We start from the raw sequence: 72,089 nt of genomic DNA on the forward strand, positions 1-72,089 counted from the left end.
AAACTAATATATATACATATATACATACATACATACATACATACATACATACATACATACATGCATGCATGCATGCATACATACATACATACATACATACATACATACATACATACATACATACATACATACATACATACATACATACATACATACATACATACATACATACATACATACATACATACATACATACATACATACACTACTACAACTAGCAAAAAGAAAACTAATATACATACATACATACATACATACATACAAATATCCCCCACCCCGCACTTTAAGTTGTGGCATGTCCCCGTGTCACATAATTAAAAAGTAAGAGGTAAAGGAAACTTCCCTGAATTTTCTTCTTTTCCGAAAACTTATGAATTCCACCCTTAATTCTGAATTATTTCCTTGTTTTCGCTCCTTGGGATTTTTTGTGAAGCTCATTAAGCCCAATTCTTCTGAGGATACCTCAAAGACCCGCTCTTTTCTTTCTTTCTTATCCTCATCTTGATCGGTGAATTGCTCGTTCATGATGATCCTTAACTTATTTCTGCATTCTTTCACAGGATCTATCTATGTATATTCCTGTAAATCCCCAAAAATAAAATCCACATGATCAATGTTAGAATAAGAAAACAAAGAAGAAAGTTCATGTGAATATTCTTGTGGCATGTCCAAGATCATTTGTTTCTCATTCTCTTCTACTGACGGTTGTAAATGTGGAAAAGTGGATAGGGGTTCGAACTCTTCCTCCATTATTCACAGTCAACCAAAACCTTATTTTCAATCATCTAAGTTGAATCATAGTCCCCTTGCAGAGTGGAAAGCTCTCTTTTTAGATGCTCATTCTCTTGGGTAAACTCATTCTCACGAGACATCTCCTCCATATATTCACTATCACAATACAATGAGCTTTCTGAAAGTATATTTACAATTTTACTCACTTGCGTTGTTAGGCTCTTAATGGCTTCAACAATTTGTATAAGTCCTTTTTGATTTTGTGTAAATCTTTCTTCAACACTATTCATGAACTTATACATAAGCTCTTTTAAACTACCATTCTCCTCTTGAGGTGGTTGTCTCACTTTGCTTTCATTTAGTCATGATAAGGGTATTCATCCCAACCAGAGTCAGAATTGTGCCCATATGAATCCTCATACCTGTACGAACTAGAAACAGAGTGAGACGGCTCAAAATACGAACCATAGAAAGAATACATACCTGCTTGACAGTCAAACCATAGATGATTTCCACCACATTTAAAATACATAGCAGACCGCTGATAATGTTCAGTTGCTAACTTTTCAACCATTTTCGTAGGCTCGTTGTACTCCATCTTCACAACATTTAGAGTTCAAAATCTACAGTATCTTCTTCAACTTGTTAGGTACTACAAAACAAATCTTGAAAAGAAGTTAACTAATAAAGAAAATAAAATAAAAAAGGGAAAAAAACAAAAAAAAAAAAACTAAAACATAATTCCTGAATTAGAACCAAAAACTATTTCAAACACTATTAATTGCCAATCCCCGACAACGGCGCCAAAATTTGACGAGCTCGAAACACACACTTAAATTATGCTCGCTAGTCAAAGATAGTATAGTATAATATCGTATCCACATGGATTATAGTTAAACAGTATTTTCTTAGTTTCTAACTTGGTTGATATCTAGGAGAATCAACAATTGAGATTTATATGATTAATAACTAAAATTAACTAAGAATCTAAAGTTAATGATTATCGCAACAAAGGTAAGTAAGGAAGTTATCAGTGGGAGAAACTAGGGGTCGATAGGATAAGTGCAAGATAATTATTTGGGATCTAACTCTAGATAATTCATTTCTAATGTTTAACTGAGTCTCTCGAATTCACTCAATTATTAGTTCAAACATTTAGTAGAAACTTCTCTCTCGATTAAGTCACAACCTCACGAGATGAACCAATTTAAGCACGTGAAGATATGTAAGAATGCGTAGTGGATTGGTCTTTAGAAGAACCTGTCACGACCCAAAATCCATTAAAGGCCGTGATGGCGCCGGACACCGCTGTCAGGCAAGCCATCAATACATACTTAACTTAATTACCCATTTTAGTATTTTTAAAATCAAAATTTCTTCAGTGAAATAATAATGATAAAACTCGTAGAGTAAATGATAAATATTTTTAGTAACTAAATTTCTAAACAATTTATAACCATTCCCAAAACCCGGTGTCACAAGTGCATGAGCATTTACTAGGGAGTTAAAATAAAATACAACATCTGTCCGGAATACAAATTAGACAGGAAAAATATAATAACTCTGAAGGAGACTCTGTTGGCTGCGGATAGTAATACAGAATGCAGCTCACCTATGTTCCCATAATTTCAACCGCATCTCTGCGCCCACAAGGCCGTTAGACATATATGTACGTGCACAATAAAATGTGCAGCAAGTGTAGTATGAGTACATAAACAACGTATACCCAATAAGTATCGACCCTAATCTCGAAGAGGTAGAGGCGAGATGGTCGACGTTGACACTCACTAAGGGTCAATAATAATAAATAAAATAAAAATAGGAATATTTAAATCAACATGATTCAAAGAGTTAACAATGATTTTTATTTAACCAGCAGAAATAATTAAATTCTTTCAAATGCAACAACTTCCAATCTATTAATTAAATTCACAAACTGCAATTAAAATATCAAGGTATCGTGTAATTATTATTATTAGGCACCATTTCTGTCGAGGTCGTACGACCCGATCCAGAGTGTCGTGTACACTGTCGAGGGACGTGCGGTGCGATCCATAGATGCATCTATCCTGTCGAGGCGTTCGACCCGCTCCACAAGAAAGGAGGACATTTTCTTATGTACCTCCAGAATGAGAGTATATTTATTATAAGATCAATTCGAGAGGATGAACAATTTCTTTTAATAATTAACTAATTTTAAACAGAAAATTAAGCATATGAGATTTTCATCTTTTAATATCTTTCCCTAACAATTCACAATATATATCAAATAATTAAATTAAATTAAAGATACAATTTACACAAGTAATTCATACTTTGAGTCTTAAACTACCCAGACTTTAGCATTAATAGTAGCTACACACGTACTCTCGTCACCCCGTACGTATGTAGCCCCCACATTTAGCAACGAATATTAATTTAATCACCTATGGGGTAAATTCTCCCTCACAAGATTAGACAAGAGACTTACCTCATTCCGAAATTTCATATCCGGCTCCCAAGCCTTTCAAACAACTCGACCGATGCCCAACGCTCCAAAACTCGCTTTCGCTTTATTAACATTCACAAGCTTTTAGTCCTCCTCCGTCATCGTAACATTGAGTAAAATGCTCATACACCACCAACAAATTGATATCTACAATTACAATCCCAATTACAATCAAAATATGACTCAAAAATATTTATCAATATCCATTTATAGCTCACAAGTTGGCTACAAGCTTCCGGCTCAAATCGTCTAATAGGTTCACTTACTAGCACATTCAACTCCACTCTTATAATTTAATACCCATTTGAAGTCATCAATGATACTACATTAATTCTCCAACAACCGCCAAATTACTATTCATTGTCTTCCTTAACCAACATTTTCAAAACATTCAATTTGGTGATTACTTAGTTGAATACTTCCAACTAAGCTAGAAAATGATTCCATAGGTTCATTGTATCCTTTAATTTCATTTCTAAGAACACTATTTATCTTTTCCTCATTTTCTCAAGAACATTATTCATGCCATGAACTAGGATTTATGAAATCAATTATCCAACTATAACAACTTGACACAAATATTAGAATTACTCTCACCGACTCATAAGAAATGAGCTTGAAGCATTAGTATTACCTTCTTGAAGCTTTTTCTTAAAATTCCAATATTTGAAAATTTTGGTGTTCTTGAACAACTTGAAAGATTTCTAGTGATTTCAAAGATTGAAGGATGTTAATACTAGTGTTAATACGATGTTATTAACTTAAAATATCCAAAAAAAAAAAAAACTCACCTTGTATTCTTAAGTAGTCCCCAAGGTCGAATCCACCATGAAAGAACCAATCTCTAGCTCAAGAAAATACCCAAAAATGGCTGCTGCCCGTGACTGCCTTATATAGGCACAGGTGCTTTAGCGAGTTGTACCTTGTACTGTGCAGGTTGTACCTCGTATTACAAGTTTTCCCCTGCTGGACACCTTTTACTAAAACGTCCATAACTCCTTGTAGAAATATTGAAACGACGAACGATTTAAAGCGTTAGAAACTAGACTCAAAGATCTTTCATTTGATAGGTTGTCTACCATATAACTCCTTATATATATATATATATATATATATATATATGCTCATCCAAAGTTAGGTTTTGTGTGTACTCATTTGGAACTTAAGTCTATCATGTAATTTTCAACTTGACTTAGAATTAGGGCTCTCCTTATACCTCACATCACTTATAATTATGACCCGTACACTTATTAACATACAAACCTGCTGGAACCTTCCAATCCCGATTCTGAGGTCGTTTACTCAAAAATCCAACCTTAGTCAATTCTTCTAACTTAAAGCTTTCGAAATGAGAATTTTCTTTCAAAATCAACTCTGAACTTCCCAAAATTAAATTCCGACTACGCGTACAAGTCATAATACCTGAAGTGAAGCTGCTCAGGGCCTCAAACCGGCGAACGACGCGCTAGGGCTCAAAACGACCGGTCGGGTCGTTACAGAACCTCTCTCGATTATTCTCCTAACTAGATTTAATTAATGATTCAACTAGCCTCTTTCGATTACTAAGAAGAATTAATGAACTAACCCAACAATATAATGCAAAGATATCACAAGTTATGCATCTCTCAATTACATGAACTAGTGAATATATATGCGATAATTAAATCATCCAAAAGCGCTTCAATACATAAAACTAGAGTTATAATCCATAAACAGTCATCAATACACCAAATCCATCAAACCCTAAAGAGAACTACTCCATAGATATGGAGCAATTCATCACAAATATAATAAAAGTATAGGAAAACATAAATTCAAACCAAACTCGGGTCTTGAGTGAGGAAGGAAGATGAAATCCTTGTGCTTTTGCTCCCCCAACTCCTCCCTGGCTTCCTTAGATCTAAAATATGTCGAAAGTATAGGAAATAATGTTTTTTCATGTATTTATACCAAGTAGGGTCGGGCCCCAGACAAAATCACCTTTTTCTAGTCAAAATAGGATTTTCACTCTCTAAAATTTGCATAGGCGCACTGCATGGGGCGACGCGCCATGTGAGACATTAGTGGAAAAATTCAGAGAGTTGATTTCTGACAGACAGCAGGAAAATGGGCAGCCGCGGCACCCCACGCGCCACACTAGTGAGGTTTTCTCAGAGTACGAAATTTTCTTGCGTTTTGATATCCAGACTTGGTCCTCGACCCTGAAGCACGATCTCAGCTTAATTCCTTGGGCTTTTACTTAGACTTAAAAGCTCCAAATCATTCAAATTCATTCCATAACATCTTCATAGCTCGGAATCACTCATACAAGGCATAAAACACACAATAAGTACAAAATACTATCGATTAAAGCTCTAACACAATAAAAGTGCAGTAAATTAAAGTGCAATAAGCGACTAAAACACGAGATTATAGCCTACCATCAATTATGCATTATGTGTTATTAATAATTAGTTACTCTTTCTGAATTTGAATTTAAACATACTTAACTTTTCAAGTTTGACACTCATAATCATATTGTTATAACTACCATAGTTGTACATAATTTAATCCGACGACATTCTTCTACCGATACGAAATTCAACTATTATGCTAATGACGACATTACTGCAAAGATTGAGTAAAGAGACGAGCCTTCCGGTATTCCTTTAGAAATGCAAGGCAAGTCATCTACTAATATGGAAGCATTGTATGATAGAATTAGAGATGAAATTATTGAGAAATTTTATCATGTGCTAGTGACTTTGCTTATTATTTCATGGTGAATTACCAACATATAGTAATTTGTGGAATAGAATTCTAATTCATACTGAATGATGACAATAAGTAATTATACTAGATAATATTATATCTTTGTTATACTATATACTCCATGTTATATTGACTTAAATCTTTAATATGTATGTTTACTCTATATTTTAATTAAATAAAATAAAAAATAATAAAAGTCTCTTACGATAAATATTTAAGTTTATTTTTCTCTTTAAAAATATTATAAAACCTTGATACTATCCTTTTTGGTAATTTGACACTCAAAAATACTTTTTAAAAAGATTGGTCAAATACAATTTATTTACCAAATATTACAAAAAGTACTTCATAAATAAATTGGTCAAATATAAACTATTTTTTTTTCAAAAATAATTTTAAAAAATATAATTTTAAAAAAAATACTTTTTAAAATCAGCGGTTTTTGGCGACTCGACCAAACGGGCTCCGCTAGAAAAAAAACACGAAATTTGTTGCGAGTTTTGACTTGTGGGTTTGGTGGCGTGAGAAAGAAAAGCCAATCAGTACAGTCTTTGAGTCTTTCTTGTGGGACCTCCACCATTCACGGCATTGATTTGTTTACTAAAAAGACTGTAACATTCATGTCCCCTTTATGTAGTTTATTTAGCACAGGACTCGATTCACATTATTATTTAAACAAACTTTGCCTTAATCACTTTATTAATTTAGTTCACATATTATCAAATTTGTGGAACACTATATACATAATCGGAAGTATGGCATTTTAGTTCACCCATTGCCTATGTATTTTCCGGATAGTGAGTGCTCATTTCTTTATCTTTTTCAACATAAACGAACAAAGAGATCGATGCAATGTTTCTATAATTCGATGATTCTTTCCTCAATGATTAAGTTGCGAAACAAATTATGGACAATGGTACTAAATGTGAGTCGCATTTTAACTAGTTAAAGAATTCTTTCTAATTATTTTGGATCAAGTCGTAGATATTCTAGAAAAAAACATAAAGTTTTACTTTTATCGACTGTATACATCATATCTAGTCATGCTTATGGGTCAAAAATATATTATACGAAAAAAATTTTAAAAAGGCATATCTAGTCGATTAGAATATCAATTTCATCAAAACTTTCATGTTAAATTTCAAAAATTAAATCGCTTTTTCGATAAATAAGAGATAACTAAGTTATATATAAGTTGTACTTACATTATTGGAACGTAATAAATTGGAAACAAATGCTTCGGCTCGCTAAAAGGGTTTAAGTTTTTAAAGAAATGGAATTATTTTCAATTTCTTTCCATCTTATAACTCATCTCAATAAGTGCAATATTTTTTCTCAAAAAATCAAAAAGCAGAGGAAATAGGTTGGATGGTAGACCCCTGAACATCTAAATCTTGTCAAGTGTATGCCTAAAGTATGTGGTAAACTCAACTGCTACCCTTAATTGTAATAGTTCTTGAAGATGGAGATAGCACGTAAATAGAGTATATATTCAATGAATAGAGATTATATCATAAATAAGGATAAAATATTTAAAACTTAATTTAGTTAATATTTTTTTAAGAGAGATGTAAAAGAGAAATAAAACGGATAATTTGAGACGGAGAATTACTACTACTAATTACTCCATTAGAGATTATGTGGATGCTTCACTTCTGCACGCCAAAATTCCAATCTAGTCAACTAATCTATTACATTACTAGCCTTTTTCCAATGGATTGAAACCTCAAAGATTATGACAAAAAATAACCAAATGAAATATGGAGACATGATTGCCATTTTCTTCAAAGCTTAGTACCTATGTATCACCAAAAAAAAAAAAATACTAAATCTCATTCCAAAAATACAAAGACAATATATTCTGTAGTTAAAAAATAATACTCCCTTTTGTTACATTTTATGCAGAACTTTTTTCATATCAATTCGTTTAAAAAATAATTTTTTTATTAACAAACAATTTAACTTTACCTTTTTATTTTTCCTTGATAACATACTTTTATAGCCACATAGATTCTATAACATGTCTAAGACAAACTTTTATATAAATTCTTCTTTCTTTTTTAAATTGTGTCCAATCAAATATAGTCCAATATTTCTTGGAAATTTTTTAGAAAAACCCGTAGTTGCTGCCATTCGGTTGCGCACTGGTTACTGGTGAGAAAAATCGATCTCAAATCTCCTATGTAATATAGTCCGATATTGAAATGCAATGAATAAAGGTAATTCAAGAGTGAGTTGCTCTAGTGGTAAGCACCCTTTACTTTCAACCAAGAGGTTGTGAGTTCGAGTCACCCAAGAGCAAGGTGGGGAGTTCTTGGAAGGAGGGAGCCGATGGTCTATTGGAAACAACCTCTCTACCCCAGGGTAGTGATAAAGTCTGCGTACACACTACCCTCTCAGACCCCACTAGTGAGATCTCAGACCCCACTAGTGAGATTATACTGGGTTGTTGTTGTAAAGGTAATTCGAGCAAAGTAGAGAAGAAAAGGGCACGGGTAATCCGGTGCACTAAGCTCTCGGTATGCGCGGGATCCAGAAAATGACCGGACCACAAGAATATGTCGTACACCATCTTTGCTTGTATTTTTGTAAGGGGTTATTTTCGTTCCTTACCCGTGACATCCTGGTTAATGACAGTAATTCGAAGCATGGTAGAGAAGAAAAGGGTCAAATGCTAATTTACCTAAAAAAAAATATTGATGCCAAGAATAGTACAGTAGAGAAGAGACGACATGATCCACTAAACAAAAGCAAGCAAACGTTGTAGCAATGATTAGAAAGAGGAATTTTGGGTTTTGCAAGAATGGCCACATTTCTTTTTTGTGCTTCCTAAACCAGTACACATTCTAATTATATTCTCTCAAAACCCTCTCTCCCACCTTTTGAATTCTAATTTCTAAGACGTGCCCCCCTTGATGCACGGCTGTCCCCATCTTCTTCACCACTTCTACTGCTTTGCCATTATCAATCCTCTCAAATAACCCACAAATCATCTAACACAATAATTTTTTGTCCTTTTCCTTTGGTTTAGTCAAATTCTTGGTACCAACCAAATTTGGTCTCTTTCATTAAATAAATGGGCCTATTTATTTCCCCATTTCTCTTTTAACAAACTCATGTTGTTCAATGTGGAACTTGGTGTCGGTTTCATAGCTCTACTAGCATAAAAGTAATTTCCAGGTTAGGTTCTTTGTTACTATTTTAGTTCTGTTTGTGGGGTTTGCTTGATTTGGTTGCTCAGAAAATGAAAGAAAGATTTTCAAATTTGGCCATGTGACCACTTCTTTATTTCTTTGCAAGTTTATATATCTTGTAGATTTATGGGGTTCTCATTTTAACTCAAAGTTTGCAGCTTTTCATGTTTTTTACTTGTTTGAAGTGTCTATTACATTGGGTGCTGATATGTGTGAGTTTGTTCTGAACAACTGAGAGCGTAATTGTTAAGTTTCAGACAAAACTGGCCTTTTTGAAGCTTCAGGGCTCAAAATTTAAGGATTTAATTATTCTAGGATAGTTGCAGAGATATTATCCTGACATAATTGTTTCTTGATTTTCTTATTGTATCTGTCTGGTGTGAACTGTAAGCTTGTTTTTGATTGATTCATTAGCTGCTTTTTAGGACTGTAGTAGTATGTGTTTTTCTGAAAGGATCCTAGCTTAACTAATAGTAATAGTTGCAGAGGTAAATTTAAAGGATGCATTGGCAAACAATTACTAGCTTTTTTTTAGAGCCTTTTCCTTTCCTTTTCTTTTAAATGTTGCATCACGGTTGTTACAGGATAAGAACTGGTTACCAGCAACTCAATGGAGACACTAAATTCACCAGCTACAATGACTTTTCCGAGAGAGCCAGCCAACTTTGATGAGGTTTCTATGCATCAAAGTATGCTCTTTTCTGATAGTCTTAAGGTACCTCCTCTCTTCCTCTGCTGAAAATTGGTATTTTTCTTTTAATAGGATCTTGGAAATATGGAAGCTAATGCCTCTTGGTCGAGATAGCGGTAGAAATGACTACCTTTAGTTTTCATCCCTAGCATTTGATTCCAATGTTTACGAATTTGGAAGTTGCATATTGAATTTTCTTCTGCCCAATGTTTAAGAATTTGGAAGTTGACTTGGTGTTTAAAAATTTTGCTATGGATCTTGCATTTTGTTTCTTCAGGATTTAAAGAATCTGAGAAAACAACTTTACTCAGCAGCTGAATATTTTGAATTGTCTTATTCTAATGACGAGCAAAAAGAAGTGTGAGTTATCTGTCGACTTGCTGGAAAGCTCAATTCTATTTTCCATGTCTTTTTTCGTGTTGCCTCTGACATATTTCTCTTCATACAGTGTGGTAAATACATTGAAAGATTATGCCATTAAAGCCCTTGTGAACACTGTGGATCATTTGGGCTCTGTGACATATAAGGTCAGTGATCTCTTGGATGAAAAAGTTGATGAAGTATCTGGAACAGAGCTGCGTCTATCTTGCATTGAGCAGGTAATAACCTCCTATTTTTTTCGGATATCAAAACTTTATGAATACCATCGTTAAAAGAATTCTGATAGGATAAACCATGGTGCTTTGCACAAAAAAGTGACCACTATGTAACAGCATATGAGTGACTAATCCTCTTTCTAATGTCATATATTCAACTGTTTTTTGAAAAATACCTTTGTGCCTTTAGTTATGTTCTTGTTCGCTCTTCTCTCCTCCTCCCTGCACAAACATATGAAGATCTTATAACAACAATACTTCTTATAGATAGGTTAATTGAATGAACTCCATAATCGAAGTCAAGATACTTACCGAGTTCCATTTGGTTGAAGAAATGTTGTTCATTGATAATCTTTTAAAGACTGCAAGATGCTAACACCCTCTGAAGAGCCAATGCTTGGACATATCAAATGCTTGGCAGTTGGCGGTGTGCTATTTTCTTATATTTTTCTGTCCGAAGAATTCTGTGTCTAGTTAATGTTTTGTAGCTGAAGTGAATGCACAAACACACACTTTCATCAAGAAGATTATACACACAACCAAATAGGGAAGCTAGCTATGAGTCTTTGTACTTGGTAGTGAGAATGTAATTTGTGATATCTCTCCTCTTATTCGTGTTACCTGATTTTCTTGTAGAGATTAAAAACATGCCAGGAGTACATTGATCATGAGGGCCTGTCACAGCAGTCATTGGTTATTCATACTCCCAAGTATCACAAGCGATATATATTACCAGGTAATTATGATTACATCTCATGAGTATATCTTTCAAATCTGTTCCTTAAAGCAGTATTTGTCACTCTCAAGTCTGAGGACATTCGGCTATATTTGAAAATTACCTTTCAGTTGGGGAGACGGTGCATGGCGCTAATCTCACCAAGTTAAAGTACCAAGGATGTAGTCTTGATGATGAAGATAATTGGAATCAATTTAGAAATGGTAGTATATTATGCTTTTTGCCTTCAGTGTTGAGTTTCCACTAAGATTCTTTGTGAAAAATGAAATGACCTGAGCGGGTTTCTTTTCATGTAGCTGTGCGAGCAACAATTAGAGAGACTCCACCATCTGCAGCTGGGTAAATTTTTCTTGCTGTTTATCTTATCCAGCTCCTATTATGTTTTACCATTCATGACCATGCAAAGATTCATATACTGCAGGAAAGGATACTCTCCGGCACCTTCTCCACGACTTCTCCAGCAATATGGAAATTTTTCATTCTCCGGGACAACACCAAAAAAGGAATTAGGTATCTTCAAGTCATTTTCTTGCATTATAATACTTCATGCTTATAATTTTCCAACTTCTCTTTCTCAGTGGTGCTTGTAATTAATTTTTTCTTCTTCTTGTTGTACCTTTGGGCGCTAATGTACCAGCAGACAAGCGAACAGTTTCACCACATCGGTTTCCTCTTTTACGAACTGCATCTCTTGCTAGTCGACCGACTACCCCCAAAAGTTCTAGGCCAACCACCCCGAATAAAAGTCGATCTACTACTCCAAACCCCTCCAATGGGAGACGGGTAATTACTTTGTCCTCTATATATTTTACATTTGTTTAATCTGTTAATATTCAGGTCTAATCTTAATTAGTTTTGAAGTGCTTTGGTAACATTGTGCTCCTCCACCCTGCTCTGCGAGCTGTGTTGTTCATAGTTGATTTTCAGGGTTTTTAACTGTTAAATTGTGTTTTAGCATTACCCTGCAAAATCTGCTTCAATGCGGCTTCATGTGGACGATATAAACACCAAAGACACCGAGCAGCACACCAGCAAAAGTAAACGTCTGCTTAAATCTTTGCTCAGCCGACGCAAATCAAAGAAAGATGAAACGCTATATACATACATAGATGAATATTAACAGTACAGGTTCAAAGAAAAATGTGACGAAAAGGAGGTGTGATAGCCATTTGTAGCAGGAAACAAGGAACATGGCTTATTGCTATATACACTAGTGCTTACCTTTCTCCAATTGTATACGGACTGTGGAGCACATGCTTTGTTGTTAGTACGCTGCTTACTTTTCCTCAATTGTATATTAAATTTTGGCAATGTATTGGCAGTTTGTAAACGCAAGTGATTACAAGTTATCCTGGACATGGTCTTGAAAGATTATAAAGTAATATAGCCTGGATTTTATAGCCTTTTGGATAAAATTTGAATTGAAGTTGAAGAAGAAAATTATTTCAAGTTGCAGCTGAAAAAAAAGAATAAGAAATTGTGGATGTTGAAGTTGTGTTTTGATAGTTGTTTTTTTGGAATAACAATTTTGTAAAAGATGAAGGTGACAAACTAGCCTATCCTTTGTCATTCTTTCTGTCATTTTTGCAATCTTTAACCTTTATCCGACTTCCATAATGGATTTAAAATATCTGATAAACTCTCTAACATTCTAAATATTAATTGCAAACGCAAGCGAATATAATCTGAAATTTACTTTAAGCCACAGGGTATACATACTACTATATTTTATCACGAGATTTTGAGCTGCAAGAAGTTGCTTGAGCATCTTTGTTAAGGCCAAAATTAAACACTACTCCGTTTAGGGCCTCTTGCAGTTCCAGAAAAGTACATGATAAAGATCGACCAGATGAAGACAATCTGAAAATTTAGATTACTTTGGGGGGGGGGGGGGGGGGGGGTTTATCCCACATTCAATTACAACAGCAAATGGCTTTCTTTCTATAGCACATTGAATAAAATGAACAATGTCCAACAATATTCAGTAGAGGTCTCTATTCCTTCTTTGGACCAAATTCTTCAATAGTCTTTGTTGCGAGTGTGAGTACATCTACAAATGCACTAAACGATGCACGAAGAAATCTTGCTTCAACAGCCTCAAAATGCCTGTAAAGCAAGCATCAAGAAAAGTTTCTGAAAACTTAATGATGCAGAATTTAAGAAAGAAATAGCAAGTGTATTAGTAGAAACAAGTGCTTACACTGAAAGCTTCCCATTAGATACAGACATATGCCTCTTCACTTTATCTGGCTGCAACTGCAATTTTTAATTGTACAGAGTTGAAGCACAAGTTGGGATCGGAATAAATGCTACAACGCATAAAAAACTCAGAATCATTTTACCTCTTTATCAACAGCCAACGCAGTATATACAATGTGAGCATTTTCTTCAGATCCAAGATCTACTTCCAAGTTGCTGCAGAAAGTACACCTCATAAAGTTAGATAAGAAGAAACAGCATCACTCCGTTTCATCGGAATACAAATTAAAAGTGCATCAACATAGAGTAAAACTCATTATTTCTAGTAATAAGATAGATGTCAAAAGTTTGCTACTCTGTTCTTCAGTTCAGATTCTTTTTGAGAAAGGTAACATGTATATTCATCAGCACCAAGTTAGTATCGGCAGTCATATTTACAATTACAAAAGGCCATGTTCATCTTACAAGGCTTCAAAAATTTCAAAAAAAAGTCTCTACATCCTCTACATTCTGTTCAGATTCTTGAGTTTAAGGAAAGATATATTCTTAGCATATCCATCTTTTGAAAGGCTTGTAAAGAAGTAGAAAGGTCCAAAAGGAATGGATAAGAAAAAGGAAGAGCGGAACAAGGACGGTAAGCAAATTCAGAGGACTAACTTAGTAGTCAAACAATGGGATACGGGAATTATGTATCTTGGAAAGAAGCAAGTCCGAGCAAGTACATACATTATACGAAAGCTCCACGTCCAATGAAATAGATTTAGAATCGCATTTGGTCCATTAACCACTTTACAAAGCATTAGATACCTCTACTGAAAATGAAGACACAATTCTCCACTAAAAGCTGGCGACCTTATGTGAAATTAGAACTGGACGAGTGCAAATTTTGACAGTAGTGGCCAACCGAGACATGAAGGAAAAAATCAGCTGCATTAGATTGTTAGACGAAGCTTAGAGTTCATTCCAATAGCGTTGATACAAAGCTATTATACACTATGGGGGACATCTGTGTGACATTACTTGTTGATATAGTGATGTGTTTCCTTTAATAAGACCAGCATATTATTCATATATGCAATATATATACTACTCTGTTCCCCCCATCCTCTGAAAAAAGAAAGCCAGATAGTTCAGCCATGCCCCATTACATGAAAACCAGGTAAACCCCCCACCCCCAAAAAAAGGGAAGTTAGAAGAAAACAGCAGAAAAGGAGAAATCTTTCTAATAAAGGAACAAATAAAACCATAAGGGTATGTTCAAATGAGTGGCGAAACCAAGAAAAACTGGCAAGAGCATAAGTATATCCTTTTAATATACATAATAATATGTAAACTAAGATTTCTTTGTTGGTGGTAAGAGGAACTATAGGATAAAGAGAGAAGAGAAACTACCAGTTGAAGTCCCATTGAGCCGCCACACCATCCATCACTTCCTGGACAGAGATGAAGATTGTTGACCAATTAGGGTTTTGGACTTTTGGGAGGTTTTAGGGGAACAAAGTACAAGTTCAGAAATCCGACCCGCGAAATGGATTACAAAATTTCTTATATATGGTTTAAAAGATATTCGTTACGTTATCCTTTACCAAGCGAATTACTATGAATAAGGTTAGTTAATTTTGTCGATTTTTAATGGTTATTATTCTAGTTTCCAAAAAAGTCATGTTTACTCTATATATATTCAGTATGCATAACTATGTAACCTTAATTTTTTTTTTAAAGAATCATATGTATGTGTATTGCACAATAAACTTATGTATGTGTTTTTTTTTAGAACTCATAAAAATACCGGTTTTTAAGACCAAATAAACTTGTATTCAATTTAAGACAAAGAATCATATGTATGTGTATTGCACAATTATTAAACAAGACAACCAAATTAATGTTATGAAACTATTAAACAGGAGCACTAAATTAATCAATATGCCTTTAGTTGATAGAGAATCTTTCCGTTACAAAAGAATACGAGCCCCATCACTGTTTGTTAGTATTTATTTGGTAGACAAGTGGATAGAGTTGAAGACAAGAACCATTGCGAAATCATACTTTTTTATAGCTAATATTAAAATAATGTTGCGTAACTTGTCTAAAATAGGACGCAAACAATAAATAATAAATAAAAAAGTAAAAAGAAGGAAAGATAATGTAAAAAATAGTGGCGTGTGTTAATGTATAATTGAATCATTGGAACAAGTAATCAGGGGAATTATGCCACCATTAAGAGTCTCTGGTAAAAGCTAAACAAGCGATTTGGATGGTATTAATTGTGTCTGGCCAGAAATCTATGTGTAAGTTGCACAAGAATATTCCAATGGTATATTACCAACTGTTGGCTTATCTGCCTCGTTATTATTGATTTTCCAAAAATAAAATTGGAATCAAAAGGGTATAATTCAGACGCCAACCTAAGCATCTTTATTTATACTCTTTCATTCATTTTCTGTAACCCCTTGCTATACTTTCTCTACTAAAAAAACCATGTGTTGATGCATATCTCTCCTCTGCTAATTAATATTTTCATCTTCTACAAAGAACAAGGTAAAGTAAGATAGGCAAGTCTCTTTCTTTCTCCCTCTGTGTGTTGTTAGTTATTTTTCTATTTACGTGCAACTCGACTATTTTATACGGGTATCCAGTAACTTTATTGAGTTAATTACTTCTTTCTCAATATTCTTTTCTAGTTTATCCCATTTCAAAAATTAAGTTCCATTTCTTTCCTAGTTGTATGTTGTGGCTGTTTGTTCCTTCTAGCCTGATTCTTCTACTTGTGAGATTGTTATTTACTGCATGTTGTTAATGGAAAGGGAAATAGAAGTGGAGCTTTTGAGGGGATTGAGAAGTGAGAACCATACTTAGAGAATAGAGAGAAATAAAGATAAGTCAAAGTGATTGCCTTTTGTTTTACCATTAAATACTGCACTTGATGTTATTTGGCTAAAAAACTCCACTTATGGGAGAAACCATATTGTTGTTTCATAGTATATGAGTAATGAGTTCATGTTAACGTTTCATTTTGGTGTTGAGGTAATCGTTTTAGGAATCAATATTTGGATAGGTTCCTATAATACATGTTATGGGGTTCTCTCAGTTTTAAATTAAAGGGACCATGCAAAATTCTCTATCAACCTTTGAAGCCTTGACTAAAAGATGTACAGTATTTTTTTTTATAACTCACAAATTTGGTGATAAGCTTAACAGTATTCATTCTTTTTCTACTTAGCAGCTGGATTAATAATTAAAGGTGGGATTTATTACTCGATGGAAAGGATTAAGCCTGCAGAAGGATGTTTCCCTGGCGTGATGAAAATTGAAAGAGAAGAGAGGAAAGTACTGTGAACCATTTCAGGTTAGCTTATGTCCTTGTTTTCTTGTTTGTTTTACCTTGGTCCTTGTTCCTTTTTTAAAAGATTCTTGTTTGGTAGTTTAGATTTATTGATTTCGTCGGATGAATTACGTAGACATGCTAGTTTTTGGTGGTTAACAGTAAAAAGAAGTGCTTTTGAGGATAAACAAAACCAGTTTTGGAGAAGCAGAAAAAAGGTAGCCTCTCTCCAAAAGCACTTTTGAGAAAAATACGTTTAGAAACAATTTTTAAAAGCTTGGTCAAACACTAGTATTTTTCAAATTAATTAAACAATTACAAACTGTTTCTCACCAAAAGTACTTTTGAAAAAAAATACTTTTCAAAATAAACTGATTTTTGCAAATTGGCCAAAAAGCTACAAGTTTGCTGAGACATGGAACAAGAACCCTATCTGACTAGCTGTAACTAGAAAATGAAAATGACATCCTTTGCGTTTTTACCCTCTTTGTAATAGTAAAAGTTAAAACAATCTGGTCAGAAAGTATGTTGCTGTTTAAAAATTTATGTGATATTGCATGCTGATTGCTGAGAATCATTGAAGCGTTGAAGATTTTGAGACTTGGGTCTTGGATCTTCACTAACTTTTTGCTTGAAGTCTGCAGTTTTTCTTGGGTGATTCATTGAAAAAGGATAATTATCATTAATAAAAGGAATAATGATTTGCAGTTGTCAATACAACGAAATTCAGAAAATGCTCTATGCCCTTAACCAACTACAAAATTAAAGGTAGCAAGGGCTGTAATTCCTTTTGCTGATCCTTTTGTCAGCACAGTGTAGTTTCGCTTTTTTAACCTTCCTCCTGTGACGTGATTCTTGTATGTGAGACACTGTACAGTTAATTCATCGTCATCTTGAAACACGGATTAAGATTAATTATCCCATCCTTTCGGTTTCACCGGTTAAGTTACCATTGGACTGAATTCGCCACCATAGCTTCATGTGAGGGCTGCGCTTACTCTTACTGGTTTTAGACGACTTACACCTCTTCGCATAAACTCAAATGCCAACATAAACAAGCCAAAAAAGAACACCAAGAAGATCTGGAGCCTTGCTACAATGTCAACCATGACAGACACATTGCTTCCCGCTGGAGAACTTTTTCTTGTAAGTGGGGTTATACTCCATCCTGACAAAGACAACCAACTATTAGAGGGATGCAACTTAACCAATAAGCTTAAACAAATTATGGGAATTAGTGATTCATATAAGTTTATATATCCTACGGAGATACACATTTTCCTCTTATCTCCCGCTACCCCAAATAGACTAGTTTCACAATGCAGCCTTTTTCTTAGAACAGTAGGTAAAAGAAACAGATATCAGTACTTACCAGTGCTTTTCTTGGGCAAATTTGTCCAATCATATGGGCTAATCTTACTTGCGGATGCCTTGATCAACTCAAGAAGTGCGTCATTGACCTAAATTTTTAAAAAATCGTCATATACTTCTTCCATTAACAATCAGCTTCATATGACTACAGCCACACAAATGCCAATAGATTGGACATATCTAAAATTTTGTATTATGCTTAGCACTGTAACGAAACCAGGTCAGCAAACATATTTATAGAGACAAACTGCTAATTGACTCTTAAATCCAGAAGTGCAACATAATGCTTTCATTTGATCATGATATCCATGTGAATGTTTGATTCTCCTATTTATTTTATCTTTTTCAAGAACCGACAAGTTGAATGCTGTCGAAACATTCATTGATGTTCTGCATGACACTACAAGGCCCTAGCTCTGAAAACAAAAGTGAAAAGAGAAAGAATTGCTAGATCCAAACAGTCTGCATTGTATAAAATACCCTCTCATTTGCTAAAAAACCAAATGCAATAAAAATACTCAGATACCTGAACACTTATAAGAATTGTCAGATTGTAGTGTCCAGTGTGCTTGAAAGGATTCTAGTATGGGTTGACCCATTTTCAACCCGTTTAAAACGTAGGCCGAGTAGGGTTTTATTACAGGCGAGTTGGGTGGGTTAAAGAAATTTGGTATTTATGTGGTGTTCACAGATAGTCAAATCATTTAAAGCCACAGAGAGTACAAAAACTTTGAGAATCTCATAACGTATTATGCATTTCGGAATGTCCTATTAGTGACTCCACCAAAAGATTGATTTTGGCCTATTAGTGACTCCTTCAAGCGCCAGGTAATTGATTTTTACACCAGCCAAATGATCCTCGGAATCACTAGAAAGTTGCAGATCAATAGTTCTAGTAAGAGTAACCCATCCCGTCGGCTCTTTAGAGCAAATTCACAATATCTTAGATAGAATCAGACACTTTTTTGACCTACATCTTAGTACATAACTTTAACATGACACGCAGAGCGCCTATGGTTCTGTATTAGAATAATAAATACATAAAATTATACCTCTTCTGTCCTTTCATGACTAACAAGATGTCCTCCAGGAAGCTCTACCATTCTAGCATACGGATATAATTTCTTTGCAAGACTCTTCGCATGGCATAATTGAGCAATGACGTCGTCCCTACGCAGATGAAATACTGATTTATATCTAGATAACCTTTCAAAAAAATACTGATTTACATCTAAATAATATCTCTGGCTGTTCGAGATTATATCTGTAGTGGATAATGCCTTCGAATTACAGATAAATATACCTGCCGTGAATAACAGATATGAGGAACCCAGCAGAGCAGATAGATTCAAGATCAGTCCGCGATATCTTATGAGTCCAGCAAGCATTTATCTGCCCATCAAATCCACAATTTGACTGCATCCCGGATGCTGATATGCCTTTGACGTATTCCTGCCACACCCAAAAAAAAGATCCTAGTAAGCACCTTAGTATCTTTACAAAATAAAAGATGCCGAAGAAACATCTAGAACATTATGTGTTTAGGTCACTCACTTGATATAATATTGCTCTTCGGGTTTTAGTTCCCACATATTCCTCGAGGTATTCCTGTAAAGTAAAAAACACAGATATGTTAGTTACAAATCATTCCTTGGCCATGAGAAATGATATCTCATTAAATTTGATATCTAGTCATAATCAACCAACTCAATCAGCAATTTTATAAAAAATAATGCACATGAAACCGTGTTTACACATGGCATGTTCATGCAACTTTTGAGAAGGAAGGAAGTGAAGCCTCTTATTTGTCAGCACTATTAAATGAACAATTAATCAACCTTTGAGTAGTGGGTGTCTAAATCAACAGCAGCCCTCTGCTCAGGAGTTTTTGCCTTCAAAAAGCGGACTGCAATAGATAGAGTTTGACGATCGAGCTGCAGCAAGAAAGACCATATGAGCACGAGAACAAACACAATAACGCTTTGTTTGACTTAAGTATGTAATGAGCAGCGGACAGAGGAAGCATTGTGTTTTAAGGTACAACATAATTTAGCTCACATCCATTTAATGCAATTAGCAGACTCATTAATTTTACAGGATCTTATTCAACACAGTAATTTATTTTAACTATGCCAACATGTTGAATATTTCTTTAGTCTTCAGATCAACTGCTTGACTATTCTATGATGCCATCCAGAAAAGTTGGTGGGACTAGGAACTATATTGGATAGTCAACTGCTTGACTATTCTATGATGCCATCCAGAAAAGTTGGTGGGACTAGGAACTATATTGGATGGCTGTACCCCCTGCCAAACTACCAAAGCAGCAGGTTGACATGCAGCATTTCACTGGATTAAGGGGTTGAGTATCTCCTGGGCCCTTTGAGAGCATGAAGTAGAGGTAGAGTAGGATTACCTAATCTACAAATATATGCCATATTTCTGATATTTATATATCTCATGTGAAAATATGAGCATGCAAGATCCGCCTTTCCTCGAACGTGGGATTGCTACTACAGTACTGTAGTGCTAATTAATTCAATTGCAGGGGGGTATCATATATGCTACTGATTGTTACCGTAAAAACCAGCACAGCATTTCCTCCTTTCTCAAACACACTAGCATCTCTGCCTCTCTCACACCCACACACACGCGCATACACACACGAACACACACGATTGGACAAGATAAGAATATTCCACAAAAAGTGAAATCTGTGATTTTTCCTATTGAGATCATACACTAGCATCTCTGCCTCTCTCACACCCACACACACGAACACACACGATTGGACAAGATAAGAATATTCCACAAAAAGTGAAATCTGTGATTTTTCCTATTGAGATCATACAAAATGTCAATGTTCCACTATGCCACATGCTCTTTTTTATCATACTGGTGTCTGGGGCAGCTTCGGCACACTTCGACTATTCCACTGGGTACCTACTCCTCCCACCAGCATAGATACCAGGTAACTCTGCCCACCAAGCCTTGGGCAGATGAAGAAATTACCTAGTATTTTTTGCCTCCCTGGGATTTGAACCTAAAACCTCATGGTTCTACTCCGGCTTCATTAACCACTAGGCCACACCCTTGGGTGCCCTCTATGCCACATACTGATGGATACATTCTTTAAGATTTATGTATCACACTTATTTCTTATCATTATGTATAGTTTTTGGATAAGTATGTACAGGAGAGACCTTATAAGCACCAAAATAACTGTGTATTGTGACATAAGCATCATCCAGCAGTAAATCATGAGACAATTGGTGACGCCATCATGCATTTACAGTTAGTTTTGTAAATGTTAGGAGCAAGTGTTAAGTAAGAAGTTTGAGTCTGTGCCTTACAATTCGTTGGTTAAGAACTTATTCACTCTGCACAGAAGTTGCAAATTCTGAATGCTGCATCTGAGTGTTCAAGCCTACATGTTGATTTACCTAGTGCAAACGGGACTTCAGGATAGTGCAAGTTTTATAGAATTTCCATTTTCAATTTGATCATGTTTCTTATTTCAGGGATACACAAGTATTATTCCGAGAAAAGAATCAAACAAAGATAAAATTGCGTTAGGAGCTTCAAGTTCTTGTTTAAGCAAGCTTAGAGCATCACTGCACCAGAAGTCCAACCAAAAAGTTATCTTTTAGAGTACACACAAGCAACGTACATGTGGTAGACAAAGGCATCCACATGTATTCCCCCAGAGAGAAAATTCTTTCTGTGGTTTGTTCAAGACCCACATACCAGTGTTATTAAAAGCCAGCACTTGGCCGCCTAAACCGACTAAGCTGTGCGAAGCGAGAGGTTATCGCTTCCTGGGTCAAGTCATGCGTTTCCAAGAAGTTTGCACGCCAAACATTGACGCGCCAAGTGATCCCAATGAGAAGTAGCAGGCTTTTGGATCTCAACTTTAGAGAGCTGGATTAATATTGACATTATTGTATATTTGGATGCTGAAATGTTATTTTAGTAGCAATTCAATTCTTATAGTAATAAATTCATACCATATGTTAAAATTTTTAAATTTTTCGTAAATTGTGCATTTCATTTCAAAGTGTGCTTCAATTCTCGTTTTTCGCTTCAAATGGGCCTACCGCATACTATTCCTGGAATTATCTTGACGACCACCATAGGCAAGGTTAGCACTTCTCTATTTTATCGTCACTACACTGTTATTGAAATAAAAGTGATCATAAAATGAATTAAGAGAGGAAATGGATAAGCTAGGAGGAAAAGAAGACTGGTCAGATATACACTCTGTAATCTCTGATCAGAACAACATAGGGTGTTCTTCACTCAGATAGAGGGGAATCAATGATGTCACCTGTGGCAGCCAAGGAAAAAAAAGGGTTTTGTTTTGACGAAGCGATGTGTCCCTGACTAGTTTGCAGTGTGCAAAGGGTCTATCGGAAATAACATTTCTACTTTCTCAAGGCAGGGGTAAGGTTGCATACACACTACCCTCCCAAGACCCCACTTGTGGGATTACACTGGTTTTTGTTGTTGTTGTTGTTACTTTCATAACATGACCATCGATGCCAGGTATAGTGGAAAAAACTGAAAATGCAAGAATGCCCTCAAGTCTTCATAATTACCAGAATCATCTATTCTTTTATTTTCAGTAAGCTGATTTTTATAATGTCTTACATGGAAGGGGCTGGCAATGCTAAGGAAGAGCAAAAATACATTCAGGTATATCCATACCATTTAACTCTTGAACAATATGCTTAATGACCGATAGTTGAAGAGAAAATCTTACCCTGGGAATACATTCATAGCCTCCTCCTGTGACATTCAGTAAAGCCAAAGATAAAACTCTCCTAGGCACCAATGCAGCCAATCTGCAAGCTATCATCGCTCCTGAATGATTGAAAAAAAGTACAAGCAAGCATAAAAGTTAGCACATTGATCACATAAGCATTTTCCCAGCTACAGGATGAACTTGATTCTCAAATATGATGTTCCACATTTTATTCAAGTTGTTAAGCAGCCATGTTGTCAAGCTGAAACTGCAAAGATCACTTCCTATAATTTGAAATGGCTTAAACTACTTGAAAGATGAACTGGAAATACTCATATTATGCTACCAGTATAGAAATTGCATCTTTTTTCTATATACTGCACACTTAAGATCGAAATCTCTATTTCAAAATCAAATTTAATTAAAGTTGTACAAAGTCAATAATAGAGATGGACAAAGTCAAAAATGCCAACCAAAGAGGACAGAGTCAGAAACTTACCCATTGAATGGCCAAAGACGTGTGCTTTTTCCCACCCCAAGTGATCCATTATAGCAATTGCATCTTTTGCCATAATCCTTGTGCTGCACCCAACATTAATTTAACGTATCAGCTACTTAACTTTAGTTTTTACCTAAAAACAGAAAAATAGTTAAAATGTCTCCTCATATGTCTAATTGTAGCCCCACAAAAGAACTAAATTCATTCTTGAACTGCTCCTATTAGCTGCAAATATTCGATAATAATCTAAAAGTTACCATTTTTCCTATTTTATTGCTAAAAATAGCTGAATAAAGGTAATTAAAAATTGTGGTTATATGGGGACTTACGTGTACTCTGATTTTTTAGTGGGGACGGAGCTTAAGCCCATTCCACGATTGTCAAAAGCACAGACCTCTATACCGGAGCTCCGATCACCGGCCGCTGGCGATTCATCATCATTCGGAGTAATCGTTCCGGTGAGCGCCTTGATCTGTGGGGCCCATGAAGTATGCGTCCCAGCCAATCCTTTTATCATTCAAAACACAAAAATTCAGAAACAAACCATAAAAAGTCCAAATAGGAAAAACATCAAAAAAAAAAAATGCAGAGGAAAACGAAGAATACCAATAATTAAGAGAACTTTGACCGGGCCTTGACCATAAGTTCTATAAAAAATCTTGGTTCCATTGTTGCCAGTTGCATCCACACCGTTCTGGTATTTGCTGATTTCACAGAAAGGCATGTTTGGCCTATTCAACAAATCAAGCCTCTAAAATGCCTTTTTCAGGAAAAAAGAAGTAAAAAAATTAGAGAAGAAAGTTTTGTTGGAATATTTATGAATGAGAAATACAGAATGAAGAATTAGGAAATGGGAACAAGAGTTTGTTTTTTGTATAATGTGGCTTTTTCCTTTAAATAAACCTCCATTGACAATCCTTAGGCTACTCGTTATTGGTTTTTTACTTCTTTTTTTATAAATTTTTGTTTCTAATTATTTGGAGATTGAGTGGGGCCGAGTGAACACGTGGCAGATAAGGAGCGGTGGACAAAAAGCAGCATGGACGGTCGGCTTTGAGTAGCTCAGCTTGCGTTAGAAAAAATCAAAGTCAAAGAAATCGCTTTGGCGAAGCGTAGTGTGAAATTCTGGAAGAAATGGTCTTGATTTTGAGGCAGAGTAACCCAATAATATTAGGCAAAATTAAATAAATAAACGAAAACTAATTCTTCCGCGCCTAATATTTATATCAAACAAATAAATATACTATATAAGTTTATACATACGTTTTTATCATTTAATTAATATTAATAAGCATATATTTTTATCTTATTTACCACTTGAATCATAATAAGTTGATTTACTTAAACGAAAACACAGAATACAAATAAACATTTTCATAAATATAGACATTCTAGATGGTTATTGAAGGAGTAGTTGAGCTGTACTTTAATTTTGGTGACCATTTCCTTTTCAACGTAATCGTTAATATTAGACAATATTTTTCTTTTTAATTAATTAATTAATTAAATGCTTGATAATGAACGTTGCAAATTCTTAACGGCCCCCCCCTAGATATGCCCCTTTTTTAACTTTCACCTTTTTTATTCTCACGAGTCACGTGCAACACAGATTTAACGTTTTTTTTCTTTTTCTTTTTTCCCCTTGTTTACAATTTACAAGAATTAAAAAGGATAAAGGGACAACTAGGATATTCAAGTTTAAAGGGCATGTTTTTTCCAACACAACAGATAAGTTCGTGGCTGAGAGGAAATTTGATGTTTAAAGAGCTGATTCAGCACACACACGATTGCATCTAGACAAAATAAGGACCTTTATCCACACAATTTCCTCTTTTCATTTTTCCCCTTAATAAGGCCCCCAAAAAAATGCTTAGTGACAAAAGGAATGAAGTTACCAATTTTAACACATAATACATTGAATAAAACAGCTTATGGGACTTGGAAATGAACATACATAAGATGGCGTCTCAAAACTTTTTAATCACTATATAAAGCTAGTCCGAATATAAAGGACAGCCCAATGCAATAAGCTCCCAAATATAAAGGGCAACTCAGTGCAATAAGCTTCCGCTATACACGGGTCTGTAAACGAGCCGGATCACATTGGGTCTTATCATCTTATGTACGCAGCCTCACCTTGCATTTCTGCGACAGGCTGTTTCTGCAGCTTGAACTCATAACCTCCTTATCACATGACATCAACTTTTACAATTGCACCAAAGCTCTAGCCCAAATATAGTTACAGCAACTGCGGAACCTCTAATCTCCTGATCACATCGCAACAACTTTTACAATTGCACTAAGCTCCCCTTCAAAGCTAGCCCAAATATATTTACAGAAACTGCAGAATCCTATCCACTATAGAATAATAAAACACGCAGAACATATATACAAGAAATTAGCCCAACTATATTTACAAAATTCCATTGGGGGATTGAGGTGTAGTTTTTTATATTTACATAATGTACAATGCTACCTACTAGAAGAATATATCTCCGACGTAATCTGATATGAAAAGACATGGAATATACATACATGAATTTAGCGAATTTCCGTGGAACAGAGTGAATGTTGTGATGAATGTTTAAACAAGAGATGGTTTAGAGAACAGGAAATAGCCATCCCATGGTCCAACCAAGTAGCAAACCTGCACCAGCAAGACTCAAACCCAAGGCAAAAGCTACAGCAGACTTGTTTATCTTGCATTTATCCTTTGCTGGCTTCCTCTTAATAGGCTTACATCTACATTTTTTCAATTTCCTGCCTTTGATTGGGACCAACGGTAAGAAAGGCGAAAAGTTGGTGGAATTTCGCTCGTCTTTGTTCCGGAGCTGGAGACACAGAGCTTCAAGCTGCAAAATGTGAAGCCACTGCCTGTAAGCAAAGAGGTGAGAAGCCTGTCTGAAGAATAGCTTGATCACGTGTTCCTTCTCGTTGTAGGCTTGCTGTGCCAATTGTTCAGCCTCTCTTGCACGGGTTTGAGAATGGCATAGTGCTTCTAACAGCTGAGCTTTGCTGAGATCGCTTGATCCTGGTTGAGTTTCGTCCAAGGGTACTTTGGCAGTACTTAAATTGTCATCACCACTGGGATTAAAATGATACACGTTAGTGTTGTTAATAATTGGAAAATGAGAATGAGAAGGAAGCGAGGTGAACAACAATTTTCTTAGCATTTACAAACATCATTGTCGGTCCAGGCATACATATGAACATGATGTTTCAAACATTCAAAATGTAGGATTGGTGTTATAACTTTAACTAGAACACTTGAGTTTTGTGAAATAATATGTCAAGGAGAGACTTCATAGATATGATAGAATGCTGGGCAATTGTTTATGGAGTTCCACGATATTGCAGAAAACTCAGAACTACGAAGAACTTCAAAAACCGAAGGACATCCTTTATTCATTAACTCGAAACGAAGAGATTCTGCAATACTAGATTACTAGGTTCTTGAAAGAAAATATAAGTAAGAGAGATTTGTTATAAACTCTCCAGGATTCATCGTTACACAACACCTGCCAAGCCCAAACCAGCATATCAAAGTGGGTGGAAAGTGCAGAAAAGAATGGAAAGGATACCAAACTCTTATTTTTTTCCTTTTCCTTGTTCCATTTGTACAAACAAGAGGAAAGAAAAGAGAATCAGTAACTTCTTATTAGGTCTTCGATAAGATAAAATTTGGTAAGAGCAGAATGACACTAACAAGCACAATAATTTACAAGTAAAAGGCGATGAATAAAGTCGTTGATATCTTCGAGAAAAATATGCAAAGATAAACCTAAGTTAACATAACTGAGATAAGATTCCAAAGAGGAAAAGAGTTGGGGATTCGACTTCATCTGCACTCATGTAGATGAAATTTCAACAAGTTGAGTTCTGAAATCTAATTTAGTATGCTATCCATATTTTGAGTCTAATTTACTCCACGGACATCCTTTAACTTTGAATATCCATATTTCAGGTTTATTCTCAGTTAAAACACAAAAGGAGGAAAATATTTCTCCTCCATACAACAGAATAAACTTGCTTTCTTCCACTCCTTTTTTCGCGTGCCACATCTTGTTACAAATTTGATGCACTAAATTAGTTTTCTCTACCGTAGACCTCCTCCATCCTAGTCCATTTGATCCATTTTTACTTTGATCCATCCTAAAAGTATGATCTCTTTACTTAAATAATAAAGATCACCAATTCTAATTAATATCTAATCATACTGTTCCATATTATTTTGAATTTGATGTCACCTTAACACTCTCACAACCATTACAACTCACACATAAAAACTCCTAACTTACATTTTTTCTTCAACCTCTGTGGAAGTCTTCCCAAGTCATACAAAATGGGACAAAGTATACATATGTTAAAAAGAACACTGTGGTGAAGAAAGATAGTAGCTAGCTCTTCAACCAGAAAAGGTAGTAGCTAGCGATAGTTGGATAAATACCTTACTGGCTGTCTTGAACCATGTGTCGAGCACCCTTTGCCAACACACAATCTCTTGTATTGGCTTTGTGAAGGATGTTGTCCCGAATAACAGTCACGAGTATCCAGAAATTCCTTCTCTCCGACACTAACCTGGCCGGAACATTGAGAACAAGTATATGACTTACCTTCCAAAAACTGAGGCCATGAAAGATTAGAATTTCCAATACAGCCAGATGACTTGAGAGAACCTGAGGCAGCTAACTCCTTATCAGCTGTGCGCCACCACGGTTCAGCCTTCTCAACTCCAATCCATTCAAAGTCCAGTTTAGAAAAATCCTTCTTGGTGTCTCCAGGATCAAGGTGGCTGTAATAATCAAAGTCCAGAAATCCTCCAGTATCCATCTTTACTGGTGTTTTCTGTGAACCATCACCTCCTACATTTGGGAGCATCTCTAATGGTCTATCTTTGTAACTATATGAAGAAGGATAATAGCCTTTGAGCTGTTGGTCTAGCTTTGCATCATCATCACAATATGTTTGAGAATAGAACTCCTCGATCAATTGGTTTTCTCCGTATAATTTCAGAATATTAACACTCTCTGAGCTCAACACTTTAAGCTCCGACTCTACCACGCTTGTGAATTCATGTGAATTATATTTCCCACACTCATGAAGTTCAGAATCCATGCAGCTTGAAACATCATGTGACACTCTTTTTGCATTTCTAGAATTGTGGCCGGACCCTAATTCTGCAGAAGACATCAGGAATAGAGAGAATATTGCGGCTATCTTTTAATCTCTAGAGAATGAACAGTTGGCAGTTCACCCTCATATGGCCCAAAAATAGCAGCTTTAACCTTATCATCCCTTCTTTGCAATCCTGAATAAGCAACAGAAGAATATAATTACGAAAGCAATGAAACGGATAGATGTCAAACCCGATCATTGAGAAGAAATAAATTATACTATAGATTAATAGGTTATAAAACAAAAATCTGAATTGAGAACCAGAAGAAGCTTCACTTATCAATTGAAACTTTTTGGCTTTTTACAACTGCTGAAACTACTCTTTCTAAGCAGAGATATTCAAATGATTTATGTTTCACTCTACATACAGCTTTCCAGCAAACTGTACAAGAAATTGGATGTTTACTTCCCAAAACACAATCGCTAGAAAAGAATCTCATGTGTAAAGCACTAATGCTTCATTTGTTTAATCGTACTACCAAGGTAAGTTTAGTTAGACAAAAATTCAATTCACCATACTACCAGATGAGGGGAAAGAATTCTCTGTATTACTAATCCTTCTACAAATTGAAGCACATCTAAAAAGCATTCAGAAATCACTTTGTGATAGTGAAACATTCCTTTGGTCAAGCCTCTATGAGGACCATGATATCAAAACTGACAGAAAAAATTCAGAGAGGAAAATATTATACCCAGATATCGAATTTAGCCAGCTAAAGTATTCAAATAAGATAACAACAGAGCAGTGGCAAAGCCAGGAATTTACAGAAGTAAACACACGAATAAGTTAAAGGGGATTCAACATATAGTATATATACATAAAAATAAAATTTTAACCTAGCTACGCAGTGTAACTTTCCGAAAACTGATACCCCTTAGCCTAAGGTGGCTCCGCCACTGTAGTCAAGGTAAACGACAAGCCATATGAACTCCATACTGCTTAATTACCCAGTCAACGCATAACAAACTTTGATCTGCTCCATTTCTTTACCCCTTGAAAGTTTCTAATAAACATGTCAGATCAAGTCTTAAAGAATACACCTATAATCAACTAACTTCATATAATCGTCACAAAATCATATCATCTCTTTACACCTCAAAATTATACATGATCGCTAATCCAAAAAAACACAAAGAAATATTCAATTTTTCTGTTCCTATATGTTAAAGCGAAAATTCCCAAACAGCCTTTATCTAGTTATACATAAATAACCGACAGTTTTGTACGGATCAAAGAAAAGTGAATACAAATAGTTTTATTATATTCATGATTAATCTATGAACAATTAAGATTAGACCTTCTAATAAATCAGAAAGGAAAAACAGTGGAACAGAGCATGAAACACAGTTGAAGAAATAGTGAAGAGAAAGTACCTGCTTGGAGATGCTTCGAAGGAAAGAAAAACAGTCATTTGTTGAAAAATCAAATTACGGTGCTTTTCCTTCATAATGTTCTCAATATTTAATCACATATTATTTAATGACATATTTTTTTTAAACTTTTTGTGCCTATATAAATACTTTGTAATAGATAAAAATATATACACAATTGAAAAAGAAAATTTTCTTTATTTCTTATTCATATTTTACTAAATTACTTTTATTTCATAACAACATTTCTTGTTCATATTTTACTAAATTACTTTTATTTTATAACACGTTATGAACCATTAATATTTGAGTTTGGTTCTTCTTCCGCCCATGTTCATGTTCTGATTAATAAAATAAGAAAAGAATAACTACTATAACTAGTAAGTACAAAAGCAGGTAAAGTGTGAGGTTGGACTTGAAAGAGAGTATGCTGTGCTCCAAGTTTACTCCTCCATTACTTTTGTTGTTGTTTTTTTAAGTCTTTTGAGTTGACAATTTAATTTCCTAATAACTTTCATTCTTGACCTTGTCTAAATTATTAAAGTTTAGAAAAACTAATAGGTAATTGAATCTTTCTGAGTATGATCTTGTGTCAGTTACATGTATTCTTGGGGTTATGGCTTATGTTACGCTAGTAATAGTTCCTCTATTGCATCCAATATTTTGATTAAAAAGGAAAGGAAATCGGTAATTATAATTTTAATAAATATTTGTCCCACCACTCAATGACCACTATAATTGTGTGCACTTTTACTAGTAAGTGGCCTGGCATGATAACTTTGAGCTTACTAGATAATAGAAAAAGTGACTATTCTAAGGATATATTTTTGTGCTTAATTATTTTTTGTTAGTGACATTGATAATAGTAACAAAGTTTGAGTTATTAGTACCGATGAAATTGTTCTCACACTTTTGAAGTACTCAGGAATTGTATAACTTAAATATTTTTGTCATTTTTAACAAAATATACTGTGGTCTAAATTTTTTCAGTCTATAAGAAATAGTTTATCTCGTTTCTATCTTAAAGAGGTCAAAACTACATGCAATGAGTTTTATAGTCATAATTGATGAAGTGCTAATGTTTATAAAATTGTTATAATATAATGGTTTTATGCATGACCATTATAAGTGGCCCTGTGGGTAACAGATTTAGAGGACCGAGGATGAGTCTCAGTTGCACTATGGCCTATTGTGCCAAAGGTTAAGGATAAGACGATGAGTTCAAGTCGCGGGTAAGACATCGAGAGCAAGTCATGATGCTCCATGATGATAAGAGTTGGGTTTGAGTTTCAATTCATTATGGCCTAACATGCCTTTATATTGGTAAGACATTGGGTTTGAGTTTTACTGTACCATATTGATGATATAATGATGACTAAAGAAAAATAATGTATTTGTCATGAAAAAGTATGAAGGTTGTCCCACTTGATTTGTTTCATTTTTGAAGTGAATGTGATAGCAGTGCATAATAAGCCTAAATGAAGACAAGTGCTTGACGAATGAACATTGGTGTAACAAATGAAAAAATAATAATAGTCATCATTATGATAATTATAAAATGAGAGAACAATAATGGTTCTCAAAATATATCCTTCAAAAGGTGAAAACAATGTTTACCATTTAATTGGTATGAAAAAAATAATAAAGTACGTCGCTATGATTATACTTCATTCTTTGAAGAAAATGTGACTTGTGATAAATATTGAGAATGCAAACTCATTCCTGAAGGTGAATGTGGCAATATGTGATAAAAGTAATGAATAAAGATATGCAATTGCATGATTGGATGAATGTCACACAACTCACCTCTAAGGGAGGTTTGAGTGAAATAAAGAGAATAAATATTATTGTGTGGTTACATGAGTATGTCATTGGTCGCGTACATGTGATACACTAAAAATATATTGTTGTGCCTTATAAAAGTTTATTAAAGGCAAAATTAATGCAAGAAATGATTTTGCTTATGATGATTTTGACCATAACAATTATTATGATATGGTTTTCTCCGTAAATGAGACATTCATCATATGGATAGTGTGACAAAAGATCTTGTAGTACAAAATCAATTAAAAGCTCCGAAATAGCTAATTTGTTACTACCCGGATGGGTGAAATTGTTCATGACATTGATATTGTAATAAGTCTCAAAAGAAACTTTTTGAGTTTCAAATATATAAGTTAAAGTGGTTGACATATTGAGATTATAAATGAAAGAAATATTGAATATCTTCATATTTTTATAATCATAACGGGTAAATATGAAAGGTTACCCGATTTTCTTTCTATTTGTACTACACAAGTATAAGCATGATGATGCAATTACAAGCCACAAGTAAACTAGAGGTTTACTGAAATAAATATTAGTTGGCATGACCAGTTGACCAACTCGGTTCAATTATGATCCGAAAAAATAATTGAGAATTACATTGGCATATATTGAAGAAATATAAGATTCTTCAAGAATTCTCTTCTGCTGCTTATTCTCATGATATACCAGTTAAGGTTGAGATTGAATCCCTTGAATTATGGAACGAATAAAAGGTGATAAATATATGGGCCAGTCACCTTCCATGTGAACCGTTTACTATTATATGATTTTAATAGATGCATCTATTCTATGGTCACATATGCATTTGTTATCAGCTTGCAGTTTGGCTTTTGCAAGATTGATTGCTCAAATTATTAAAGCACAATTTCAGAATATAAATTATGATGATTTATCTTGATAATATTGGTTTAAATCCAAGTTGGTTTAGCAGAAATTGTATGCCTCCAATTATATCTAAACTATTGGTTATAAGAACAAAACTGCCAAAATAAAATTTGGTATGTGATGTATTATTTAATATACAATAACACTTGTACGCATCTAGCCAAGTTATGATAAGTTCTCCTTATCACAATTGGTTCAGGGTCAGGAACCAAATAATTTTCATATAGAAATATGAATGTGTTATATGATTTAATTATTCCACCACAATGCACAAAGATGGATTCCCAAATAACGCTAGGGATATATGTTGGCGATCCCAACAATAAGGGGAGAAAATGAGCAGTTGAAAAAGTAATGCATGTAATGAATTATTATGAGTACATCTAGATCCTCGTACAAGAAAATGTGAACTTGAAGTTCAAGTGATAATTCATTTGCAAAATATTGCCAAGCATATTTGCTGACCCAAGGCTAACTGCTAATACTCCAAATAAAATAAAGTTCATAATGAATAGAGTCTATGGAATGCATGAAACATAATAGACTAATCGGTTCCAAATATAAAACTCCTTGAAGAAGGAGAGGAGCAAATATTCAAGATGGTCATAATAAGGAGGCAAGTGCTCTAGAAGAGCACCACGACATAACACTTCATAAGACCTCATGGGAGAGGCTCAGGTACCTGAAAATAATAAGATAAAGAGATCTCAATAAGTTATGTCTTTATTGGGTAATAGTAGAACCGATATAAAATGATCGTCGACGATGTTGTTAATATAATATAACGCTCAATATTATTAATATTAACGAGGATCTTGAGCTCAAATCTGTCATGAAATTTGGACAGATAAATGATTGGCCAAATAAAAAATAAGCAATAAAAATTGATTTCACCTAAAAGAATGTGAAGTTGGACGGATAGTCCCAACACCTGAAATTATAAAGCCAGTGGAGGTATAAATGTGTAAAGACGACTTGTGTCACAAGAAGATTTGTAAATATCCTGGCATTGATTATAGAGACATGTTCTCCTGTGGTGGATGTAGTCATTTCAGATTTTAATCTGGCAATACATAAAAAACTTGATATGCATATAATGGAAATCATTGAAGGATTTAAATTGTTCTGAAGCATATTAAGATTTCCAAGAAATTTATTAAATAAAGCTTCAAAAACCCTTATACGGATTGAAACAATCAGGGCGCATGTGGTATAATCACCTGAGCGAGTACCTGTTGAAAGAAAGATATACGGATGATTTAATTTGTCCTTGTGTCTTTATAAAAAATGTGGATCTGAATTTGTTATAATCGTCGTGTATGTTGATGATTTAAATATCATTGGAACTCTTGGGGAGCTTCCTAAAGCAGTAGATTGTTTAAGAAAGAATTTGAAATGAAAGATCTTGGAAAGACAAAAATTTGTCTTGGTATAAAAATTGAGTATATGAAAGATGGAATTTTTATCCATCAATCAGCATACACTGAAAAGATTTTAAAGCGATTCTATATGGATAAAGCACATCCATTGAGTACCCCGGTGGTTGTGAGATCACTCGATATAAATAAAGATTCATTCTGACCTCGTGAAAATAATGAAGAGCTTCTTGGTCCTAAAGTACCATATCTTAGTGCAATTGGTGCACTAATGTATCTTTCTAACACTACAAGGCATGACATAACTTTTGTAGTTAATGTCTTAGCAAGATATAGCTCTGCCCCTACAAGGAGACATTGGAATGGAGTCAAACACATATTGCGGTATCTAAAAGAGACTACCGATATGAGCTTATTTTATGGCTATATGTTTACATGGGGAGGCACTGCCATATCTTGGCGATTGACTAAGAAATCAATCATGTCTACTTCATCTAATCATGCTGAGATAATTTCTATTCATGAAGTAAGTCGAGAATGTGTATGGTTGAGGTCTATAATACATCTTATTAGAGACAAATATGGTTTGAAGTATGATAAACTACCCACAATTTTGTATGAAGACAATACAACATACATAGCCCAATTGAATGGAGGATTCATAGAAGGAGATAGGGCAAAGAACATTTCACCAAAGTTATTTTTCATACATGATCTTCAAAATAATGGCGATATCAATGTGCAACAGATTCGTTCAAATGATGTAACGACCCGACTTGTCGTTTTAAGAATTTACACCCCGTTTAGTGACTTAAGGTTTCGAGCAGCTTCGCAATTGGTATTATGACCCGAGGGTGTGGTCGAATTTGATTTACTAAAGATTCGGAATTAAATTAAAAGAACAATCCTTAATATGGAAAGAGTTGACCGAAGAGTTGACTTCTGAGAAAATGACTCCGGAGTGGAATTTTGATGATGTCAATAGCTCCATATGGTGATTTTGTACTTAGGAGCGTGTTCGGAAAATTATTTGGAGGTCCGTAGTGGAATTAAGCTTGAAATGCCGAAAGTTGAATTTTTGGAAAGTTTGACCGTGGGGGGAGGGGGAGGGGGGGTGACTTTTTAATATCAAGGTCGGAATCCGATTCTGGAAATTTGAATAGGTCTGTTATGTCATTTATGACTTGTGTGCAAAATTTGAAGTCATTCCGGATTGATATGATGTGTTTCGGCACAAGTTATAGAATTTTGAAAGTTCAAAGTTCATAAATTTTGATTTGGGGTGCGAATCGTCATTTCGATGTTGTTTAATGTGATTTGAGGCTTTGAGCAGGTTCGTAATATGTTATGGGACATGTTGGTGTGATTGGACGGGGTCCCGAGGGGCTCGAGTGTGTTTCGGACCAAATTGGAGCTGTTTGGACCGCTGTTGCTGAAGTTTGGTTTCCTTCTTCACGAACGCGAAGGGAGTCCCGCGTTCGCGAAGAGGAATTTGAGGGACTGATGGTTTGGCCTTCTAGAACGCGAAGCTGTTGACGCGAATGAGAAGAAGGAGTAGGGCAAGCCTTCACGAACGCGGCCCAGGCAACGCGAACGCGAAGAAGAAAGGAAGATTGGGGTTTGGGGTCGTTTGGCCTTCGCGAACGCGAACGCGAAGGAGTTGGTCAGCTGGTCATCGTGAATGTGACGAGGAGTTTGCGAACGCGACTCGTGTCTCATGAATGCGTAAGGCAGAGGTCGGAAGGCATCGCGAACGCGATGAGGATATCGCGAACGCGGAGAAGGAATCTAGGCATGTGATGACCCAAAATGTCATCTTTAAATTTAATAATTAATTATGTGTTGTAAGAGCTCGTAAAGCACTATTTATCATTCTTCGACTTGCGTGCGCATTCCGTAAAATTTTTCGAAAAGTTTTTATGTGAAAAACAAAATGTGAATTTGAGCTTTAAAACTCAATTGAGTTGACTTTGGTCAAAGTTTTGAGCAAACGGACTTGGATCAGTATTTTGACAGTTCTGGTAGGTCCGTATCGTGATTTGGGACTTGGGCATATGCCCAGAATCAAATTCCGAGGTCCCTAGCCCGAGATATAGAATTTTGATGAAAAATAAAAAATTTAAGTTCAAATAGTGACCGGATGTCGAATTATGTGCAAACGGCCCCGGAATAGAATTTTGATGATTCCAACAGCTCCGTATGGTGATTTTGGACTTAGGAGCGTGATTGAAATTTTAATTGGAAGTCCGTAGTGAAACTAGGCTTGAAATGGCTAAAATAGAAATTTAAGTTTGGAAGTTTGACCGGGGAGTTGACTTTTTGATATCAGAGTCGGAATCCATTTCTGAAAATTTTCATAGCCTCGTTATGTCATTTATGACTTGCCTATAAAATTTGAGGTCAATCGGACTTGATTTGATAGGATCCGGTGTTGTTAGTAGAAATTAAAAGTTTCAAAGTTCATTAGGCTTGAATCTATGAGTGATTCGTGTTTTTAGTATTGTTGGATAGGGGTGTTCAAAACCGAATCGAAACCGAAAATCGAACCGAAATCGAAGCTTAATGGCTTATTGGTATCGGTTTAACGATTTAATGGACGGGGAACGGATTAATTTTTTTTTATTAACGGCTTATCGATTTGGGGGCGGATTATTCAATTTTCTTAACGGATAATCCGTTAACCCGTTAAGAATATATATATATATATATATATATATATATATATATATATATATATATAGACACTTAGTTACTCTATCTATTACTAATTTACTATTAGACATTTAGTTATAATTTACTATTCCAGTTAGTTACTATTAGATAATTTTGATGTCATGTGTTATACTCAGTATTTTCTTCTATTTCTTCTGATAGTTATAAGTTGTTAATAGGCTCATCCCCAGAGATGATTCTACTGGGAAATACGCTGGAATGTAGCTCTATATTTCTTCTATTTATCTCTCTTCTTAGGTGCTATATTCTATAGACTGGAATATAGTCTGCTGAGCATAGGAATTTTATTTTAAGTCACAGCGGTCAACAAATAATTCGATAAACCACCCGATAAGAGCTAAACCGATACCAATCTGCCCGATATCTTATTGGGTGGCTAGCGGATTATACATTTAAAAGCCGATAACCGATAAGCCAAACCGTTAAAAGTAAATAACCGCCCAATCTGCCCGATAAGCAGCCCTATTGTTGGATGTGATTTGAAGACTCGACTAAGTCTGTATGGTGTTTTAGGACTTGTTGGTATATTTGGTTGAGGTCCCGAGGGGCATGGGCCTGTTTTGGATGGTATTCGGAGTATTTTCCTTCATTTTGGCACTGTTGGTAGTTGCTGATTTCTGGTATTTTAAACCTTCTTCGCGATCGCGAAGATTGGGATGCGATCGCATAGGCTTAGTTGAGGCAGTGTTAATTTTGTTCTTCGCGATCGCGTGAGGTCAACCACGATCGCATAGGTTTGGCAAGATATGCATCGCGATCGCGTGGCATTGTTTGCGATCGCGTAGCTTTAAGACATTGTGACTCACGAACGCGTGAAGAGGACTGCGATCGCGTAGAGCTGGGAATTCTGTGCTCTGCGACCGCGTGAGGATATACGCGATCGCGTAGAGTTAATTTGGGCAGTGGTAATTTTTGCTTCGCGATCGCGTGTGGATGTTCGCGATCGCGATGAGTAAAAGCCTGGGCAGAATGGAGCTCGGATTGAGGCAATTTTTGAGAGATTTTCAGAGAAAACATTGGGGTAAGTGTTCTTAACTCAATCTTTGTTAGATTACCCGAACCTATCACTGTTTTTAACATTTAATTGATGATTTAAGTTGGAAAAATTTAAAAACCCTCTTGGATAAATTTGAGGATTTGAGGGTCGAACTGTTATTGGAATTTAGTCATTTTGGTATGGTTAGACTCGTGGTTGAATGGGCATTCATATTTCATAACTTTCACCGGATTTCGTGACGTGGGCCCCACAAGCCCTTTTTGAGTTAATTTCGGATTTTTATTGAAAAATATAGTATTTTCTTACAGAATTAATTCTATAAGTTTTGTTGACTGTATCGCATTAATTATGACTAGATACGAGTCGACCGAAATCGGAAAATCGAGGAAAAAGCATACTACTTGGTTAAATTGGAGCAAGTCTAAGTAAGTGACTTGTCTAACCTTGTGTGGGGCAAATTTTCCCTAGGATTGGTATTAATTGTAATGTGATGAAAGTCGTGTACATGAGGTGACGAGTGTGTACACGGACTAAATTGTGAAGATCACTGTTACATATTAATTAATTTATTAAATCTTGTTATATTTTTCATCATTGATTTGATTTGTATACTTTAAATTTGCTTGACCTTTTCTTGCTAATTATTTTTCCTGTTTAGTTGAAACTCGATTCCTTTTATTCTGTGCATTATTTGAAATTGATTTTATTAAATTTAAATATTATTAATATGAAATATTTGACATTTTATATTTGGTATTGAAGCAACGTATTAAAGATTTTAAAATATTATTTTGCTGAATTATTTATTCCTGAATATTTGTGTAAGATTTTTGTACTCATTGTGATGGAGCCGTGAGCTCTTTATTGTGGAAACATATTATTGATGACTTATTTTGGCATGAGCCGTGAGTTCTTTATTTTGGAAAACATTGTTGTTGAATTATGTTGGCACGTTAAATTATTTGAGCACTTGAGGTGCAAATTGTGATATATTGTGATATTGATACGCATGCGGTGGTATGAGGTTTGGGTATTGAAACTCATACAGTGAGATAAGGGTGACTTGATACGCGTGGCTAGTAGGGGGAACTACTTGAAGTCATGCGGTGTAATAAGGATGGCTAAAACGCGGGATGCTATTTTGGGAAAATTATTTTCTTTAAAATAAGTTATGAAGGCTCCCGCGGTGAGATAAGGAAATGAGATATTGTGAATTTAATTATGATTTGGGACTACGAGGCGGTACCTCGGTAGTGCCCTTGTTGATATTGATTTATGGCCGTAGTTGCCTTTGATTTTTATTGTGATTTTCTTAAAGTTGATAAGAAATTTTATTTTGTTTCCATGAGGTATTTATTTGCCATTATTTGGTGTAATTAAATGTGACATACTAATTGATTCATTTCCATTATCATTTTATCTTATTAAACTGTTTAAACATTTTCCCCTGTCATTATCTATTCTCGAGTAGGGCCTGACCTGACCTCGTCACTACTCTACCGAGGTTAGGCTTGGCACTTACTGGGTACCGCTGTGGTATACTCATACTACGCTTCTGCACATCTTTTTGTGCAGATCGAGGTATATCTTACAAGTCTAGACGTCAGTGAGTTACATGCGCACGGAGAGTTCGAGGTATATCTGCAAGCGTCCGCAGACTCCGAAGTCCCCTTCTATCATTTTTATGTTGTTTTCTTACTTTTCTTTAGACCTTGATACATAGAGATATTGAGAATAAATTTTTAGAAGCTTGTGACTTATTTCTACCGGGTTTTGGGAGTTGTAATTATTTGAATTGTGGTTTATTTATTTTAGATATTTTATTCCGTATTAATAGGCTTACCTAGTCTTAGAGACTAGGTGCCATCACTACCTACTACGGAGGGAATCTGGGGTCGTGACAAATTGGTATCAGAGCACTAGGTTCATAGGTATTATGAGTCACAAGCAGGTTTAGTAGAGTCTTGCGGATCGGTATGGAGACGTATGTACTTATATTTGAGAGGCTATGGAACTGTTAGGAAATATTCACTTCTTTGATTCCTTATCGTGCGCCTTTGTTGATTTCAAAGTTCTAAATAATTGTCTTTTTATTCTCTCATAGATGGTGAGGACACGTGCAACTGGATCTGATGATCAGACACTCGCGCCTCCTGTTGGAGCCGCAAGAGGCCGGGGACGGGGCAGAGGCCGAGTTAGAGGCCGAGGAAGACCACGTGGTGTAGCCAGAGCACCTGCACGAGCTGCTGCACCAGAGCCACCAGTAGCTCTAGTTGGAGAGCAGGCACCTGAGATGCCTGTTATTACTCCTGCACTTCAGGAGACTCTAGCCCAGTTTTTGAGCATGTTTGGCACTTTAGCTCAGGCAAGATTAATTCCACTTGCTCCTGACACATCTCAGGCTGGGGGAGGAGCGCAGACTCCCGCTGCCCGTACTCCAGAGCCACGGGCCCAAGTTGACCATTCCCCAGAGGTTATACCTGTGCAGCCAATTGTCCCAGTTCGGCCTGAGATTAGGACAGCAGTTTCAGAGGGGGAGCAACTCAGGCTCGATAGGTATAAGAAGTACCACCCTCCCACTTTCAGTGGTTTAGCTTCAGAGGATGCTCACGGCTTTCTGGAGGAATGTCACCGTATCCTTCGTACTATGGGTATTGTGGATTCCAGTGGGGTTTCTTTCACGGCATTCCAGTTTAGAGGAGTAGCCTACTAGTGGTGGCGGGCATATGAGTTGGATAGTCCGGCTGAGGAAGCTTCACTTACTTGGACTCAATTTTCAGATATGTTCTTAAGGGAGTATGTTCCTCAGAGTCTTAGAGATGCATGGCGTGTAGAGTTTGAGCAGTTGAGCCAAGGTTCTATGACTGTGTCAGAATATCCGGTCCGATTCAGTGATTTGGCTAGGCATGCACCAACCTTAGTTGCTACTGTTTGAGAGCGGGTTCGCAGATTTATTGAGGGTCTTCACCCTAGTATCAGATACAGTATAGCCCGAGAGCTAGAGATGGACATCACATACCAACAGGTGGTGTCAATTTCTAGGAGATTGGAAGGTATGCGGACTCGGGAGAGGGAAGAGAGGGAAGCTAAGAGACCCCGATGATTCTTGCACATATAATAATTCTCGTGCCCCAGTTGCAGCCCGCCATGGTAGTGCTTATGTGAGCCGTCCTATTCATTTAGTACTTCCAGCTTCCAGTGGTATTCTGACTAATCCCAGACCTCAGGTTCCATATTATGCACCACCAGTGTCTTATATACCTCCTATACGGGGTGCTTTCAGCTGGCAGTCTAGTCGATCAGGCCCGAGCCAGTCCCAGCAGCCACGTCCTCTGAGGGCTTGTTTTGAGTATGGTGACACTCGTCATATTATGAGAGATTGCCCCATATTTAGGAGGGGTGCACCTCCACAGATTTCTCAGGCCCCACCTATTCCACAGGGTCCTCAAGCTTCTCAGGTCATGATTACTGCACTAGTTGCCACTCCACCTGCACAGCCAGCTAGATGTGGAGGTCGGGCAGGTAGAGGTCACCCTAGAGGGGGAGGCCAAGCCAGATATTATGTCCTTCCTGCTAGGACAGATATCGTTGCATCCGATTCTGTTATCACAGGTATTATTCCGGTCTGTCATAGAGATGCATCAGTCTTATTTGATCCAGGCTCCACTTATTCTTATGTGTCATCTTATTTTACCCCGTATTTGGGCGTATCACATGATTCCTTGAGTTTTTATATTTATGTATCTACACCCGTGGGTGAATCTATTATTATGGACCATGTGTATCAGTCGTGTTTAATTGTTATCAGTGGTTTTGAGACCAGAGCTAATTTATTATTGCTCAGTATGGTGGATTTCGATATTATTTTAGGTATGGACTGGTTGTCGCCCTATCACGCTATTCTTGATTGTTATGCCAAGACAGTGACGTTGGCTATGCTAGGTCTACTACGGTTAGAGTGGAGAGGTACCCCGGATCATGTTCCTAGCAGGGTTGTTTCATTTCTTAAAGTTCAACGAATGGTTGAGAAGGAGTGTGATGCATATCTGGCCTATGTAAGAGATGTTAGTATTGATACTCCTACCGTAGAGTCAGTTCCTATAGTAAGGGATTTTTCCGATGTATTTCCAGCGGATCTTCCGGGTATGCCACCCGACAGGGATATTGATTTTGGCATTAATTTATTACCGGGCACTCAGCCCATTTCTATTCCACCATACCGTATGGCCCAACAGAGTTGAAAGAATTAAAAGAACAGTTACAGGAATTGCTTGATAACGGTTTCATTTGTCCTAGTGTATCACCTTGGGGTGCTCCTGTCTTATTTGTGAAGAAGAAGGATGGTTCTATGCAGATGTGTATTGATTACCGCCAGCTGAACAAGGTTACCGTGAAGAACATGTATCCATTGCCACGTATTGATGACCTATTTGATCAGCTCCAGGGTGCTAGAGTATTCTCTAAGATCGACTTACATTCAGGCTATCATTAATTGAAGATTCGGGAGCCAGATATCCCAAAGACTGCTTTCAGGACTCGGTACGGTCATTACGAGTTCCTTGTGATATCTTTTGGGCTGACTAACGCCCCAACAACATTTATGCACTTAATGAATAGCGTATTTTAGCCCTATCTTGATTCTTTCGTCATTGTGTTTATTGACGTCATTCTGGTGTATTCTCGGAGTCGGGAAGATCATGAAAAACACCTGAGGATTTTGTTTCAGATTTTGAGAGAAAAGAAGTTATATGCAAAATTCTCAAAGTGTGAATTCTGGCTTGATTCGGTGGGATTTTTGGGTCATATAGTTTCATGTGAGGGGATCAAGGTAGATCCGAAGAAGATTTAAGTAGTGTAAAATTGGTCCAGACCGTCCTCAGTTACGGAAATTTGGAGTTTTCTTGGTTTGGCAGGGTATTATCGCCGATTTGTAAAGGGTTTCTCTTCTATTGCTGCATCTATGACCAAATTAACCCAGAAGGGTGCTCCGTTCAGGTGGACCTAGGAATGTGAGGAGAGCTTTCAAAAGCTCAAGACAACTTTGACTACAACCCCAGTATTGGTATTACCTATAGGTACATGGTCTTATACTGTGTATTATGACGCGTCGCGTATTGGTCTCGGCGCAATGTTGATGCAAGATGGTAGGGTGATTGCCTACGTGTCCAGACAGTTAAAGGTGCATGAGAAGAATTATCTTGTACATGACCTGGAGTTAGCAGCTATTGTTCATGCCTTAAAAATTTGGCGGCATTATTTGTACGATGTCCATTGTGAGGTCTACACCGATCATCGGAGTCTACAACATCTGTTTAAACAAAAGGATCTTAATTTGCTGCAGCGGAGATGGTTGGAGTTGCTTAAGGATTATGATATCACCATTCTCTATCATCATGGGAAGGCCAACGTAGTGGCCGATGCCTTGAGTCATAAGGCAGCGAGTTTGGGCAGCTTAGCATATTTACCGGTAGCAGAGAGTAGCGTTGGATGTTCAGGCCTTAGCCAACCAGTTTGTTGGATGTTTCCGAGCCGAGCCGAATTTTAGCTTGTGTGGTTTCTCAGTCTTCTCTTTATGATCATATCAGGGAGCGTCAATATGATGACCCTCATTTGCTTGTCCTTAAGGATACAGTTCAGCACGGTGATGCCAAGGAAGTCGCTATTGGAGATGACAGTGTACTACGGATGCAGGGCAGGCTCTGTGTACCCAATGTAGATGGCTTGCGTGAGTTGATTCTCCAGGAGGCTCACAGTTCGCGGTACTCCATTCATCCGGGTGCTGCAAAGATGTATCAGGACTTGAGACAATACTATTGGTGGAGGTGGATAAAGAAAGACATAGTGGGGTATGTATCTTGGTGAAATATGAGCATCAGCGACCGGGTGGATTACTTCATAAGTTAGAGATTCCAGAATGGAAATGGGAGAGGATCACTATGGATTTCATTGTTGGGCTCCCACGGACTCAACGAAAGTTTGATACAGTTTGGGTGATTGTGGATAGGCTGACCAAATCAGCTCATTCCATTCCTGTGATTACTACTTACTCTTCAGAGCAGCTGGCTCAGGTATTAATTCGCGAGATTGTAAGACTTCACGGTGTACCAGTATCTATCATCTCTGACCGGGGTACATAGTTTACCTCATGGTTTTGGAGGGCAGTACAGCGTGAGTTGGGTACTCGGGTAGAGTTGAGTACATCATTTCACCCTCAGACGGATGGGCAGTCCGAACACACTATTCAGATACTGGAGGATATGCTTCGTATGTGTGTGATAGATTTTGGGGGTGCTTGTGATCAATTCTTACCACTTGCGGAGTTTGCTTACAACAACAGTTACCAGTCAAGCATTCAGATGGCTTAGTATGAGGCCTTGTATGGTAGGCGGTGCCGATCTCTAGTGGGTTGGTTCGAACCGGGCGAGGCTACACTATTGGGTACATACTTGGTTCAGGATGCCTTGGAAAAGGTTAAGTTGATTCAGGATCGATTTCATACAGCCTAATCTAGACAGAAGAGTTATGCAAATCGGAAGGTTCGTGATGTTGCATTCATGGTTGGTGAGCGGGTATTGCTCCGGGTTTGAGCCCTAGGTATATTGGGCCTTTTGAGATTCTTGACAGAGTTGGAGAGGTGGCTTACAAACTTGCACTGCCACCTAGTCTCTCTGCAGTTCATCCGGTATTCCATGTTTCTATGCTTCGGAAATATCACGGCGATCCGTCTCATGTGTTAGACTTCAGTTCGGTTCAGTTGGACATGGATCTATCTTATGTTGAGGAACCAGTGGCCATTTTGGATAGGCAGGTTCGAAAGCTGAGGTTAAAGAACATTGCTTTCGTGAAGGTTCAGTGGAGGGGTCATCCGGTCGAAGAGGCAACTTGGGAGACCGAGTATAATATGCGTTGCTGTTATCCACACTTATTCACTAGCTCAGGTACTTTTTCTAACTCCGTTAGAGGACGAACGTTTATTTTAGAGGTGGAGAATGTGATGACCCAAAATGTCATCTTTAAATTTAATAATTAATTATGTGTTCTAAGACCTCGTAAAGTACTATTTATCATTCTTCGACTTGCGTGCGCAGTTCGTACAATTTTCCGAAAATGTTTTATGTGAAAAATGGAAAAGAAATGTGAATTTGAGCTTTAAAACTCAACTTAGTTGATTTTGGTCAACGTTTTGAGCAAACAGACTCGGATCAGCATTTTGACAGTTCTAGTAGGTCCATATCATGATTTGGGACTTGGGCGTATGCCCGGAATTAAATTTCGAGGTCCCTAGCCCGAGATATGGAATTTTGATGAAAAATAAAAAGTTTAAGTTCAAATAGTGATCGGATGTCGAATTATGTGCAAACGACTTCGGAATAGAATTTTGATGATTCCAACAGTTCTGTATGGTGATTTTGGACTTAGGAGCGTGATCGGAATTTTAATTGGAGGTCCGTAGTGAAACTAGGCTTGAAATGGCTAAAATAGGAATTTAAGTTTGGAAGTTTGACCGGGGAGTTGACTTTTTGATATCAAAGTCGGAATCCATTTCTGAAAATTTTCATAGCCTTGTTATGTCATTTATGACTTGCGTACAAAATTTGAGGTCAATCGGATTTGATTTGATAGGTTCCGATGTTGTTTGTAGAAATTGAAAGTTTCAAAGTTCATTAGGCTTGAATCTATGAGTGATTCGTGTTTTTAGTGTTGTTGGATGTGATTTGAAGACTCGATTAAGTACGTATGGTGTTTTAGGACTTATTGATATATTTGGTTGAGGTCACGAGGGGCTCGAGCGTGTTTCAGATGGTATTCAGAATATTTTCCTTCATTTTGGCACTGCTGGTAGCTGCTGATTTCTGGTATTTTAAACCTTCTTCGCGATCGCGAAGATTGGGACGCGATCGCATAGGCTTAGTTCAGGCAGTCTTAATTTTGTTCTTCGCGATCGCGTGAGGTCAATCCGCAATCGCATAGGTTTGGCAAGATGTGCATCGCGATCGCGTGGCATTGTTTGCGATCACGTAAAGTTAATTGAGGGCTGCTAAGTTTTGTGCATCGCGATCGCGTGAAGCGGGATGCGATCGCGTAGCTTTAAGACATTGTGACTCACGAACACGTGAAGAGGACTGCGATCGCGTAGAGCTGGGAATTCTGTGCTCTGCGACCTCGTGAGGATATACGCGATCGCTTTGAGTTAATTTGGGCAGTGGTAATTTTTGCTTCGCGATCGCGTGTGGATGTTCGCGATCGCGATGAGTAAAAGCCTAGGTAGAATGGAGCTCAGATTGAGGCGATTTTTGAGAGATTTTCAGAGAAAACGTTGGGGTAAGTGTTCTTAACTCAATCTTTGTTAGATTACCCGAATCTATCACTGTTTTTAACATTTAATTGATGATTTAAGTTGGAAAAATTTGAAAACCCTCTTGGATAGATTTGAGGATTTGATGGTCGAACGGTTATTGGAATTTAGTCATTTTGGTATGGTTAGACTTGTGGTTGAATGAGCGTTCATATTTCGTAACTTTCGCCGGATTCCGAGACGTGGGCCCCACGGGCCATTTTTGAGTTAGTTTCGGATTTTTATTGAAAAATGTAGTATTTCCTTACAGAATTAATTCTATAAGTTTTGTTGACTGTATCGAATTAATTATGACTAGATAGGAGTCGACCGGAATCGAAAAATCGAGGAAAAAGCATACTACTTGGTTAAATTGGAGCAAGTCGAGGTAAGTGACTTGTCTAACCTTGTGTGGGGCAAATTTCTCCTAGGATTGGTATTAATTGTAATGTGATGAAAGTCGTGTACACGAGGTGACGAATGTGTACACAGACTAAATTGTGAAGATCATTGTTGCATATTAATTAAAATATTAAATCTTGTTATATTTTCCATCATTGATTTGATTTGTATACTTTAAATTTGCTTGACCTTTTCCTGCTAATTATTTTACCTGTATAGTTAAAACTTGGTTCCTTTTATTCTGTGCATTATTTGAAATTGATTTTCTTAAATTTAAATATTATTAATATGAAATATTTGACATTTTAAATTTGGTATTGAAGCAACGTATTAAAAATTTTAAAATATTATTTTGCTGAATTATTTATTCCTGAATATTTGTGCAAGATTTTTGTACTCATTGTGATGGAGCCGTGAGCTCTTTATTGTGGAAACATATTATTGATGACTTATTTTGGCATGAGCCGTGAGCTCTTTATTTTGAAAAATATTGTTGTTGAATTATGTTGGCACGTTAAATTATTTGAGCACTTGAGGTGCAAATTGTGATATATTGTGATATTGATACGCATGCGGTGGTATAAGGTTTGGGTATTGAAACGCATGCGGTGAGATAAGGATGGCTTGATACGCGTGGCTAGTAGGGGGAACTACTAGAAGTCATGCAGTGTAATAAGGATGGCTAAAACGCGAGATGCTATTTCGAGAAAAGTATTTTCTTTAAAATAAATTGTGAAGGCTCCCCCGGTGAGATAAAAAATGAGATATTGTGAATTTAATTATGATTTGGGACTACGAGGCGGTACCTCGGTAGTGCCCTTGTTGATATTGATTTATGGCCGTAGTTGCCTTTGATTGTTTTTGTGATTTTCTTAAAGTTGAAAAGAAATTTTATTTTGTTTCCACGAGGTATTTATTTTCCATTATTTGGTGTAATTAAATGTGACATACTAATTGATTTATTTTCATTATCATTTTATCTTATTAAACTGTTTTAACATTTTTCCCTGTCATTATCTATTCTCGAGTAGGGCCTGACCTGACCTCATCACTACTCTACCGAGATTAGGCTTGACACTTACTGGGTACCGCTGTGGTTTACTCATACTACACTTCTGCACATCTTTTTGTGCAGATCCAGGTACTTCTTACCAGTCTAGACGTCAGTAAATTACCTGCGCATGGAGACTTCGAGGTATATCTGCCAGCGTCCGCAGACTCCGGAGTCCCCTTCTATCATTTGTATGTTGTTTCCTTACTTTTCTTTAGACATTGAGAATAAATTTTTAGAAGTTTGTAATTTATTTCTACCGGGTTTTGGGAGTTGTAATTATTTGAATTGTGGTTTATTTATTTCAGATATTTATGATTATTCCGCATTGATAGGCTTACCTAGTCTTAGAGACTATGTGACATCACGACCTACTACGGAAGGAATGTGGGGTCGTGACAGGGCAGCACATTTTTTTGTGCTTCGTGAACGTGAAGTTATGGTCGCGAACGCGATGAAGGAACTTCTGTGCAAAATTAAAAGTCCCAAAATGGGGGTTTGAGTTCATAACTCAAAATCTAGTTGGGAGCTCGGTAGAAGGAGATTTTCGGAGAGATTCTTGCGTGGGTGTTTGGGGTAAGTGATTTGTATCCAGTTTTGATTAATTTTCTTGATTAAGCCTTTGAATCCATCATTTAATTCGGATTTAATGGAAGAAAATCAAGATTTTTGTAAAATCTTCCAAAACCGAAAATTTAAGATTTGGAGGTAGAGTTGTTATTAGAATTCGATAAAATTGGAATGGTTGAACTCGTATCGGAATGGGTGTTCGGATTTCATAAAAATTTTGCCGGGTTTCGAGGGGCATGTCCCGCGTTGACTTTTGTTGTCTCTTTGGAATAAATTTTTAAGTCGACGTATTATTATCCGGAATTATTTTCGATAAATTTTAATGAAGTTATATAATTAATTTGGATAGATTTGGGATGTACGGAGGTCAATTCAAGCAAGAAGGCTATTTTGGAATATCGACCTAACTTCAAAAAGGTAAGTGTCTTGCTTAACCTCGAGCGGGGGAAATTACCCCTTAGGCATTGAGTCTTATGTGCAATTTGTGTAATTGAAAACCATGTACGCGAGGTGACGAGTACGTATTTGGTTTATATGTGTAAATTTCATTGATTAAAAAAATCCTTAGACGCCCTTATGTATTAAATTGGAAATTATTGGCACTCATTAAATCCTCTATTTGTCATGCCTAGATCCTTGTTTGTTGAAATTATTTTTACATGATAATTTGGTGAGATTGCCACCTTAATTTTTATGTGAAATATTATTTTGTTGAGCCATTCACTTCCGGATATTTTGTTAAGATTCTTTGTGCACATTATGGTCGAGCCATGGGCTCCTTATTGTGGAAAATAAGGTATTGTTGATTTTTGTGATAAGTTGTAATATTTGAGCACTTGATGTGCAATATGTGATAATTTGTAATATTTGAGCACTTGATGTGCAATTTGTGATAAGTTGTAATATTTGAGCACTTGATGGGCAATCTGTGATAAGTTATAATAATTGAGCATTTGATGTGCAATCTATGCTATGTTGTAATATTTGAACACTTGAGGTGCAGTTTATGAGATGTGATATTGGCACATTATATTATGGGAGTTATGTTCGGGTGTTTGCACGAGGTTTCTGTCGTGCTATTATTACTATTGATTTATGCACATGCGGCGTGACAAGGTAGGCTATTTATATATATATATATATATATATATATATATATATATATATATATGTGTGTATGTATGTGGGTTTGCGCATGTGGCGAGATAAGGTGGGAACATTATTATGCACTTGTGGCGAGACAATGAGGGCATTTACTTTCCTATTGCACACGTGGTGAGACAAGGGGGGCTATGTCGGGGGATTGATTTGTGATGGCCTGGGGGCATTATTGTTGTTGCATATTTATTTTAGGACTACGAGGCGGTACCTCAGGAGATCCCCTATTGAGCACTTACTTCGGGACTATGTTTGCACTTGCCCTTGGTTATTTTATTTTTTCCGTAATTTGTAAATTCTTGTATTTTTGTGATGTATTATTTGACTTAATATTAAGTGTTTTGTATTTCTTGATGTATTGTGTTGACCTTGACTTTTTCGTACGAGACTTTGAGGATTTGTATTTTTGAGTGGTACTTGTCTTTGATGATTGAGTTGTTTTAAATAAAAGAAAATTTTCAGTATGTTTAATTTAATAAATTTTATATCCAAATCAGTAGTTTATCTGATGCTTTATTTTAAAGGAAATGTCATTTTTCCTCTCTCAAATGATTTCTAAAATAAACTTATCATTTTGTTGATTTCTTACTTGATTTAAATATTTTAACCTTACTTTATTGAAAATTAATTGATCTTGCCGATTTTATATACATTGATATTTTGGTACGTGAGTTGTCCGTACAGTTATGAAAATAATATGGGCATGAGATGCCGGGAAAAAATATGATGATTTTATTATTGACATGTGAGTTGTCCGTGTGATGGTGATAGAGACATGGGCACGAGGTGTCGTGAAAAATATGAAAGTGGGTGAGACCCGTAATTTTTATGATTTGAAATGAGGTGTCACATAGTGACTTTTACTTGAAAATATATTTATTTGAAAGAAGTATATTCGAAAGATATTTATCTTAAAGAATAATATGTGAAGGATTTATATTTGAAGGACTTGACTTATTGATTGTACTTGTGTTCCTTATTCGCATGAGCAATAATTATGATGTTCTTGTTGCCTTGTTATTATATCACTGGTTGAGTTGTTGTTATCATTGCTAGTTATTTTTCAGTACTATTGTATACTGCTATATTGCTCGGGGTATTAGACTAGTGAGTGTCTTGACTGTACCTCGTCTCTACTCCATTAAGGTTAGTCTTGATACTTACTGGGCACCGCTGTGGTGTGCTCACTCTACGCTTTTGTACATTTTTGTTCAATCGGACTTGAGCAGAGTTAAAGCGCGATCGTAAAGATTCAAGATAGAGCTGCTTGGCCGTCGCAGTCCCTTGGAGTCTTTTCATTTCATTGTACTGTTAATTTGTAATCAAACAGTATTGTATATTCGGTCTTCGTGATCATTTCATATATTCAGTTAGAGTTCGTGACTCAGTACTACCAGTCTTGGGAGGTTGTATATTGTAATTATTTCCGTTGTTAGTTACAAAAAAATGGATTCAAAAGGTAATTAAAAATCGGCTTACCTAGTCTTAGAGACTATGTGCCATCACGACGTCTGTGGTGGAATTTTGGGTCGTGACAAATGATAGTATGGTTGATTTGTTTATCAAATCTCTACCGACGTCAACCTTCAAGAAGCTAATGTACAAGATTGGGATGCGAAGGTTCAAGGATGTGAATTGATGCTCTCATCAGGGGGAGTTAATATGCGTTGTACTCTTTTTCCTTTACAAGGTTTTGTCCCACTAGGTTTTTCTTGCAAGATTTTTAACGAGGCAACCAAAAGGCGTATTTCTAGACATGTGTACTCTTTTTCCTTCACTGGAATTTTTTCCCATAGGATTTTTTTTCTAATAAAGTTTTAACGAGACACATTATCTATGGACATCCAAGGGGGAGTGTTATAAGAAAAATCAAATTATGGTCTCACATGCTTAATGACATATTCAATGACATATTTCTATGATTAATGACATATTCAATGACATATTTTTCTTCACTTTTCATGCCTATATAAAGGCCTTGTAATAAATAAGAATATATACACAATTGAAAAAGAAAATCCCTTCCTTCTCTCTATCTCCATTTCTTGTTCATGTTTTACTAAATTGCTTTTATTTCATAACAACATTTCTTGTTCATGTTTTACTAAATTGCTTTTATTTTATAACATCATTCTATTTCTTTGATCTTAATTATAAGATTTTTATGTTCAACTTCTTACAAGGGATTTATTATATTTAAATGTCACTATTAACCGCCAATTAATGTTTCGCATTAAAAGCATGTTAGAAATAATTCCAACTTGATCTCCGGATGTTTATCCGTTTTATTCTTATTACTGTCATCTTATATATTCTATTTATTTAGTTGAATTATAAAATAGAGCTCAACTTTATAGTGTGTATAAAAATTAAATATGAATATTTAATATCAAGATAAATATGGTGTGAAAGAATAGATTGTCTAAAACCTTTTCATATTATTCTAATATTAAAAAACTAATGTAATGTTACTCACTAATACATTATGTAATGAAAGTTTTACAAAATCTATTAATTGGAGCTAAAAAACAAATCTTTACATACCTTTGTCAGATAATATATTAATGTTTGTGCAATAATATCTTATTTTAGTTATTTTTTTCATAATTATTTATGTATATCGTTCAGTAATACTAAACATATTTATTAAAAAATCAAGCACTTATACTTAGTATAATTTTAAAACTAATGTAAAAGTAAACACGAGGAGAACACCTTAGAGTCTTGCACCATTTACAGATCTTGTTAGTTGTTCTTAAATTTATATATGTTTCTCTTCAAGAATAAAAGAAAGAGTAATTACCTAGAATCTTGCTGATAATTCATTTGATTTGGAGCTTCTGTGTCCGAAATCTTGTCTTCTCGAGTCTCCTTTGGGTTATAATTTAAATAAGATGTTGTAATTATTTGGTTAAAATTCGTTTCTTTACTTTAAAAACTTAGCCAATGGTAGCAATGGTTCAAAATAAATTACACCTCTTCAATTAATTTTTTTTAATAAATAGGGTATTTTTAAAAAGGGTGGTTTGGTAATTTAGCAGTAGCAACGATTGAATCCAATTCAAATACTAGAAAATAGTAAACGGTAGTTACATTAGTGATTAATTATTTGAAGGATTACACCCCTTTAAATAAATTTGTTGTTTTATTAATTTAGAAGGGATACAATATTTGTAGTTACTCTATAAAAGAACACACAACTTTTAGAATGGGCACTTTAAATTAAATTTTCTTTTCTTTATTTAAATATTATTTAATATTAATTTTAGATACCTAAATAAGGTATTTGGGTTATTTAAAAGGGTAATTCAGTAATTCAACTTTTAACTTTTGGGTTCCTACTTTTATAATAACTAGTCATAGAGTACTCGCGTTGCGCGTGTACCTCACACCAATGAATATAATTTTTTAAAATTATACAGTAGATGTTTTCATTATAAGATTTATCAAATAGTTTTTTTAAAAGTAAATTCTTGAATAAAGGAAGGAAGAGATCTGCTTTATAAAAGTCCTCATATACTTTTATATTTGAAATTTTATTAGGAATAATTTTACGTTCTCGCACCATCCTCTATAAGCAAATATGATTATTATCAGGATAAAAAGATTATGTTGAGTAACACTTTTATTTCCTTTAGCTAAATTATGATGGATAATATTAGTCACGCATTTTTCTAGCTTGATATTTATTTTCAATTACATGCTATAGCTATCACCCATATAGATTTATCGATGCCAGAACATTGAAACTTCACGATAATATTTTTGATAAAATATTTTTTTAAAAAGGAATTACTTGAGTTGATAATAGCTATTAATATTTTTCACATTAACTAGCAACCTAAATAATAAATACCCTCTGACATAGTGGTTAATACCATAGCTTGTAATTGAGACACATGATTCCTAATTAATGCTAGATAAAAGAATATATTTTCCCACGATTAGTCCAAAAAGAGTACATAAGGCAACTACTAAATTTTTTAATTTACACATTAATTGCCTCTTCTTTGTGATCTTGAAATAAAAAACCTATTATTTTGATCAAACTAATTTAATGTACTTTTTAAATATGTTTAAAATATAATAATTTCTATTGTATGGTGTCTCAATATTTCAATTTCGTTTTTAAAAATAACATGTACTTCATGTCACGACCCCGAAATTTTTCACCGACGGGACCGTGATGGCGCCTAACATTTCACTTACTAGGCAAGCCAACGTTAGAGAATTATTTACTAATTCCTTATTTTCGCTCAGTAATTAGCAATAATTAACTACGATGAAATATAACAAGTGCGGAATATCATAAATCTGTATTAACTACTACCACCCGGATTTGGAGTCACAATTTACGAGCATTCTAGAACTTACTATAAGTAATAGTGTCACGACCCAAAATCCAATCACAGGAGTCGTGATGGCACCTAGTCTCTAAGACTAGGTAAGCCGATTTCCATTGCATTTTTAGGCCATTTTTTTAAAATTAAATAAGTAACCAAAACTAACAGCGGAAATAATTACAATATACAACCTCCCAAGACTGGTAGTATTGAGTCACGAACTCTAACTGAATATATAGAATGATCACGAGGAACGAATATACAATACTGTTTGATTACAAGTTAACAGTACAATGAAATGAAAGGACTCCAAGGAACTGCTACGACCAAGCAGCTCTACCTTGAATCCTTACGATCCCGCTTTAACTCTACTCAAGTCCGTTATCTTCAATACCTGGCTCTGCACAAAAATGTGCATAAGTGTAGAGTAAGCACACCACAGCGGTGCCTAGTAAGTATCAAGACTAACCTCAATGGAGTAGAGACGAGGTACAGTCAAGACACTCACTAGTCTAATAACCTGTGCAATATAATATACAAAATAATAGGAAACAAATAATAATAATAAAGGCAGGATAAAACAACCCGTGATATGCACAACAGACAACAAGAATACCATTAATATCACTCAACAATTAATAAGCACAATTACACCTAATTAAATCAAGCCCTTCAAATAAATGTCTTTCACATAGTTCTTCCAGATAACTCTCTTTCAAATATAATTTTCTCAAATAATTATTTTTCAAATATAATTCTTTCAATAAATCTTTTTAAATACAATTTGCTCAAATAAATATCTTTCAAAATATAATTCTTTTATATAATACTTTCTAAGTAAAAATCCTTCCAAATAAATATTTTGAATATAATTCTTTCAATTAAAAAGTCACCATGTGACACCTCATTTCAAAATCATCAAAAATACGGGTCTCAGCCCATTTTCATATTTATCGTAAATACGGGACTCAGCCCATTTTTATATTTTCACGGCACCTCGTGCCCATAATTAAATCATCATATTTGCTCGGCACCTCGTGCCCTCAATTCATCTCACAACTGCACGGACAATTCGCGTGCCAAATATCATTAGCATTTCATCATAGCACCTCGTGCCCACATTTTATATCACAACTGCATGGATAATTCACGTGCCAATATTCCCATTTCATATCACAATTCACGGCATCTCGTGCCCACATTTCATTTTATAAACTGCCTGACAATAGTCACAGGCTCCCAATTTCAACACAAATTGAATTATTATCAATTTACTAACAACAAGGCAAGTTGCACAAGGCATAAAAATAAACACAAGAACATCACAACATCACATGAAAATTGTCAACACCACAACCCCGCATCATCACATATCGTCCCTGACAATAGCTACCCTTATCGCTCCTATTGCCACCCTTATCGCTCCTATAGCTACCCTTATCGCTCCGCCCAGACAATATCAATAGCCACCCTTATCGCTCCTATTGCAACCCTTATCGCTCCTATATCCACCCTTATCGCTCCGCCCAGACAATATCAATAGCCAACAAACACAACAGTGAAAAGCCACCCTTATAATCACATAACATCAACGGTGAAATGCCACCCTTATCTCTCCAAAATAGCAACTCACACAACACAACAATTTACACGGAAAATTATCACAACATAACAAAAATCAATTCATATCACAATTTGCCCAATGGCCACAACCAAATTTCGAAGCTACAACCAAGTCAATTAATTTCACAGCAAATAGCCAAATGATCCACACAATGTGTACAACACCCAAAAATAATCAATAGAGATAGAAATTACTCAACATAAAGCAAAGTTTTCATGAAAGATCAAATTTTCAATAATTATATAAACACATCTTTTTAAGCTCATTTAATTAATTATTTGCAGAGGGGATAATCCAAAATGGAATTAAATTTCAATAATTATCAAGCCAGCAAATTCACAAAATTTCATAAATAATCAAATAACATTCACATCACATTTTCATATAACAACAGAGTCAACAACAAGGGTTTAGGCACACCAAGTAGATGATTAAATATATGCCAACCATTATTCAATTTACTACACAATATGTTCAAGACTTTAACTCCATAAAATTTGCACAAATAAATCAAGTACGTACTCGTCACCTCGCGTACATGGTTTTCAATTACCCAAGTTATACATAAGACTCAATGCCTAAGGAGAATTTCCCCCACTCGAGGTTAAACAAGGCACTTACCTTTTTAAAGTTATGCCAATATTCCATAATCGCCTTCTTGCTTGAATTTGACCTCCAAACACCTTGAATCTAGCCACAAATAATTTGATTCAGTCAATAAAACTTATTAGAATTAATTCCATAAGAAAATACTAATTTTCCAACAAAAATCCGAAATTAGCTCAAATATCGATCGTGGGGCCCATATATCGGAATCCGACAAAAGTTACAAAATCCGAAAGCCCATTCAACCACGAGTCTAACCATACCATTTTTACCAAAATCCGACCTCAACTCGACCTCCAAATCTTCAAATCTTATTTTTAAATCCCTAAGTTCAAACTCCCAATTTACACCTCAAAAATATGTAATCTAGTCGGATTAGTCGATGATAATTCAATATTATGGAGTAGAAATGATCACAAGTGACTTACCTCAAGTTTCCCTTGAATTCTATCTCAAAATCTCCCAAAAAACCGTGCTTGAAGGTCCAAAAATGGCAAAAACTCGGAACCCCCTCTGTTTTTAACATTCTGTCCAGGATTTTCGCATTCGCGGTGATTTCTTCGCACCTACGGTTTTCGCATCCCCGGTGATTTCTTCGCACCTGCAGTCTTTACATCCACGGTGATTCCTTCGCACCTGCGGTCTTCGCATCCGCGGTGATTTCTTCGCACCTGCGGTCTTCGCACCCGCGATGACTATTTTCGCACCCGCGATGACTGTTTTCGCACTCGCGGTGCCTGGACAGACCATGCATTTTCGCTTCTGCGAAACATTCCTCTTATCCACGAGCTCGCACCTGCGGCCCTTTTTTGCGATGGTGCGATAACACCAGCAGCCCAGCTGCTTCGGCTCTTCCTCCAAATCCAAATTCGATCCGTTAAGCATCTGAAACTCACCCGAGGCCCTCGGGACCCCGTCCGAACATACCAACAAGTTCCATAACATAACACGGACCTACTCAAGGCCTCAAATCATATCAAATAATGCCGAAAACACAAATCGCACCATGAATCGAACTTATGAACTTCCAAAACTTCCAACTTCTAAAACTCGTGCCAAAACCTATCAAACCAACCCGGAATGATGTCAAATTTTGCAGACAAGTCCCAAATAACATAATGGAGTTGTTCCAACTTTCGGAATCGTATTCCGAACCCGATATCAAAAAGTCAACCCCCGGTCAAACTTTCCAAAAATTCGACTTTCGCCATTTTAAGCCTAAATTGGCTACAAACCTCAGATTCACAGTCCGGACACGCTCCTAAGTCCAAAATCACCCAACGGAGCTAACAAAACCGTCGGAACTCCATTCCGGAGTCGTCTTCACATAGTTCTAACTACAGTAAAAATCCTAAAACTTAAGCTTCCGTCTTAGGGACTAAGTGTCCCAAATCACTCCGAATCATTCGTAAATCAAAGTCGACCACACACACGGGTCATAATATATATTGTGAGGCTGCTCGAAACCTTAAGTTACTGAACGGGGCATAAATTCTTAAAACGACAAGTCGGGTCGTTACATTCTCCACCTCTTAAACAAACGTTCGTCCTCGAACGTTCTAAGAATTATTCTGAGGTTACCGAGTTGATAATTTTTACTTTTACACATAAACTTACAGTTTGATTCCACGTTACCGCATTTGAGATAAGCCCGACAACATCATCTCACTTGAGATTATTTCTTTTATCCATATTTGTAAACTTTAAGGCCATTATCTTACGCTCCAATATTTTCAAAAGGCCTGATTTCTCACAACAACGCACAGTATTAGTCTCAATCGGCTATAGAAACTCGTGCCTATGCACACATCAATTGTTTTTTTTGTTTTTTTTTATTTTTGATAGTGTTGAAGTAATTCAAAACTTCCTTTGAGGTGCTGCATTATTCCCCGCTTAGGATCATTCGCCCTCAAACACATAACATAAATTGTCTCTTCTTTTACAATTCTCAATCCTTCAAATTTTACTAACTCCCAAATTTTTCAGAAATTTCGGCAGAGTCTCCCCTGTAATTGGGCCTATCCACCTGCCAGAGTAACACCCAAACAACTCCTAACAACATATCCACAACCCAACAAAATACCACAGGGTATATATCAATAACATTAATCTCAGCATTGTCTGATCATAATGATATCAGGACATGAAGCACATTATATGTATGCTCATCACCACATCTCTGGTCTTAAAAGTTGTTCATAATTAATTCCAGCATCATCAATTAACCTCATATTAACCATCACCTCGTTTCAAATTTTTACAATACTGACAACAGAACGTGAGGCATGAAGACCTCATGATTACTTACTCGGATTAATGAGTCACATTTAACGCCACATGGGCACTCACCTCATAGGCTAAAACTCAATATTTACAGCACAAAAATGGCTGAATATGAATAGAAAATATACAAGCATTATCAAATAAGCCTAACAGGCATGACTCCCTATTAATATTATTTCACAAATTAATTTTCACAAGGGAGAATTTTAAACTCATAAACATTTTACCACGAGGACCTCGTCCTTATATAACTTCCATCGCGGCTTGCAGCCCGATTTAAATATTTCACATCATGTAAAAATGCGAGGATCTCGTCCTCAAATCCGAATCACAATTATGTTGCACATTGTGTCAACTGAAATTTTCAATTTCCTTTATTTCTTCTTTTCAATACATTTCATAAACAATTTTCACAACATATAATGAACCCTCATACCGGTAGGTAGGGCGTATAATTCATAAAAATTGAAATTAATTATTCCAAAACATATTAAACCCACTGTAATGAATAATAAAAATTATTTTTTGGACTTATAGCCCTCAATGGTGTACAGAAATAAAATAACAGACACGGCTTACATCTTTAAATCTCCCAACAAGGATAAACATATAAGTGGGTCACAAATTTACGAAGCTCACCATAAGTGCGGGATAAACCTATAAGTGGGTCACAAATTTACAAAGCTCACCATAAGTGGAGCATAATAGGAGGACTCACCTCATTATCCAGAACCGAATCAAATTAAGGAAAATATCCTTTTATAATAAAAAAAAATCAGGATCGTACCTGCAACGGCACCATCTGGTGTATTGGCCTCAGCCAAATCATAGTGATTAAATCAACGGGCCGGGCCTCCACCTCTTAGGCGCCCATTACCCGCCTGTCCTCCACCTCTAGCTGACTGTGCATGTGGAGTATCAACTGGAATAAAGCTTGTAGCTGGAGTGTTCTAATGAAATCCACCCCTCCCAAGTCTGGGACAATCTCTCATGATATGCCTAGTATCACCACACTCATAACAACCCCTCTGAGGTCGCGGCTGCTCGTACTGAGTCTGTGCCGGATAACTGGAATAACCACTGCAAGAATCTCGTATCGGTGGTGCACTATAAACTGGAGCCCTTCGAGTATTCTAATGTGCGGACTTAGCTGACCGACTACTCGAGCCTCCGCTATAATGGGTTCTAGCTGAAGAGTAAAATCCATTGAACCCTCCAGATTTTTGAGACCTTTTGGCCTCCTTAGACCCCCTTTCCTCGCCTAAAACACCCTCAATCTTCCTTCCACTCTCCACTACCTGCTGAAATGAAGCATCAGTTTGCAATTCTCGAGCCATGCATATTTTGATATCATAATTGAGCCCCTCAATGAATCTGCGTCTGATTGTAGGAACCAAGATAGGTACATGGCGGGCTAACTCACTGAACATGATAGCATATTCTGATACTGTCATAGTGCCCTAACGTAACCGTTCAAACTCTGTGCGCCACGCATCTGTAAGAGTCTGGGGAACAAACTCTTTCAAGAATATTTCCGAAAATTGAGCCCAAGTTGGTGGTGTGGCATAGGCTGGTCTACCTTCTTCATAGATTTGCCATCGCCGATACGCTGCGCCTGACAGTTGAAATATAGTAAAGGCAACTCCTCTCACCTCCACAATACCCATGGTGCGGAGAATACAGTGACAATTTTCTAGAAATTCTTGGGCATCCTGTGTAGTTGTGCCACTGAAAGTTGGTGGATCGTATTTCTTAAACCTTTCAAGTTGATGCCTCGGGCCTGACCTCAGGCCGAACCGGAATAACAGGTTGTTCCGATACTACACCCGGAACCTGACCAATGTGAACCTGCTGCTCTGGAGTTGTGGTAGGAGTCTGAGTTACTCCCCCAATCTGCGGAATGTTTTGGTGCAACAGAGATCAATCCCGCCTGAATTAATGTACCAAACATACTCAGGAACTGTGCCAAAGTCTCCTGAAGTCCGAGGGTAACAACAGGTGCTTCTGGTACCTGTCCTCCAACTGGAGCTACTGGTGGCTCCTCAACTGTTGTTCTGACAAGTGCTCTAGTCGTAGCACGTGCCCTTCCTCGGCCTCTAACTTGGTCCCGACCTCTTGCATCCCTAGCATTATGTGCAGATGCCTGCTCAGCTAACCCAGTAGCACGTGTCCTCACCATCTGTGACAGAATGGAGATACAAAGGTTCAAATTCCAAATTCAACAAATTCCGCACGACAAGAATGAAAGAAATGGAAATTTCCTAACAGTTTTGTAGCCTCTCGAAGATAAGTACAGACATCTCCGTACCGATCCACAAGACTCTACTAGACTCGTTCGTAACTCGTAGAACCTATGAACCTAGAGCTCTGATACCAACTTGTCACGACCCAAAATCCCACCACAGGAGTCGTAATGGCACCTAGTCTCTAAGACTAGGTAAGTCGATTTCCATTGCATTTTTTAGGCCATTTTTTTTTAATTAAATAAGTAACCGAAACTAACAGTGAAAATAATTACAATATACAACCTCCAAAGACTGGTAGTATTGAGTCACTAACTCTAATTGAATACATAGAATATACAATATTGTTTGATTACAAGTTAACAGTACAATGAAATAAAAGGACTCCAAGGAACTGCGACAACCAAGCAGCTCTACCTTGAATCCTTACGATCCCGCTTTAACTCTGCTCAAGTCCGTTATCTTCAATACCTGGCTCTGCACAAAAATATGCAGAAGTGTAGAGTGAGCACACCACAGCGGCGCCCAGTAAGTATCAAGACTAACCTCAATGGAGTAGAGACGAGGTACAGTCAAGATACTCACTAGTCTAATAACCTGTGTAATATAATATACAAAATAATAGGAAACAAATAATAATAATAATAATAATAATAATAATAATAATAATAATAATAATAATAATAATAATAATAATAATAATAATAATAATAATAATAATAATAATAATAATAATAATAATAATAATAATGAAGGCCTGATAAAACAACCCGTGATATGCACAACAGACAACAAGAATACCATTAATATCACTCAACAATTAATAAGCACAATTTCACCCAATTAAATCAAGCCCTTCAAATAAATGTCTTTCACATAGTTCTTCCAGATAACTCTCTTTCAAATATAATTTTCTCAAATAATTATTTTTCAAATATAATTCTTTCAATAAATCTTTTCAAATACAATTTGCTCAAATAAATATATTTCAAAATACAATTCTTTTATATAATACTTTATAAGTAAAAATCCTTCCAAATAAATATTTTGAATATAATTATTTCAAATAAAAAGTCATCATGTGACACCTCATTTCAAAATTATCAAAAATACGGGTCTCAGCCCATTTTCATATTTTTCGTAAATACGGATCTCAGCTCATTTTCATATTTCCACATCACCCCGTGCCCATAATTAAATCATCATATTTTTCCGGCATCTCGTGCCCTCAATTCATCTCACAACTTCACGGACAATTCACGTGTCAAATATAATTATCATTTCATCACAGCACCTCGTGCCCACATTTTATATCACAACTGCACGGACAATTCACGTGCCAATATCCCTATTTCATATCACAATTCACGGCATCTCGTGCCCACATTTTATTTTATAAACTGCCTGGCAATAGTCACAGGCTCCAATTTTAACACAAATCGGATTATTATCAATTTACTAACAACAAGGCAAGTTACACAAGGCATTAAAATAAACACAAGAACATCACAACATCACATGAAAATTGTCAACACCACAACCCAACATCATCACATATCATCCCTGACAATAGTCACCCTTATCGCTCCTATAGCCACCCTTATCGCTCTTATTGCCACCCTTATCGCTCCTATAGCCACCCTTATCGCTCCGCTCAGACAATATCAATAGCCAACAAACACAACAGTGAAATGCCACCCTTATAACCACATAACATCAACGGTGAAATGACACCCTTATCTCCCCAAAATAGCAACTCACACAACACATCAATTTACACGGGAAATTATCACAACATAACAAAAATCAATTCATATCACAATTTTCCCAATGGCCACAACAAAATTTCAAAGCTACAACCAAGTCAATTAATTTCACAGCAAATAGCCAAATGATCCACACAATGTGTACAACACCCAAAAATAATCAATAGAGATAAAAATTACTCAACATAAAGCAAAGTCTTCATGAAAGATCAAATTTTCAATAATTATATAAATACCTCTTCTTAAGCTCATTTAATTAATTATTTGCAGAGGGGAAAATCCAAAATAGAATTAAATTCCAATAATTATCAAGCCAGCAAATTCATGAAATTTCATAAATAATCAAATAACAATCACATCACATTGTCATATAACAATAGAGTCAACAACAAGGGTTTAGGCACAACAAGTAAATAATTAAATATATGCCAACCATTATTCAATTTACTACACAATATGTTCAAGACTTTAACTCCATAAAATTTGCACATATAAACCAAGTACGTACTCGTCACCTCACGTACATGGTTTTCAATTACCCAAGTTGCACATAAGAGTCAATGCCTAAGGGAAATTTCCCCCACTCAAAGTTAAGCAAGACACTTACCTTTTTGAAGTTATGCCAATATTTTATAATCGCCTTCTTTCTTGAATTTGACCTCCAAATACCTCAAATCTAGCCACAAATAATTTGATTCAGTCAATAAAATTTATTGGAATTAATTCCAAAAGAAAATACTAATTTTCCAACAAAAAAATCCGAAATTAGCTCAAAAATTGACCGTGGGGCCTATATCTCGGAACCCGACAAAAGTTACAAAATCCGAAAGCCCATTCAACCACGAGTCTAACCATATCATTTTTACCAAAATCCGACCGCAACTCGACCTCCAAATCTTTAAATCTTATTTTCAAATCCCTAAGTTCAAACCCCTGATTTACACCTCAAAAATATGTAATCTAGTCGGATTAGTCGATGATAATTTAATATTATGTAGTAGAAATGATCACAAGTGACTTACCTCAAGTTTTCCTTGAATTCTCTCTCAAAATCGCCCCAAAAACCGTTCTTGAAGGTCCAAAAATGGCAAAAACTCGGAACCCCCTCTGTTTTTAACATTCTGTCCAGGATTTTCACATCCGCGGTGATTTCTTCGCACATGCGGTCTTCTCATCTGCGGTGATTTCTTCGCACCTGCAGTCTTAGCATCTGCAGTAATTCCTTCGCACTTGCGGTCTTCGTATCCGCGGTGATTTCTTCGCACCTGCGGTCTTCGTACCCGCGATGACTGCTTTCGCACCCGTGATGACTGTTTTCGCACCCGCGGTGCCTGGACACCCCATGCATTTTCGCTTCTGCGAATCATTCCTCGCATCCGCGAGCTCGCACGTATGGCCCTTTTTCGCGCAGGTGCGGCCCATCCGAAACTCATCCGATAACACGAAAACACAAATCGCACCACGAATCGAACTTATGAACTTCCATAACTTCCAATTTCTAAAACTCGTGCCGAAACCTATCAAACCAACCCGGAATGACGTCAAATTTTGCAGGCAAGTCCCAAACAACATAATGGAGTTGTTCTAACTCTCGGAATCGCATTCTAAACCCGATATCAGGAAGTCAACGGAGCTAACGGAACTGTCAAAACTCCATTCCGGAGTCGTCTTCACACAGTTCCGACTACAGTAAAAATCCTAAAACTTAAGCTTACGTCTTAGAGACTAAGTGTCCCAAATCACTCCGAATCATCCGTAAATCAATATCGACCACATACGGGTCATAATACATATTGCGAGGCTGCTCGAAACCTTAAGTCACTGAACGAGGCGTAAATTCTTAAAACGACAAGTCGGATCATTACAAATAGTCTGAAAGAAATACAACTGTCTGAATGAAAGAAAACAGTAGGACATAAAAAGACAGACGTGGACTTCAAGGTCTGTGAATGCCGACAGATCTACCTTGAGTCTTTGGACAGCGGACCAATAGCAAATCTTGATGAACCTGAGCCGGTATCAAAATCTGCACAGAAAGTGCAGAGTGCAGCATTAGTACAACCGACCCCATATACTGGTAAATGTCGAGCCTAACCTTGACGAAGTAGTGACGAGCCTAACCTCGACGAAGTAGTGACGAGGTTAAGGCAAGTCACCTATAATCAACCTGTATAATTTAACAATGTATACGCAAATAATAGGAATGAAGAACTAAACAGGAAATGTCGGGAGGGGAGACATACTAAGGGGAATACAAGAAAAAGAACTACAACAGAATGATCACCGGAGCAGTCAATATACCATGAATCAACAGGAATAATGAATACAATAAAGAAGAATGCACGGCATCATCCTTCGTGCTTTTACTCTCAATCTCACCATAAAATTAATAGAAATGGCACGACATCACCCTTCGTGCTTTTACTCTCATATCATGACACGGCATCACCCTTCGTCCATTAACACTCACAATATGGCACGGCATCACCCTTCGTGCATTAACACTCACAATATGGCACGGCATTACCCTTCGTGCATTAACACTCACAATACGCCACGGCATCACCCTTCGTGCATTAATACTCACAATACGGCACGGCATAACCCTTCGTGCATTAACACTCTCCCTTATCATAATGCAATGTATAAATAACAATAGAGAGAGAGAATAACAAGTACAAACCTTACTTTCTACCTTAACCCCTAATTCCTGAAATCCCTATTTTCTACCCTAACCCCTAATTCTACCATGAAACTCTAGATTTCTAGGTTGAATTCTAGTGAAATGAAGTAAAAGATTGAAAGAAAGGAGTTAAGGAACACTTACCTATAATTTGGGGAAGAAAATGTCTTTGAAAAATCTCCCTAGGCCTCCTATCCTTTTGAAAACGAGAAGAAAAAAAATGGCTAGAGTTCGAATTAAATGCTCACTGCCCAGCGACCTTCGCACCTGTGGTGCTTTGGTCGGACCTGCGCATCCGCATGTGCGGACCGGAGAAAAGTCCGCATCTGCGGAAAAACAAAGTCCAGGCCTGGGTCGCATCTGCGGGGCTTTCACTCGCACCTGCGACCAAAGGCTCGCAGGTGCGGGCACACCAGATTTGGTGCACCAACAGCCTTGTTGAGGTTTGAACTCAACTCGCGCATCGCCTGAATGGCACCCGAGCCCTCGGGGCTGCAAACCAAACATGCACGCAAGTCTAAAAACATCATACGGATCTGATCGCGCAATCAAATCGCTAAAATAACACCTAGAATTCTAAATTTAGCATCAAATCAAATGAAATTCTCAAGAACACTTTAAAATTTCTATTTTCTCAACTAGACGTCCGAATCACGTCAAATCAACTCCGTTTCTCACCAAATTTCACAGACATGACTTAAATATCATAATGAACCTGTACCAAGCTCCGAAACCAAAATACGGACCCGGTACTAACAATGCCAAACATCAATCAATTGTTAAAAACAATTAATTTTCATACTTTTAATTTTCATCAAAAATTCATAACTTGAGCTAGGGACCTCCGAATTTGATTTTGGGCATACGCGCAGGTCCCATAATTTGATACGGACCTACCGGGATTGTCAAAGCACGGATCCGGGCCCGTTTACCAAAAATGTTGACTAAAGTCAACTAAAATTAACTTTTTAAGGCAAAAATTCTTATTTTCATTAAGATTCAACATAAAAGCTTTCTGGAAACCTGCCCGGACTGCGCACGCAAATCGAGGAGGGTAAAAATGAGATTTTAAAGGTTTAAGAGCGCAGATTCGAGTTCTAAAACATAAGATGACCCTTTTGGGTCATCACATTCTCCACTTCTAAAACAATCGTTCGTCCTCGAACGGACATAGAAAAATACCTGGGCTGGTGAAAAGGTGGGGATATCTACTCCGCATATCGGACTCGGACTCCTAAGTAGCTGCCTCAATAGGCTGACCTCTCCACTTCACTCGAACTAAAGGGTAACTCTTTGACCTCAACTGACGAACCTGCCGGTCTAGAATGGCCACCGGCTCCTCCTCGTAAGTCAAATCCTTGTCCAACTGGACAGAGCTGAAATCTAACATGTGGGACGGGTCACCATGATATTTTCGGAGCATAGACACATGGAATATCGGATGAACTGAGGATAACCCTGGAGGCAACGCAAGTCTATAAGCTACCTCCCTCACTCTCTCGGGGATTCAAATGGCCCGATATACCTAGGGATCAACTTGCCCTTCTTCCCAAATCTCATAACACCCTTCATGGGCGATACCCGAAGAAATATTCTTTCTCCAACCATGAATGCAATATCACGAACTTTACGGTCAGCATAAATCTTTTGCCTGGACTGAGCTGCACGAAGTCGATCCTGTATAATCTTGACCTTGTCCAAGGCCTCCTGAACTAAATTTGTACCCAATAACCGAGCCTCCCCCGGCTCGAACCACCCAACTGGCGACCTGCACCGTCTACCATATAATGCCTCATAGGGAGCCATCTGAATGCTCAACTGGTAGCTGTTATTGTAGGCAAACTCCGCTAACGGCAAAAGTTGATCCCAAGAATCTCTAAAGTCAATAACACAGGCACAGAGCATATCCTCCAAGATCTGAATAGTACGCTCGGACTGCCCGTCCGTCTGAGGATGAAATGTTGTGCTCAACTCAACCTGCGTACTCAACTCACGCTGAACTGCCCTCCAAAAGTGCGAGGTAAACTGTGTACCTCGATCAGAAATGATAGACACGGGCACACCGTGAAGACGGATGATCTCACAAATATAAATCTCTGCCAACCGCTCCGAGGAATAAGTAACTGCCACATGAATGAAATGCGCTGACTTAGTCAGCCTGTCCACAATGACCCAAATTGCATCGAACTTCCTCTGAGTCACTAGGAGTCCAACAACAAAGTCCATAGTGATACGCTCCCACTTCCACTCAGGAATATCTAACCTCTGAAGTAAACCACCAGGTCTTTGATGCTCACACTTTACCTGCTGGCAATTTAGGCACCGAGATACATAGGCAACTATGTCCTTCTTCATTCGCCTCCACCAATAATACTTCTTCAAGTCCTGATACATATTGGCGGCGCCAGGATGTATAGAATACCGGGAACTATGGGACTCCTCAAGGATCAACTCACGAAGTTCATCCACATTAGGCACACAAATACGACCCTGCATCCTCAAAACTCCGTCATCTCCAACAGTAACCTGCTTGGAACCATCGTGCCGCACTATGTATCTAAGGATAAGTAAATGAGGATCGCCATCTTGCCGATCTCTGATGCGCTCAAATAAAGAAGACCGAGCAATTGTACAAGCTAGAACACTGATGGGATCATAAACATCTAACCTCACGAACTTGTTGGCCAAGGCCTGAACATCTTATGCAAGCGGTCTCTCACCAACTGTAATATATGCAAGGCTACCCATGCTGACTGACTTTCTACTCAAAGCATCGGTCACCACATTGGCCTTCCCGGGATGATACAATATGGTGATATCATAGTCTTTCAATAGCTCCAGCTACCTCATCTACCTCAAATTGAGTTCCTTCTGCTTGAACAAATACTGCAAGCTCTGATGATCAGTGAATACCTCACATGGCACGCTGTAAAGATAGTGCCTCCAAATCTTCAGCGCGTGAACGATGGCTGCTAGCTCTAAATCATGAACATGGTAATTCTTCTCACGAACCTTCAGCTGCCGTGAAGCATATGCAATAACCTTGCCACCCTGTATTAATACCGCACCCAGACCAATACGAGATGCATCACAATATACTGTATAAGATCCTGAACCTGTGGGTAACACCAATACTGGTGCCGTAGTCAAAGTTGTCTTGAGCTTCTGAAAGCTCACTTCACACTCGTCTGACCACCTGAACGGGGCACCCTTCTGGGTCAATCTGGTCAACGGGGCTGCTATGGATGAAAATCCCTCACAAATCGACGGTAATAGCCCGCCAAACCCAGGAAACTACGGATCTCTGTAGCTGATGTGGGTCTAGGCCAATTCTGGACTGCCTCAATCTTCTTAGGATCCACTTGTATACCCTCTCTTGATATAACGTGACCCAAGAAAGCAACTGAACTCAACCAAAACTCGCATTTTGTGAACTTAGCATATAGCTGGCTGTCTTTGAGAGTCTGAAGAACGATCTGAAGGTGTTGCCCATGCTCCTCTCGACTGCGGGTGTAGATCAAGATATCATCAATAAACACAACCACAAAGGAATCCAGGTACGGTTTGAACACCTGGTTCATCAAATCCATGAATGTTTCTGGGGCATTTGCCAGCCCAAATGACATCACTAGAAACTCATAATGCCCATATCGAGTCCGAAAAGTTGTCTTAGGAACATCGGATGCCCTAATCCTCAACAGATGGTAGCCAGATCTCAAATCAATCTTTGAAAACACCTTGGCACCCTGAAGCTGATCAAATAAATCATCAATCCTGGGCAATGGATACTTGTTCTTGACAGTGACTTTGTTCAACTGCCGATAGTCTATAGACATCCTCATCGATCCATCATTCTTCTTCACAAATAACACGGGTACACCCCAGGTCGAGACACTAGGTCTAATGAAGCCCTTATCAAGCAAATATTGCAATTGTTCCTTCAATTCTTTCAACTCTGGCGGGGCCATGCGGTATGGCGGAATGGAAATGGGCTGAGTGCCCGGAGCCAAATCAATGCAGAAATCAATATCCCTATCGGGTGGCATCCCCGACAGGTCTGCAGAAAATACCTCTGGAAACTCACGAACAACCGGCAATGAATCCATAGAAGGAACCTCCGCACTAGAATCGCGGACATAAGCCAAATAATCTAGACACCCCTTCTCGACCATATGCGGAGCCTTCACATAAGAGATAACCCTACTGGCAGAATGGCCAAGATTCCCTTTCTACTCTAATCGAGGCAACCCCTGTAAGGCTAAGGTCACCATCTTGGCGTGACAATCTAATATAGCATGATAAGGTGACAACCAATCCATACCCAGTATGACATCAAAATTAACCATGCCGAGAAGTAGAAGATCTACACGAGTCTCAAGACTCCCAATGGTGACCACACACGAACGACAAACACGATCTACAATAATAGCATCTCCCACTAGTGTGGACACATACATAGGAGCACTCAAAGAATCACGGGGCACAACCAAATAGGATGCAAAATAGAATGACACATAGGAGTAAGTAGATCCCGGATCAAATAGAACTGAAGCATCTCTACTACAAGCTGAAACAGTATATGTGATAACAGCGTCAGATGACTCAGCCTTAGGCCTGGCTGGGAAAGCATAACACTTGGGCTGGGCCCCACCACCCTGAACTACGTCCCTTGGACGGCCTCTAGCTGGCCAGTCTCCACCTCTAACGGCCTGACCTCCACTTCTAACTGTCTGGCCCCTACCTCTGGCTGCCTGACCCCTTCCTCTGGTTGGCTGAACAGGTGGTGCAGCAACTGGTGTCGGAACTATGGCATGAGAACTCTGATGCTGTGAGTTGCCCATTGCCCAAGGGAAAAATCTAGCAATGTGCCTCGGATCACCACAAGTATAACATAACCTCGGCTGTTGTGACTGCTGATCCTGAAACTGACCCTTTCGACCTGAATGACCACCCTGATAACTTTGGAGTGGAGGTACACTAATAGGAGTTGGTGGTGCACTGTAGGCTAGCTGGTCGGAATAATGCATCTGAGGGCCACGACCACCTGAGGCACCGTGGGATGCCTGAAGTGCTTAATGAAATGGCCTGGGAGGATGGCCTCTACCAAAAGTACTCATGCCTCTAGATGAGGCACCGTTGAACTCACCGGAATGACGAGGCCTCTTGTCAGACCCCTGACCTCCCTGAGTAAGAATCATCTCGACTCGTCTGACGACATTAGCAGCTGCCTGAAAAGAAATCTTACTCCCAGTCTCCTTAGCCATCTGCAATCTGATAGGCTGAGCAAGTCCATCAATAAACCTCTTCACCCTCTCTCTCTCTCTCGGTGGGAAGCAAAAGAATGGCATGACGGGCCAAATCCACAAAACGGGTCTCATACTGAGTAGCAGTCATACCGCCCTGCTGGAGATGCTCAAACTGACGGCGACGCTCCTCTCTCAATGTGATAGGCAGAAACTTCTCTATGAAGAGCTGAGAGAACTGGTCCCAAGAAAGAGCAGGAAACCCAGCTGGTCTAATCAACAAGTAATCTCTCCACCATTTCTTGGCGGAACCAGTCATCTGAAATGCAGCAAAATCGACCCCATTGGTCTCCACTATACCCATGTTCCGTAGAACCTCGTGACAACTGTCAAGATACTCTTGGGGATCCTCTAAAGGAGCACCACTGAAGTGAACATGAAAGAGCTTGGTAAACCTGTCCAATCTCCACAAAGCATCAGAAGACATAGCTGGCCCATCTCCGACCTGTGCCGCAATAACCGGCTAAACTAATCCGACTGGCTGAGCTGCTGGAGCCTGATACTGGGGAGCTATCTACTCCGAAGCGGGAGTGGTGAGAGTCTGGGCTCATCCTCCAGCCTGAGAGACTACTGGTGCCATGGGAAATGCGCTAGTCTGGGCCACACTCTCCATAAGGCCCACCAAACGAATCAAAGCGTTCTGAAGTACTGGGGTAGCAATGAACCCCTCCAGAACCTAAGCTGGTCCGGCAGGAACAGTCTGGGCTGGAACCTCCTCGTCAAGCTCTATCTGAGGCTCCACTGATGGGGCTGCTGCTCGGGCTCTAGGTTGCGCCCTGCCCCTGCCTCGGCCTCTGGCACGGCCTCAACCTCGACCTCTACCCTGCGTAGGAGCTGCCACTGGAGGCTCTAGCTGCTACTCAGCTGAGGAAGCGGTACGTGTTCTCGCCATCTGTGAGAGATTAAGAGTAGAAGAGTTCAATCAGCATTGAGAAAGCAAAATCGCACGACAGAGAAGAAAAAAAGTGAAAGTTGTTCCTAAACTTCATAGCCTCTGGAAGATAAGCACATACGTCTCCATACCGATCCTCCAGACTCTACTAAGCTTGCTCGTGAATCTTGAGACCTAGGCAACCTAGTGCTCTAATACCAACTGTCATGACCCAAAATTTCCCACCGACGGGACTGTGATAGCGCCTAACATTTCACTTACTAGGCAAGCCAACGTTAGAGAATCATTTACCAATTCCTTATTTCCATTCAGTAATTAGCAATAATTAACTACGATGAAATATAACAAGTTCGGAATATCATAAATCTGTATTAACTATTACCACCCAGATCTAGAGTCATAATTCACGAGCATTCTAAAACTTACTACAAGCAATAGTCTGAAAGAAATATAATTGTCTAAATGAAAGAAAACAGTAGGACATAAAAAAAATAGACGGGGACTTCAAGGTCTGTGAACGGCGACAGATCTACCTTGAGTCTCCGGACAGCGGACCAATAGTAAATCTCGATCAACCTGAGCCGGTATCAAAATCTGCACAGAAAGTACAGAGTGCAGCATCAGTACAACCGACCCCATGTACTGGTAAGTGTCGAGCCTAACCTCGACGAAGTAGTGACGAGGCTAAGGCAAGGCACCTACAATCAACCTGTACAATTTAACAGTGTATACGCAAATAACAGGAATGAAGAACTAAACAGGAAATGTCGGGATGGGAGACATACTGAGGGGAATACAAGATAAAGAACTATAACAGAATGATCACCGGAGCAGTCAATATACCATGAATCAACAGGAATAGTGAATACAATAAAGAAGAATTCACGACATCACCCTTCGTGCTTTTACTCTCAATCTCACCATAAAATTAATAGAAACGGCATGGCATCACCCTTCGTGCTTGTACTCTCATATCATGGCACGACATCACCCTTCGTGTATTAACACTCACAATATAGCACGGCATCACCCTTCATGCATTAACACTCACAATACGGCACGGCATCACCCTTCGTGTATTAACACTCTCTCTTACCATAATGCAATGCATAAATAACAACAAGGAGAGAGAATAACAAGTAC

The 72,089-nt window shown here is 37.3% G+C and overlaps 4 protein-coding genes and 1 long non-coding RNA gene across 20 annotated transcripts; 2 read left to right on the plus strand and 3 right to left on the minus strand.

The window, feature by feature from the left end:
* Positions 1–8,850: 8,850 nt before the first annotated feature.
* LOC104114926 (protein ABIL2) lies at positions 8,851–12,588 on the plus strand. Of its 3 annotated transcripts, none has more exons than XM_009625480.4 (10): positions 8,851–9,151; positions 9,750–9,880; positions 10,134–10,216; positions 10,305–10,455; positions 11,089–11,188; positions 11,299–11,391; positions 11,485–11,527; positions 11,610–11,698; positions 11,829–11,971; positions 12,144–12,588. In XM_009625480.4, the coding sequence occupies exons 2-10, from the start codon at positions 9,776–9,778 to the stop codon at positions 12,306–12,308; spliced, it is 972 nt and encodes a 323-aa protein (XP_009623775.1). In that variant the 5' UTR covers positions 8,851–9,151; positions 9,750–9,775; the 3' UTR covers positions 12,309–12,588. The 3 variants fall into 3 exon arrangements, with proteins under 3 accessions (XP_009623775.1, XP_009623773.1, XP_009623774.1); XM_009625478.4 differs by having other exon boundaries at positions 9,010–9,151; positions 11,826–11,971; XM_009625479.4 differs by lacking the exon at positions 8,851–9,151 and adding an exon at positions 9,249–9,377 and having other exon boundaries at positions 11,826–11,971.
* Positions 12,589–12,869: 281 nt separating this feature from the next.
* LOC104114927 (uncharacterized) lies at positions 12,870–14,964 on the minus strand. 2 transcript variants are annotated; one of them, XM_070197250.1, is made up of 4 exons: positions 14,780–14,964; positions 13,531–13,603; positions 13,389–13,444; positions 12,870–13,294 (listed from the first exon to the last, which is right to left on the minus strand). In XM_070197250.1, exons 1-4 carry the CDS (start codon positions 14,812–14,814, stop codon positions 13,183–13,185), a joined length of 276 nt encoding a protein of 91 aa, XP_070053351.1. In that variant the 5' UTR covers positions 14,815–14,964; the 3' UTR covers positions 12,870–13,182. The 2 variants fall into 2 exon arrangements, with proteins under 2 accessions (XP_070053351.1, XP_070053350.1); XM_070197249.1 differs by lacking the exon at positions 14,780–14,964 and adding an exon at positions 14,408–14,748.
* A 641-nt stretch (positions 14,965–15,605) lies between these two features.
* Positions 15,606–22,107, plus strand: LOC104114929 (uncharacterized). 11 transcript variants are annotated; one of them, XR_011414818.1, is made up of 3 exons: positions 15,657–15,925; positions 16,611–20,117; positions 20,237–22,107. It is a non-coding gene; the product is annotated as an uncharacterized lncRNA (long non-coding RNA). The 11 variants fall into 11 exon arrangements; XR_011414820.1 differs by having other exon boundaries at positions 20,244–22,107; XR_011414811.1 differs by having other exon boundaries at positions 15,658–15,925; positions 16,611–20,481; positions 21,602–22,107.
* Positions 17,368–24,250, minus strand: LOC104114928 (uncharacterized). Its single transcript, XM_009625483.4, has 10 exons — positions 23,930–24,250; positions 23,653–23,830; positions 23,324–23,406; positions 22,843–22,943; positions 19,919–20,014; positions 19,635–19,688; positions 19,384–19,532; positions 19,133–19,250; positions 18,082–18,169; positions 17,368–17,877 (listed from the first exon to the last, which is right to left on the minus strand). Exons 1-10 carry the CDS (start codon positions 24,045–24,047, stop codon positions 17,687–17,689), a joined length of 1,176 nt encoding a protein of 391 aa, XP_009623778.1. The 5' UTR covers positions 24,048–24,250; the 3' UTR covers positions 17,368–17,686.
* A 1,462-nt stretch (positions 24,251–25,712) lies between these two features.
* On the minus strand, positions 25,713–30,013 carry LOC104114930 (uncharacterized). 3 transcript variants are annotated; one of them, XM_009625485.4, is made up of 3 exons: positions 29,873–30,013; positions 27,771–28,631; positions 25,713–26,407 (listed from the first exon to the last, which is right to left on the minus strand). In XM_009625485.4, the coding sequence occupies exons 2-3, from the start codon at positions 28,511–28,513 to the stop codon at positions 25,924–25,926; spliced, it is 1,227 nt and encodes a 408-aa protein (XP_009623780.1). In that variant the 5' UTR covers positions 28,514–28,631; positions 29,873–30,013; the 3' UTR covers positions 25,713–25,923. The 3 variants fall into 3 exon arrangements, with proteins under 3 accessions (XP_009623780.1, XP_009623782.1, XP_009623781.1); XM_009625487.4 differs by lacking the exon at positions 29,873–30,013 and adding an exon at positions 29,371–29,787; XM_009625486.4 differs by lacking the exon at positions 29,873–30,013 and adding an exon at positions 29,336–29,787.
* Between the last annotated feature and the right edge of the window lie 42,076 nt (positions 30,014–72,089).

This window comes from Nicotiana tomentosiformis, chromosome 3 (genome assembly GCF_000390325.3).
Source record: "Nicotiana tomentosiformis chromosome 3, ASM39032v3, whole genome shotgun sequence".
NCBI classification, from domain to species: Eukaryota; Viridiplantae; Streptophyta; class Magnoliopsida; order Solanales; family Solanaceae; genus Nicotiana; species Nicotiana tomentosiformis.

What these genes read in the sequence shown, in the direction of transcription:
- LOC104114928 (XM_009625483.4), bottom strand. Translation starts at nt 24,047, where the DNA reads ATGCCTTTCTGTGAAATCAGCAAATACCAGAACGGTGTGGATGCAACT. An exon ending in CGTCTTTGGCCATTCAATGG is followed by an intron (nt 22,944 to 23,323) that starts GTAAGTTTCTGA and finishes TCAATCATTCAG; the next exon opens with GAGCGATGATAGCTTGCAGA. An exon ending in TAGACACCCACTACTCAAAG is followed by an intron (nt 19,689 to 19,918) that starts GTTGATTAATTG and finishes TTTACTTTACAG; the next exon opens with GAATACCTCGAGGAATATGT.
- LOC104114930 (XM_009625485.4), bottom strand. Translation starts at nt 28,513, where the DNA reads ATGTCTTCTGCAGAATTAGGGTCCGGCCACAATTCTAGAAATGCAAAA. An exon ending in GGTTCAAGACAGCCAGTAAG is followed by an intron (nt 26,408 to 27,770) that starts GTATTTATCCAA and finishes TTTTAATCCCAG; the next exon opens with TGGTGATGACAATTTAAGTA.
- LOC104114927 (XM_070197249.1), bottom strand. Translation starts at nt 14,457, where the DNA reads ATGAATAATATGCTGGTCTTATTAAAGGAAACACATCACTATATCAAC. An exon ending in ACACATCACTATATCAACAA is followed by an intron (nt 13,604 to 14,407) that starts GTAATGTCACAC and finishes TACTTTCTGCAG; the next exon opens with CAACTTGGAAGTAGATCTTG. An exon ending in CGTTGGCTGTTGATAAAGAG is followed by an intron (nt 13,445 to 13,530) that starts GTAAAATGATTC and finishes TAAAAATTGCAG; the next exon opens with TTGCAGCCAGATAAAGTGAA.
- LOC104114926 (XM_009625478.4), top strand. Translation starts at nt 9,776, where the DNA reads ATGGAGACACTAAATTCACCAGCTACAATGACTTTTCCGAGAGAGCCA. An exon ending in GTCTATCTTGCATTGAGCAG is followed by an intron (nt 10,456 to 11,088) that starts GTAATAACCTCC and finishes ATTTTCTTGTAG; the next exon opens with AGATTAAAAACATGCCAGGA. An exon ending in CAAGCGATATATATTACCAG is followed by an intron (nt 11,189 to 11,298) that starts GTAATTATGATT and finishes ATTACCTTTCAG; the next exon opens with TTGGGGAGACGGTGCATGGC.